Source organism: Equus przewalskii, chromosome 14 (assembly GCF_037783145.1).
Source record: "Equus przewalskii isolate Varuska chromosome 14, EquPr2, whole genome shotgun sequence".
Taxonomy (NCBI): Eukaryota; Metazoa; Chordata; class Mammalia; order Perissodactyla; family Equidae; genus Equus; species Equus przewalskii.
Genome location: NC_091844.1, coordinates 5,037,988 through 5,109,421, shown reverse-complemented (window position 1 = coordinate 5,109,421; position 71,434 = coordinate 5,037,988). Strand labels below are relative to the sequence as shown.

The 71,434-nt window shown below is 45.4% G+C and overlaps 2 protein-coding genes and 2 long non-coding RNA genes across 17 annotated transcripts; 3 read left to right on the top strand and 1 right to left on the bottom strand.

Moving 5' to 3' along the window:
- Nucleotides 1-13,367: 13,367 nt before the first annotated feature.
- On the bottom strand, nt 13,368-64,471 carry LOC103563832 (uncharacterized). 13 transcript variants are annotated; one of them, XR_011526292.1, is made up of 10 exons: nt 62,436-62,584; nt 36,705-36,823; nt 34,235-34,326; nt 33,675-33,905; nt 24,794-24,990; nt 22,776-22,870; nt 19,381-20,661; nt 17,156-17,304; nt 16,460-16,609; nt 13,368-14,620 (listed from the first exon to the last, which is right to left on the bottom strand). It is a non-coding gene; the product is annotated as an uncharacterized lncRNA (long non-coding RNA). The 13 variants fall into 13 exon arrangements; XR_011526299.1 differs by having other exon boundaries at nt 24,794-24,933; XR_011526295.1 differs by lacking the exon at nt 33,675-33,905 and adding an exon at nt 25,048-25,075 and having other exon boundaries at nt 24,794-24,933.
- LOC139075490 (collagen alpha-1(I) chain-like) lies at nt 53,800-56,005 on the top strand. Its single transcript, XM_070571911.1, has 3 exons — nt 53,800-53,842; nt 54,069-55,383; nt 55,882-56,005. Exons 1-2 carry the CDS (start codon nt 53,800-53,802, stop codon nt 55,334-55,336), a joined length of 1,311 nt encoding a protein of 436 aa, XP_070428012.1. The 3' UTR covers nt 55,337-55,383; nt 55,882-56,005.
- On the top strand, nt 64,359-65,870 carry LOC139075675 (uncharacterized). Of its 2 annotated transcripts, none has more exons than XR_011526303.1 (4): nt 64,359-64,664; nt 64,890-64,949; nt 65,540-65,589; nt 65,731-65,870. It is a non-coding gene; the product is annotated as an uncharacterized lncRNA (long non-coding RNA). The 2 variants fall into 2 exon arrangements; XR_011526304.1 differs by having other exon boundaries at nt 65,670-65,806.
- Nucleotides 65,871-66,547: 677 nt separating this feature from the next.
- On the top strand, nt 66,548-68,254 carry POU3F3 (POU class 3 homeobox 3). The gene has a single exon (XM_070573373.1). It carries the CDS (start codon nt 66,612-66,614, stop codon nt 68,106-68,108), a length of 1,497 nt encoding a protein of 498 aa, XP_070429474.1. The 5' UTR covers nt 66,548-66,611; the 3' UTR covers nt 68,109-68,254.
- The last annotated feature ends 3,180 nt before the right edge of the window (nt 68,255-71,434 follow it).

The window sequence follows — 71,434 nt, the reverse complement described above, 5'->3', positions numbered from 1 at the left end:
GGAATGAAGTTATTCTTCTCAAGGAAGTGTAGCAAACTCTGCAAGAGAAATAAATTACATGCAAAAAGCCAACATTTCCGTGTGTGTGTGTGTGTGTGTGTGTGTGTGAAAGAGAGAGAGAGAAGCAAGAGGAGAGAGAGAAAGCCCCTCCTCCACGCTCACGCCTGAGAGGGCCCGGGTGAGAAGAGAAGCAGAAAGCATGGTCTCTGGCCTCCAGGGACGGCTCTCCCTAGGACAGCAAAGTAAAAACCTCACATTCATCCTACGAGCTGCAGCCTCCAGGGACCTCCACAAGCAGCATCTCCTGTGACCAGCCAGGTCGGAAAGGCTCTTCCTACTTCAGAGCCCAAGGCCTTTGACTAGCTTTCATTCACCCCCCAGGCAGTGGGCCGGCCAGAATTATGTCCATATACTTTGCCTCCCAGACCAGTGTTCCATCCATAACATGATGATGTTTGGAGCCACAATCACACTGTATGGAACCCTCCGCTCCCCCTAAAGAATTTGCAGTGGTTGAAATGGACATCAAACAGAAACCAACAGGAAAATAGAAAGCATAGGAGAGTATACACTTGAGAGCTGTGGCCTCTGGGTGAAGAGTCAGGAGCCAGGACAGGGACAGAGGCAGGGGGACACTGCTTCTCCCACCAGCAGCTCCCCTGAGTCTCTGACTTACCCCCTGCTCCCACCACGGCGCAGAGCCCCGTGAGGCAAGGGGCTAGCTATGCTGCTGGAACCTTCTAACCCAGTTGAAAGTAAAATGGGAAATGGTGAGATCTGACCAAAGGCTCAGTAACCCATGGCTTGTCCTTCTCTCAGAACACCCCCCAGTATTCATTTATTCAAACATAGCACCACCAGGCACTCTGAGCCAGGTTGTGCTGGGTTCCAGTGGTCAACAAAACAGCCCAACTCCTGGGCCTTACTGTGCTTACCATCTGAAGCCTTGTCACTCAGTCCTGCTACACCACCGAGAGCTGTCAGGAAGGCAGAATCTCAGGCCCCACTCCAGACCAGCTGACCCTGAGTCTCCATTTTAACATGGTCCCAGGCCATTTGAATGCACCTTAAAGTTTGGGAAGTGCTGATCTGGATGCTCATGTCCCTGAATGAGAGTCAGACTCCAAAGAAATGTCTCCTGGGTTCCCTTTCACTGACTTTCATGAGAGCTGGTATTGGAGAAAACAAGTCTTGAGCTGTTAGATCTCAAAGGGATTTTAGAGTTCATCTAATTCAACTCCCTCATTCTGTCAGTGACGAAACTGAAACCTAGCAAGGTAACATGATGTCTAAGGGGAAAAGCCAGGATCGGAACCAAGGATTTTACCCTCAGTTCGATGTGCCCATTGCAGGACTGAAAAAAGCCAGGTAACAGTGTCTCTAAGAGAAAGGGTGACAGAAATGAAACAGGGAGGATGAGGTGCCACACCACTGCAGATTCTGAGAGGTCCCTCAATACCGCTGGGGGGCAGATCATTTTTGCAGCCCGTTTTCAAGCCTGCTCTTTGAGACTCCCAAAGTTGATCCAGATAAAGAAATACTGATCTCCTTTGGCTTCCCAGCCTGAATGTGTTCTTATGTTAAGGATGGTATTCTGGTCCACAAGACCCATCGAGGCACAGGGAGATGGCTATCAGGTGTTATTCCGTCTACATTCCGCCAGCTGGGTTTGATAAGTGAAGCCCCAGAGTCTAAGACACACCCAAGGTCCTCATAAGGCTTACCCCAAGATGCTCAAAACCCTTGGCTGGATCATTGAAAACGAAGCAACACACTCTCTGTTAAGATGTCTATAAATTACACCACACTATGTGGAGACAGGCTGCCCAAAAGAGCTTACCCACCAAAAGCTCCCCTTTAAATCTAGGCTATTGAACAAAGATTGTCAGGGAAGCTGACAGCTCTCTTACTCTCCTCTCCACTCCACTCATTTTAAGTGTTCTGCACTGGACTGCTCTAAAACTCAAACTTAAATCAACTTGAAAGATTCCCCCCAAAGAACCAGCACGTTTTGTCAAAAAACCAGATAGGATTCAAAATGAACACACAGCCACTATACCACGTAGCATCAGAGCACAGTTTCCGAACTGAGGGAGCAGGAGGCTGGCAGATCTGGGCCAGTGGCATGTGATGGGGCTGTGGCTTCCTTTGCTTCCCACTCCAGTAATAAATAATCAATCTGAGAGAGCAGATAGAAGGAGACAAGAGTGAAAAGTGGGCATGGCACATTTATGAGGATTTCTTCCCAGGCTTCCTAAGTATAGTGCCTTGAGTTTTTTCCAAAATACTAAAAGTGGAAGGGAACACCTGTTTCACGCCACCCGACCACAGCTCAGATGTATACTTAGAGGGATCCTGCACTATTAGGAACAACAACGACAAAATCGTGGGAAAGAATGGCCTGGGAAGTTAACAAAAATTTTATATTGTTTACAATTTAGAAAAAGAAAGAGAAAGAGAGGCAGACAGACCCCAAATCTCTGGAGGATAGAAATACTTTGTTTCCAGTTGAATTCTCATAAAAGGTTCCTGAATGTGGTCTCTGACATTAGAACAGAAAGTATTTTTATGATGGATGTTTTTAACCCTTTCCCTAAAAGCTGATATTTTGGAATCATAACTTACTCCTTGCTTCCCATTTGTGATGACTTAAGTAGAAACAGTAGTTGTCAGCTCCATGAGCTGGTGTTTCCACTGAAGCAAACGGAGTTAAGGATTTGTTCCCTGATCTAAAGGCAATGGCTTTCCAATAGACATGCACGGAATCATTGATCAGTGTGCCCTCTCCTTGTTTGCACTGGTATGCTGTTCAATTTACACCAATTAAAGAATGCTTGGTTTGGGTATTGAAGAATAATTAAGGGATGCAAATCCCTAAGGGCTTCTAAAACTGACGTCTGACTGGAATGGTGATTAAGGCATGAAGGCAGCATTAGTATTTGAATAGTTGGACTGATATACAAAATCATTACGACGTCTCTCCAGGAAGAGTGACATCAGGTCAATGTATGTACTTGCCTGGTCACCCTAAACAAATTTGACAAGTCTAATTTTAAGTAATTGCTCAGAGTTTAGTGGCCGCCTCTGTCCCCACAAGGGCAGCTGTCTGGACCACATCTTGTAATTGAGATGTGTCTTTAAACTCTGTGTGTCAACCCAACATGCAAATGTGCTCTCAAAAAAGGTTAAGAGTTAGCGACTCTCCGGTGAATCATTTTCCAGTCAAATTTCAACACGAAAACTGGACTGTAAGCTATTAGTCAACTCATCAACTCGTTCTACCTCGTCCCCTGTGGGAAAGATCGAACCATCTAGCTGCATCAGACTCTAGAGATCCTCTGGAGATCACCTCAAAGTGGGGTGCCCAGGCCAGCAGCATCAGCATCACCTGGGAACTTGTTAGAAATTCAAAGTCCTGAGCCCAAGTTCAGGCCTGCTGGAGCAGAGGTTCTGCGGGTAAGGTTCGAAATTAACACCTTAAAGTTCTGCCCGGGATCTAAAGGCCACTCGGGTTCGAGACCCACTGACCCAGACCCACTCCTCCACTGTATGGGTGATGAAATGGAGGCCCAGTGGGTTAAGTAATTTGCTTAAAGTCACGCGGCTCAAATGACAGCGGAGCGCAGGGCTGATCATATTGGGTTCAAAGCATTTCGTTCCTGGCTTTTATTATTTAGCTAAAGTTTTGAAAATGTTTTGCTGCCCTGTTTTAGTTCAGTTTGGTTTGGGTTTGGTTTTTGTGTGGTCCTCTCCTCGTCCCTGAGAACGTGCACAGGATCTATGCTGGCAGACGGCTCATTCTTCTCTTCCTCCTGGACACCAGACACAGAGCCTCTGGAATGGTTGGACCAGTTGTGAGGGGAAGAATCTCCCAAGCCAGAGATTTAGTTCCCATCACGAGAAACTTGAGAGGGACCTTCCTTTGTCCATGGAGATGGTGGATGCATTTGGAGAGAATGACCTGCCTCACCGGGGTCCCTGACTGACAGTGATGAGCAGAGTCCCCTGCTGACCCCCACTGGAGTGTAGTGAGAGCAACAGACTAAGGTGTTAAGTCACTGATATTTCAGGAACATTTGTTACTACTTTACAACCCAGGATATCACCGGACCTTTTGGACTTCCAGACAATCCCCTTGCACTATTAAAAGTGAGGACAGAGGAGAGGTAAAAAAGAAGCATCTTCCCCATTTAGAACATAATTCAGTATAATGAGATTTTCAAGAGGTGGTAAGGATGGGAACCAGACCTGAGTTACTAACCAAACAGATTTTGGATTTAATTTTCTTTTACTAACCAAACAGATTTTGGATTTAATTTTCTTTTACGAATCGTTGTATCTCTTGCCATTTTATCCCAGTCTGACAACCCTCGAGCCACTTGGAGCCTATTTACCTAACTACAAGTGAGTGAATCAAATCAAAACTGAAAAATAAGGGCGCTCTCATTTGCAGGCCGCGCAACTCGCGTCCCCGAGCTCAGCCATACAGCTAAAGGGTAAGAGAAAGGTTTCGTTGCAACTCGCCTGGGCTCCCAGCAGATGGATAACGCCTATTGCACTGCTCCCTGCCCTCCGCTCCTGCTGCCCGCCCCTTTCTTCCTAGGCGCCCACCCCGCCAGGTGAGCCTCGGCGCCCGCACCCCACGCCCCCTTCGCTCTCCCGCAGCAACGCCGAGCCCTTCAGCCGTTCCACCGGGCTCCCTGCGCGGGGCAGGGGGTAAAATGGGCCTCTGAATGGGGAGGAGTAGACAGGGTGGATTAATGGCAGCGGCAGAAGAGTGATACAGCCCGAGCAGAACAAAACGAGGGCGACCCGGACAAAACAAAGCGCCACAATAGATCATTTCTGAGAAGTCATCCGGGCAGCTTTGAAACCCAGGGCTGTGTGTTCCCCGGCAGTTTCACATCCACGCGCTTTCAAGAGACATGAATGGAAACGGAACAGTAACTCTTTTTCATACCTCTTTTCAGGGGTCCTGTCGGCGGAGAAGGATTTACCATTCAATTCCCATACTTTTATGTGGGAAATTAGGAACTTGCCCCTTAAAAAGGAATTGCCTTTTAAACTCTCGTAAATTGTGGTGATTTTATAGATTTACCAAAATTTCTTCCTCCTTCTACTTATATTTCATTTTTTTAAATGCTCATAAACACACATACACACATACACAAACATTTCCATCGTCTCCACTTTTCTCAGGAATGGTTTATTCAGAAAATCTGCAACCGAAGAGATATTTCATCTTTCTGCTTGATACAGTATTTGGTTTTCCTCCTTAACTATTTCTTCACCACATTTTTACCACATTTCATCATGGACCCAATTTCTTTTCTGAATGAAAAGAGCTATCCTAGAAAATATTAATCACCATGTGTTTGGAAAGGTGGCAAGTGTTGGACCTAGCTGGTGAAAAGGCCAGAAGCGAAATAAAATGGGACATCCATGCTTTCAGTGACTCGGCAGGCATTTACTGAGTAGCCACTGGTGGGACTAGCCCTGGATACATGCTACTTTTGAATTGTCTGATAAAAACAGCCAAGTTTTACTAGGAGAGCTCAATCACATGTCCCCAGCTGGAGTGGCCTGGTGATATTTTAGCGGTGGCCAGCACGTATCTGGCTCCTTCCTTCTCAGGAGCCCACAGTGTCTGGCCATGTTAATCTCATTAACCCTCCCTATCAGTTTCAACAGGACAGAGAAAGGAAGACAGGAGAACGTGGAGTTCCTGGCCTGAGACTCAGACCTGGAGAAGTCAAGCTTAGGCCCTGAGCCAGCTCACTTGATCTGACATCCAGGCGTCTTCCAGGGGCTTTTTTCAGAGCAGGGGAAGAAAGCACACACGAGGAAGCCTTGCCATAGGAAATCCAGCCATGTTCGACTCCACGCTTCCCTCTTCCTGCCCCCAGGAGAGCCTGGCTCCAAGGGCGACTCTGGGAACAGCTGTGCTGACACGGGCCATTCTCCAGGGGCAGTCAAGCACAGCCCAGTTCCCCTGGAGAATCCTCTGGAGTGGGAGACAGAACGGACGGATGGGGGAAGGGAGGAGAAGGAAACTCTTCCTCCTTAGCAGGTCTGTAAGGCGAGACTGGGGCACACTAACCATTTCCTGATGTGCAAAAGCTGAAATTTGGACTTGTTTTCTTGTTAGATTTCTTAGATATTGCAAAAAACTAACCCAACAAAAGAGAGTCTCGCAATATCCTTAACTTAGACAATGTCAGACCCTGGTATCACTTCTCTGGTAAAAAAAAAAAAAAGAGAGAGAGAAACAGGTCAATTTCCTATTTCTGAGGACAGTATGAGAAACCTTAGAAATTTGCTGTGCGTAAGCATATTAAACCCTCACACTGTACACTCAAACTTACGCAATGTTAAACGTCAATTATATCTCAATAAAGCTGGGGGAAAATAAAGCCTGAGAAAGAAAACCCCACTAATAACTCCATCAACATCTGCAAGTCTGGGAACTGTATCATTTCCTTCCTGAAATAACTCACTTGTTAATAGTTATTTCAAAAGGAGTCAGGATATTGCTCTTAAGAGACAAAATCTCGCTTAGAAAAATTAATATTTGAAGGAAATGGTGGTTCTTAAATATGGACCTCACTTGCTTGAGAAAAACAGGTAGCTTTAATGGTATGGGGAGCTTTCATAAATTGAAATATTTCCGTTTCCTTCTTCAGTATCTCAAAGCCAGAGGTAGAAATTCCAAAGGCCAGACCCCTGAGAAGCTTCCTGAAGCCCCACCACAACTCTGCCAAGCCCCAGAAACGGCAGCGCCCACAGCGTGTGGGAAGACCTCCTTTTCAACAGCCTCGCCCACAACCAAAACCTACAAACGTTGACAAGATGACAGCACCACTAAGCTGGAAACCGGCACTTCCCAACCTGTTCAGAATTGGACAGCATGTTGCTTAAGAAACCCTCTTCTAATATAAATCTTCAAACTGCTGGCTTGTGCTAATTTTTGTTAACTGAATTCAAATATTATCTGATCGGAGCAATTCTTCTGTGATTTTTTTTTTAGACTCTTTCCCAGCCTCCACACGCAGGGCCACTACAGCCTGGGGCAACTGTAAAAATTCTTACCTTTTCGCAGTCTTTTCTCCATAAAGCAGTAAACAATACAGCAATCAAGTGAATCATCTGGCCTCCCTCCCCCCCAGACACAGACACACACACACACACTCCTTGTTAAACTCTTCCACAGCCTCTCGGGGCGCTGCGGGCATAGCCCAGCCTCGGCCCCCACTGCTATTGATCGCCAATCACCTTGTACACCCTCTCTGCTCTTCAGCCTTGTCTTCTGTTCTTTCCACACAGAAGTCTGGCCTGACCATGCCATTGAAAGCAGCTTTCTCTTGTCCAGTCCTCTCTAATCCAGACCCAAGCTTATGTCCTCACAACACAGATTCCAGCCTGTAGGTGTTTTCCTTTTATCTGTCTACTGGTTTTTGTCTACCTCTGCTACTAGAATGTAGGCTCCAGGAGGATAGTGACATGACTCTTGTTTACCATCACCAGCAACTTGCACATTGCTGGCACAGAGTGAGTGCTCGATAAATATGTGTGGGAGGAAGGAAAGAATGCAGGAAGACAAGATACTGACTTGACGTGAATGCTCGACTGCCCAGCCCAGAAATGTTCTGTATTATTTAGAGTAAAAACCTCACCTCTCATATTAAACAGACCCCAAAATACAGAGGCTCACAGATTGCTTTCTCTTTGCATAACACTCTGGAATTGGACAGTTCAGGCTGGAAGGATGCTCCGTGTCACACAGTGACAAAGAGATCCCAATTCTTTTCCTATTGCTGCCCCTCTATCCTGCAGGGCACTGCACATCTGCTTGGTTTAATGGGGTTGCCAGCACCTCTAAGTTCCGGGTTCCAGACCACAAGAGGAGAGAAAGAGAGGAAGTCTAGGAAAAGCCATTTCCAGTTAAGACGAGAAACAGAAATTGCGCGTATCACTCCTGCCCCTATTTCACAGGTAATAATTAGTTTTATGTCCTGAAAGGGAGGTTGGGAAGTAGAGTCTCTAGCTAAATGACTTCATATCCAGGGAGAAAGCAAAGATGGAAAACTAGCCATCTGACACATGTTCCTTGACCCCTCTCTGAGTAGAACACTTTCCGGGACCCATCTGGGGGTAGCAGAACCTGTGTGCAGGCTCTGTCTTTGATTGGAGGGAGAAGACCTCCCACCCAGGATCCCATCACCACACTGCAGAGCTCATGGGAGCTGGAGGGGGCATCAGGACCTCGGGAGTAGCAGTCACTGCAGTCACCATGAGCACTGACACTCTAAGATGCTCAATCCTTCCCTTCTTTGTTGGCTCTGAAGCTCAGAAAACTCCAGACGCATTTAAATTAGCGCATGCATGTAAAGATCTTAGGTTTTTAAGAAATACCTGGTACTTAGATATTCAACTTATTTTTATCTCAATTAGTGGCTTTTCTCTTGCTAAATCCCAGACTGGCAAGCCATCTCAACTTATTCAAATTCCCCCAGACTATACTCCTGTTGCCGAAAGTCTTCTCTGAAAGAGTCCAGTAGCCTTTCCCTCTCTCTTCTCTCAATCCCTGCCCCATACTTGTTCACATTTTTATTTATTGCCTTGTGCTGTCCACTGATAGTTTCATAAGTGCTTGTCCAGTCTTGTTGGCTAGATTGCAAGCTCCCTGAGAGTAGCAGATGCCATGTTGGGTTCCCGTAGCTCAGAACATCTGATACAACAGGACTGCATAATGTCCACTCCACAGACACGCCACTGCGTTATTGAAATGGAAATATCGGCAGACTAAAGCTACATCTACTTGACCCTAGAAAAATAAATGAATTCAGAAGATTAGTCCCAAACGTTGGTTGATTCAAGATTTCTTTTTTAAATAGTAAAATATTCTGCTTATGTGAATGGAATAACTAACTTACTATCCCTACGGAGAAGCTGAAAATGCTGCCTAAAATTATACTGCACACTGGAACTTCTGGTAACTCAGGATGCTGCCTTCTGGGTGGTGTTTATTCTATGCCACAAACACCTGAATTACTGAAATTGAAAGCAATCCAGATTCTGTGTTTGGGGTTCCAGCACTCTGTGGACTGGCACATGTGCCTGACAAAAATCTGGGGAATGCTTGGCCTTTCATTCCTCTGAGAATTATGCCATTTTCCAAGAAAAGCTAAATAGCTCATTCATGTTTCACCCTCTGTTCTTCCAGGCTGGTTTCCTGAGGATATTTTTTAGCCAGACTGGTGTGTTTTTTTTTCAATAGGCTGCTGGAAACTGAGAGTCTTAAACTTAAACTTTTATTGAATGATTCTTGAATGCATTATCAAATGAAGAACATTATCCTCATTTCATCTATTACAGACCAAAAATAAATGTACCCATGAATGGCGTCCACTCGGTGGCCTTCATTGACAAATTCCCCCAGAGGACAACTCAGATCCACAAGAAAGCTCTCAGGACTATTTTGGAGGGAAGCTAACTAAGAGGTACCATCAGGTAGAGAAGTAGTTATTATGGTTTTTTCTTTCTGCATTGCTCTTATCATCAAGAGAAATCGGGAACTTCATATTTCAAGGGCCTTTTGCACAGGAAATCCTAGGGTGGCCTGAGCACACACAGAAGTCTCTGGGGCGGGTTGGGGGGGGGGGGCGGGCATTATGCAGTAACCTGGAAATCTTGAACCAAGAAGCAGAGCTCCTTGACTGGACAGCATCCATCAGGGGCTCCCAGAAGGAAAGTGATAAGTATATAAACCACCCACAAACATGGAGCATGCTCCAGGCCAACTGAACCCTTGGACTTTATTTTCAAGATGAGGAGATGCCATGAGTTGCAGAGCACGGAGCCCAGATTCACTCCCCAAACCCAAGCAACAAGCTTAAAAGCAGGCAAGGAAAATACTTGGTTTGGCTTAAGTGGACAGTTCAGGCCAGTGTGAACTGGGCACGCAAAAAAGTCCAGGAATCTATAAAGGTGCTTTAGAAAACAAAAAGGCCCTGATCAACAGTGGGGGCCTGGCGATGTATAAACATGCTTCCCCCAAAGCTAAAGATAAAGCCCCACCCCCCAAATGCATCCAAATGTTTATGCTGCTTATATATGATAGTAAAATAATTTTTTAACTTCTTTATTTTATGTTCTCTGTGATCAACATGCAATTTTTCATCATCAGGAAATTAAAAAAATTAAAATTACAACCTTTTGAAAAAAAAGAGATAAAGCCCCCCTTCCTCAAAAGGATGAAACCAGCGAAGGATTCCGAGAGGCCTCTTGAATTGGGTCTTTCTCAAGGAGGAATAAATGTGCATGATGGCTGGGAAGGTACTAGCGGTCCCATGAGCACAGAGCGAGAGTATGGCTGACAGGCAGGAGGCAGGGCTGAGTGGGAAAGGGCTCAGGGACCACATTACAGTGCCGAGACATCTTCCCGAAGGCTCTCGGGAGCTTGCTGAACTGGTCCATGAATGAGCAGGTCTTTGTCGCAGGAGATGTTGAGGGTTGGCCCGGCATTGAGGACACAGTTGCTGCCTTCAGAGAACGTGCAAGGGAGGCGCCCTTGTTTTATAATGTGTAATGGTGACGAATCTCCTGGCTCATCAACAAGTAATTGAGTCACAGGGGAGCAATGCGGCCTGAAGCCTGATGAGATTTAATCCAAAAGCATGCAGGTGACAGCAAGCAATATTGCTGATGAACTGGGGGCATGGAAGAAAAGGCATCTTACCATGGCCTTGCCTTCTAACCTACTGTGGCAGTCAGTGTCCTGGCGGGAACTAGATGGTTCACTCAAATGGGTGAGTGGGGAGAGGCTCACGAAGGGTCTGTTTACTGAGGTGTCATTAAGGTTAAGAAAACCAGAACTGTGGTGAGCAGTTCTCACCCTTGGGTTTGCAGCAGCACCAGGGAGGGGCGATTCCCCCTCAACAGAAAAGCAACTGTGTCCCCCTCAGGCGGGCAGGAGGACGGGGGCATGGTACCTCCCCCTCACCGTCCTGCTCCTCAGTGTCTGGCTCCCGACCCAGCCAGACCCTGAGGGCAAAGGAGCCACTGATGCCGCCTTTAATGGCCTGCCTCCCCAGCATTCTCCACGTAGCAAGACAGAAAAGGAGTGAGGGCGTCCGCAGGGGCAAATGGAAAACTCCCAGCCCACATACCACCCACCTTCCTTCTAAGTGCCCCTGTCCTGTTGTCCACCCTCCCACCCTCCCCCCTGAACGTAAGCTCCCGGAGGACGGGCACTTCAGCTTGTCTCTTCCCTGCTGTGTCCCAAGTACCTGCACACAAACAGGCACTCAGAGGATATTTGTTGAGTGACCAATAAGGAGAAAGAAGAAAACCATTTGCCCAGTATTTAGCAGCAAGCAAGTAACAAGACAAGCAGCATTTTATAAATAGTCCTTAAGGGGTGTTTCCCTACGGTAAACTCGTTCTTATTTTGGCCATTTTGCCCAAAGCAAAACATAGCCAACATATATAAGAAGGAAAATACAGTGGGGTATAAGATTTGCTGAAAAGATTATATTTATGCTTTGCTTGGAGTGAAGAAAAGTTTTGGGAACCAGACCCAAGAATTTTAAATTGCCTTAAAAAAACACAAGAAATACATCTTTCTCCTAACTTTCAGACCTGTGGTCCAGGAATGAGGGAATAGTTGCCAGGATTATTAAAGAAACTCTGTGTTAAACAGTGGAAAGATGTCAGGTTGTGGGTTTCTCTGCCACGGGAGCTTTTAGAGACCAACGTTGTCTGGATTTGATGACAGGTAATGACATTAACTAATTACAAAACTAATCACATTTGGAGCAGTGGAAGCTGAGATCATGATAAGCATAATCAAATCCCTGACTTCAGGGCTTCGGGGATCAGAGGATAGGTTTTCTCCCCTTGCAAAGCTTGACCAGATGCCTTTCGGAGTCCTTTGTCTGAATATTTTGGAAGCTGCAGATACCAAGGAGAGTCAGAAACAGCATTCTGAATTGCAGCACGCAGTGGCCGCACTGGCACTAAGTGAGGGCACTATAGGGACGTGCGGGGGTCCCAACTGGCTGAAGATGAGCTTTGCCCATGCTGTCATCGGGAGCTCCATCAAGGTAAGTGCCTGGCCTGCCACCCTCTTTCTCTTCCCCTAAAAGCCTGAAGACCTGTTCTACCGCCACCCCCTCTCTGCCCCCACCCCCGTCCCCCACCATTGTGGTTGGGTCTTCTTGGACAAATTCCAATCCACTGGAGTCTTGGTTTCTTCCTCCACAAAGTAGAGGTAAAAATATCAGCCCCATTTGCCTCAGCAAAATGATTTGAGAATCCAGGGAAATAGAGTTGACTTTGTGTTTTATAAACTGCTATAAATATAAAAAGTTGCTGATTATTGCTGATATGAAACCAAACTACAGGCCCAAGTACCTATGACATGAATACTTCCATCATCAGAAAGGTGGAGAATCATTAAAAGAAGGAAGCTGGCCACCTTCTCGTGGTGAGTACCTCCTCCACCGCTTTCTCTCCTCCCTCCCGCTCTCTCTGGCCCCTGAGAGGGAAGGGAAGAGGCCAGCCTCCTTCAAAGCATTTCTAGCCCTTTCAGGAGACAGCAGAGCAGCGAGCTGGAGCTGTGCCGTGGAAAGGCCCTGGGCATTCTTCTCATCCAGTAACATTCCTTAAGCCCCAATGCAAAACTTGAAAGGAAAGGAAATCCTAAATGTAAACACTATCTTGCAGTCACTTGGAAAATTATCTGCCTCTACCTTCCCTCTCTTACCAATTCACTCACCCTCAATTAAAGCCATCCTTTGACTTAAACCTCACTTTTCAGAAACCAAGCAATCACTTCAGAAAGGGAAAAACATGGAGATCCAGATTTCAATTAACTTAGCCATTGATTTTTGTGTAATTCTGGGGGAGACATTATTCTTTTGGTAAAGTGGGGGCAAAGAACTCAAAGATGAATGAAGGTTCTAGCAACAGCAGTGGGCAGGGACTGAGGTACATGCAGCCCCGCTCCCCAGGTCCTGCTGAAAAGCAAAACTATTAGGAAAATGGCCTGGAAAAGAGATGTGCTGAATTGCCCATGGCAATGGCGAGTCTGTCACTCAGGTAGAAAGCCTTTGGTGAATAGTGTTTCCTTGTACTTTTCCATTTTAATATAATTTATGTATCTGGTGTTTTATACACTGTGCAATTTTTTTAAATGGTCAATAAAAATATAGATCCAACCTTGCTTTTTTGAAAACTGCAATTGTTTCATAATTGTTGAATACATATCAGTCATAACAAGGGACCACTGGCTTAGCACATGCTCATATGCATGTGCACACACACATGCGTGTGCTCTACATAAATACAATAGAAGAAACCACTGATACAGATATAATTTTTAATGTGTTGTGTCACTGAATGTCTATTGGAGGGAAAAAGTCTCTGTGAAAAATAGGTTTAAAACAACAGGCAGTTTAATCAGATAAGCACACAGCATTCATCTCTGTCCTCTGGAAATATGATTTCAGCATAATGAATGAAGGGAAGGAGCTCATTGGAATACATCTCTTCTGAGCAGTCGAGTGAAACCAACTGTCATCGAGAATGGTCTCCTGCGGAGGGAGGGGCCGTAGGATCTATCTGTGTGATGACCATGAGGAGGAGGATGGCCATCACCATCAATGGGTCAACTATTAGAATGGAGCAAAGGAAATAAAGTGTAACTATAAATTATGCAATTAGGGGTTACATTGCAAAAGGTTTATTCCAACTATACTTGAGTTTCTGATGAGGAGTTTAACCCTGTGACACAACGTGACAATTTCTGGAAGCCCCGACTGGGGTGGAGCAGGAGAGTCCCTTTTGTGGTGGCCGGTTTTGATGAGAAGCCACCTTTCAAGGAAGTACAAGGGGGATGATCTGAAGTAAACGTCCTCCTCGCAAACAAAATGCAAAAAGTAAGGCTGTTCACCAGCCACCTAGGCGGGGCTATATGAGTGGACTTGTTGCTCGCTGCTCTTGGCAGAAGGAAAACATTAGATTTGTGTCTGGCGATGTAACTCTTTCATTGTGATGCCAAGTGCCCGCCCTCTCCTAGGGAACAGGGGGTTGGTGAGGAGCCTGACTGGGGTCCCCAGAGCCGGCACACCAAGTGGCACAAAGCAAGCTGATGCTCAAGTGTCAGCCCTGTTCCGAGGGCTTTGCCCCTCACACAACCCTGTGAGGAAGGTCCTGTCACTCGCTCTGTTTTACAAATGAGGCAGAGACACAGGAAGTGACTTGCCCAATGTCACACGGTTATTAGGTGCTGGAGAGGCACTCAAAGCCGGGTGGCCAGCTCTGAGAGTCCCAAGTAACCACTGTGCCTGCTGCTCAAATGAACTGAATTCAGTTGAATGGAAAGTCAGGAAAGTGGCGAGCTTAAAAGAAGGCAGAAAAGGATTTGGCTTAATTCTACTCATCTCCAAAATAAAAGCCGATTTGTTCGATTCTCCCCTCCATCTCAGCAGTGTCCAGCGACATTTCCATGAGTGCAGAGAGACAAACATCCTCTCCTGCCCACTCTTCCCGAATCCCCGCTCTGCATCCACCTGCGTGCGTAGTGGAACCAGTCCCGGGACTGCAGACGCTCCATAGACTGTGAGAGAGAACAAGTGGTCATCACAGAGGTCAGCTCCGAGATCCTGGATATGTGAATGCCGGCAGCCCTGCCCACCACCCATCCCTGCGGTCTTGTCCTGTCTGGGGCCCCCACCCAAGAGTGGAAGGCAGGCAGGCCCGAGGGTTTGCCTCAGCCTGACTCACCCATTTCAACCTTTCACAGAGCGCTTCGGCATGGTCTACTCCTAATGCGTGGCTGGTGGGAAGCTCAGTCCACGACTTGGGTAGGTTAAAAATATAACATTTTTAATAATTTAATACAATTTCTATTTTGAAGCCTTATTCTTCAAGGGTGACAGGAACACAGTCTTGGGCTCCCACCTTCAACTATGTTGTGGCAGAGTTCTGGGGATCCTCTAATTCTAAGACCTGGCAGGGGAGAGGCCGCCAGTGTTTGATGCCGTGTCCCTTCAGACAACCTCTGAGCTGTCACTCAATCCCTCGACCTGGTCCTCAGGTCTCAGTTCTCCCAAGCCACCCTGAACAGGCTCTTGTTCCGCCTTGACAGCTCCTTCCAGGGGTCACGAGAGCAAGCACAGACCTCCTTCTCTCTCTGCTCCCACCATCATGACTGTGAAATGTCCCCACATACTTGTGATGTCTCCAGCAAGGCCTTAAGGCCTTTCTATTCCCCTAAGGACCAAGGCTGTAGCAAAACAAAACAATAAGGCTTCCATTTGGACAAATACCACAGAAAGCCAAGAACAGAGACTTGACCAAACATAAATTTATTATGGGACACACACACAAAATTCTGGCACAGTGCTCACAGATGCTGTCAAGGACCAGGCTCTTTCTATTCTCCAACCAGGCTACTGTTTAGCAATGGCAGCTGTCCCTGGGCATCACAGGCCTTCTGAGCAGGAAAAAGCCAGAAGGGAAAGAAATAACTACAACAGACCACGGCCTATGTTTCACGGATCAGCACTGGAGGCGTCTGCCCGCCTTAATTCATAGGGTAGTCTAGGAGGCCGTGCTTTTAGCTTTCTAGCTTCCATCGCAGGTAATTGCCAGTCAGAAGGGGGTTAAAAAGAGGATTGAGGGTGTCAGCATAAGGAATCTGCCACAAGCAGGGGAAGACTCATTTTTCCCTGTCACTTCCCTCCTGCAAACAACCAGTAGGCACCGGCCTAGTTGCTTGAATGAGGTCAAAGGTGTAAAGAACAAGTAGAGGTAAAACGTTGGAAATGCTTCATAAAATATTATCCACCTCACGGATTCAAGGACACCATGGTCTGGTTAGACAGCCCAGAGGAAGTCCCAATGTTCCTGGCTCCTCTGCAGGATCAGATGCAGTGAACTAGACACTTGCCCTTCCGTCCAAACCCCTACCACTCACAGGCTGCATGGCCTGTACCAGGGGCCTCTGTTCTTCCGTTCCTACCCTGGCTTGGCCCAAGAGACCCAGAGGGCACTCAGGAAGTAGATACTGGGCCAGGGAAACTCCCATGTTTGTGAACTGCAGAGGCTGGGCCAGAATGTGGCAGTGCCTCGCTTCCTAACACATATGTCACTAGAAGACCCAGTCATTCAGGGAGAACCTCCAGAGGTTGAGCCATTTAACGCCAGCTGTGTGCTGCCCAGCTCCTTCAGGGTGCTCAGAAGGGTCAGCTCCAGGCTGAGTCCACCTGCAGAGGTCCAAAGGCCCCCTCCCCCCTCCTACAGCTTCAGAATCATTTTGGCTACCACATGGTATAGCAGAAACTCTGACCCACCTGGGTCGGAACCCTAGGTCTGCTGCTCTACAACCCTGGGAAAGTTACTCTGAACTGAGCCTTAATTTCTTTATCCACAAAATGAAGCCAGTAACATTTACCCTGCAGGGCTGCTGTGAAGATGAGAGACAAGGGAGGTAAAGTGCCTGTCCACACTGGCCTTTTTAGTGGGTGGTAATGGCTCTTCTTCTCGCAGAAGATCCTGGGGACTTGAATTGGACCAGGAACAGGACTCAGATCAGTGCTGCCTGCTAAGAGACGAGAAGAGGGGACATTGCCACCTGGGTAGATTTCCTCCAGCTCAGAAGGTGCTCCAGAATTGGGTTTGGTTGGTTGGTTGGTTGGTTGGTTGTTTTGAGGAGGAAGGATGGTGGTAGAGCAGTTGGCTGAGCACAAGGTACTGATCTGGAGGAATCACCAGGTGACCTCAATTCTGCAGAAGACTGTGGATATTTATGTCCCTTGACGTGGGGTGACATTTTGATCTCTGCCATACAGTAACACCCCTTGCAAATTGATTAATTCTTTGGGGCTCTTAGGACAACTTTAGTAATAACATCTGCTTCCACTGTGCCCAAGTGTAGGAAGAGGGCGTTTTAAATAACACTATGTTTAATGAGACTAAAAATTATGTGCTTACCAAAAAACAAAATAAAAATAATCTCTGCCTACATTAGTGATGTAAGAATCAAGAGGCATACTCCCGAAAATAATATAATATTGTATGTCAACTCTACTTCAGAAAAAAAAAAAAAAAACAGGGAGGCAAGACTCCTGTGTGCTTGAGCAGACCATACCTGAAGTTCTGATGCATTCTGTGAGCTTCCCTGTGAGGTAAGAGAGAGACAAACTGCAACATGTCCAGAGGAAGGACTGGTGTGGCCACTGGCCACAAAAAGAAAACTCCCACACAACGCCAGAGTCGAAGGATTGGGGAGTGCTTTGCCTGGTAGGGGAAAAAAGGATAAAAACTGTGTTCAAATATTTGGAGAGGGCTTTCATGAGTGAGAATGAGCCTTATTTTATGTGCATCAAGAAGTAAAACTATGCCACAACTAGAAGAACCTGCGACTAAGATGTACAACTATGTACCGGGGGGATTTGGGGAGATAAAGCAGAAAAAAAAAAAAAAAGAAGTAAAACTAGAGCCAATCGTGGAGTGAGGGCTCCATGGAGGCGGGTTTCGACTCAACTGAAGGAAGAGATTTCAGTCACCACATCTGAAGATCAGCAGTCCTGAGCAACAGCGAGCTCCAAAAGCTAACGGCATTCAAGGTCGGAGAACGAGTGCCTGCTGAGGATATCACATCACACCCGCCGCACGGGGTTCTGATGAGGACGAAGGCGATAGCTGTTTCACACTCTCCCTATATGCCACCTTTCAGGTGGTGACTTGGCCACACTGCTCTGGACCGTCAGCTTATTGTTTCACCCCAGCTTCCACACAACAGACTTCCTAGGGTGCAACCCAACGGAGCCTCTGCTTGTGTCCCCTTGACTGGTCTCCGCCCTTCCACCCCGGAGCGTGCCTGTTACCCCTGAAGCATGAGACACTCCAGCAAATCTCAGTGCCCAACCATGCTCAACCCGGAGCTAAGAGGGAGAAATAAAGGGGAAGTAATGCCCACAAGGAAAACTGTTGACCAATCAGAGGTTGGAACTGGCAAATAAACTCTTTTCCCTTCCTTGCTCACCTTCCACCCAATCAGTGTATCCTGAAACCTCATAGTTTATACTCTGGGAGGATGGTCCCTGAATTCGTTCCTTATGGCTGCCGTAACAAATCACCACAAAACTTGGTGCCTTAAAACAACGGAAATGCTTTCTCTCACAGGCCTGAAGGCAGAAGTCTGTAATCCGTATCGCTGGGCGCACATCAAGGGGTCAGCACGGGCTGTGCTCCCTCCAGAGGCTCTAGGGGAGGGTCCCTTCCTCGCCTCCGTCAGCACTGGGTGACTGCCCACAGTCCTTGGCTTATGACCACATCACTCCAACCTCTGCCTCCGTGGTCACACTGCCCTCTCCTCTTCTGTGTGTCATATCTGCCTCTGCCTCCTTCTTATAAAGACATTTACACTTGGATTTAGGCCCTACCCAGATAATCCAAGGTAATCCCTCCATCTCAAGATCCTGAATCCCACCTGCAAAGCCTTTGGTATAGAAGGTAACATTCACAGGTTCTAGGAACTAGGGCGCAAACCTTCCTTTGGAGGCCGGTATTTAGCCTCCCACAGTCCAGAGGCCTGAGCAGTCAGTTACACTTCACGCTGAGGTGGGACCACACCAATAACACGTCCTTGTATCTGCTCCTTTCATCTCAGCCTCACTACCACTCTCCCATACTCCTATTCTTGGATCAAACTCCCCACTAAAGAGGCAGCACGTGAGGTTCTCCTCAAGCTCTCCTTTCTGGGCAACCCAAAGTAATGTGTGTAAACCATTATGAACATTGCACGTGGTGATGGCAGAAATAGCAGGAGCAATACAATAACAGTTCCCACAGTTTTCCAAAAGATTTAACTTTTGCCCAGAGCATGACTTAATCACTTAAAAATAGGCTTATACACTGAGGAAATGGAGGTCATCTATTTCGGTGGAATTTCACACAGTGTTGAAATATGTATTTTCTCTCTACAAAATATTTCCAGCATGGTGACAATTTTCAGTAGAATACCTGCTAAAAGATTAGAATTAGAAAAAGAAGGGTTTCCCATAGCAAATGGAAGGAAATTCACTCCATTACAGGAAAGTTAAATAAATTAGTTAATACTTACAAACTTCTTACAGATGGAAAGAGTTATCTGTATCAGTGTTAAGCCCTGCTATGGATATGCTTTTTGTGTGCTGAACAAATTAAATTTCTCAAAACAGCAGCATCCTGGGTCCTGTGAATATCTGAGAAGTAACACAGCTTCGTGGATGAATTGCAGAATCAGATAACACCACCAAAATTCAGCCAACAGGTCTGCGACTGACTTATTTGGGGGGAAAGAGGAGAATAAGGCAATATTTTCTACTGTACCTCTCAAAATTCTTTGCAGGTGACAACTGTACGATGGAAGATTCTGGAAAGTTTTTGCGTGTGGGGGGGAGGCAACTTCATTGGCATCTTTGTTTCAGCGATTTCTATGACTTTTAGGTTCACAGATAAACCTGAAGAGAACAAATAACTAACAACATTGAAGATGAGGAAAATGTTGGCAAACTTCTCTGTTAAAAGGGCAATATCAAAAACAGAAACTTTGAAGAACTTCACTTCTCCTCCCATGACAAGGCAAATTCAATATTTTGGTGGAAGCTGCTTCCTGTAGGGATATTCGATAATGATCATCTCAAAAATTACAAGACACGTCATTGAATGAGTACAATCTGAATGAAGACTGTGTTTAACAGTATGGCAAAATAAGCGCACATCGGGCATGTTTACTATATGTCATTTAATTGGACAATTCATACTTGAAAATTTCTCTGATACGGATTCCCTAGGACTTTATGTACCCTCCCAACCACCAACTGGTGGCAAAGGGCTCCCATCTTTTGGTCTGGAAGCAAAAGTCCACCATGTTGACCGTAAGGTCTTGAAGTAGTTAATAAAGGTGCACTCCAAGCCAGAAGTTCCAACCACGTCAACACCTTCTCCTCCAGGTAGCAGACAAGGAAGAGCCCAATCATGATTGGTGACTTGCCACTGAGACAATAATGGCAGAACCTTTCTCAAACCATGACTTCTTGCCAAAGCCTTCTTGCTTCCTGCTATCTATACACCCATACTGAACACCCATAACATAAGCACGTTACCGAAGGCCCTCAGCCTTTCATCAAACAAGGACCACTCTAAAAATTCCTGTAAGTGTATTTCTCCGCGTGGAGGAGTTATTGAGTGAATTGGATAGACTATTTCAGAAGTCAGCAAACTTTTTCTGTAAAGAGCCAGAAGGCAAATCTTTGCAGGCCACGTGGTCTCTGCCACTACTGCTCCACGTTCTAGTGCAAAAGCAGTGGCAGACAATGCATAAACGAGTGAGTGTGGCCGTGTTCCAATAAATCTTTATTTACAAAAACAGGCAACAAATCAGATTTAGCCTGTGGTCCTTTGTTTGCCAAACCCTTGGATTACACGAACTTTGAGAAAAGTCTTGATGTCAAAAACATTATTTTAACACTTCCTTTTAGAGGCAGGGTCCTGACAATTCTTGATTAACGCATATATCCAAGAACTTTTGTCCCTCTTCCTCCACTGTCCTCTGATAAACACCGACTGGCAGAGGGGACCTGGAGCATTGATCCTTCAACAGCAGTTATTCTGCAAGACAAAGCAGGGACAGACATTAAAACCAGACCCCAGGTCTTTGTGCCATACCCGGCATATCAAGTGCCCCTCTTCAAATTGTACTGAGTTAGCTGTCTACCTAATAAAGAAAACAGAACTATTCTTTCACTTAATAGTCTTTTAGGAAGGGTACGGGGGGCCAGGTTTACTAAAGGCCCTTATAAAATGCCGGCTGAAAGGAAATAATGCTCTTTGGCACCACAGAACCTTTTTCATGTGAAGCTACATGATCACTTTTCATTTTGTTTCTCAAGCACCCCATGGCACCCATCCATGTATTAGGCTAATAACTGCATGAATCTAGTTAAAAGGAACCGAGCAATTATTTTAATTAGAAGAGAACAAAAATAACACTCCTGGATTCTGTTTTAAGGGGCAAGAAGGAAGTAGTCAGGGTTCAAAAAGATCCCACAAAATATTTTTGTGAAAGGAAAAATAATTAAGGCCAAATTTAGAATGTACTTGGCAATAAATGGGCCAAATAAAATGAATGGCACCACTGTGCAGCTAAAACCCATTCACATATAAGAGCCCCAGAAAGTCCATTTTAATGTGATACCATTTTGAGGGGATGGCCAATTTTACAAAGTGAAAGTGACTGTCTAGGAGAGACCTTAATGATCCTTGTGAATCTCTTACACAATTTCTTATAGAGTTTCTGTGTAAACTCTTTTACTAATAAGAGAAAGGAGGAAGGATAGTGGTCAATTTGCCTTTTAAGTAGGATTACTTTTGCATTTAAATTCTTCGAGTAAATTGTTCAAATTTGTTTCTCTGGAAAAAAATCTATCTTTAGAGAAAATCCTTGTTACTAATCCATTCTACAAAAAGCGGATTCCATCACAAGAGACTTTTAATCATTTGGACTGAATTCAGTCCCGCAGGAAGAGATTGTATCTGCAGACTTTCCATAGCCACTGCCTTCCTCCCTCCCTTCTGGTCGCGCTACTTTGGCCATTTTATTCCATCTCTGGCTTCTGAAAGGAGATGAAATGAAACTCAAACCAGTCAACTAGTCACTGTTGTTCTTTCTGTTTGAAGCTATAAATGTTTATTGAGCAACTGTCATCTACCAGCACACAGCAAGTTACGGATGTACAAAGATGACTAAGACCTGGACCCTGCCTGCAAAGACCCTACAGTCTAGTCACAGGGACAGAGGTATGGGCAGAAAGGAGACCATGCAGCCCCCGCCGGGTAGGGTCAAGGGTATATGGCCTGAGCTGATCATTAAAGAATGGATTATCCAGGAGAAGGACATGGACAGTCTATTCCAGATCTTTCTCAGATCAGCCTACAAAAAAGCTGGGACAAAAGAACCCCAGGATATACACTGGGAACCGTAAGCAGTTAGAGCTGCTGGAGTGTGAAGCGAAAGATGAGAGTGGAGCAGGAGAGTAAGCTGGAGAAGTAAGCAAGAGCTGGGTCATGGGAGAAGTCATGTGCCATGGTGATGAGCCTGGACATCGTCTGGTAAAGCAATGGAGAGCCACCAAACGCTGCTCAACAAGGGACAAATGTGGCCAGCTTTCCATCTTAGAGCGAGCACTTGGATGGCTGAGAAGAGGAGGAAATGGAGACTAGGTGTCCCGCAAATGCCACAGCCCAAGTAAGATGTGATAAGGTCTTGAACTAGGACAATAGGAAGTAGGAATGGAGAGACAGAATGAGGCACGAGATATACGGTATTGAAGGAGATTAAAAACAAAACAAAACAAACAAAACCTCTGTAGAACAGTGACTGAAGGGGTCAAAAGTAGGAGATGAAATTGGTTTTGAAGATTCTTGGTGGGAAGCAGGTGTTTCATCTGAACACTTGTCCTATGTCCAAAAAGCTTCTCACCTTATAGGTTCCCCTTTAAACCCAGGATGGGCCTTGATCATGGGTTCTGGAATTAAGATGCAGTAACAAATTTCAGCCCTGGGCACATGAGCAAACTGCTGAGTGCTATATGAAAACTCCTAGAAGATAGTCTAACTTTATTTACTTTCCCATGCAAAACTCACGCAAACCCAGTTTCCTGCCATAAGTCTAAGTTAAAATATACAGAAGCCTAGAAGGAAAGAAAATTATGGTGAATACTTACTGTGATGGTTAATTTTATGTGTCAGTCTGACTGGGCCAAGGGATGCCCAGATAGCTGGTAAAACATTATTTCTGGGTGTGTCTGTGAGGGCATTTCTGGAAAAGATTAGCATTTGAATCAGTAGACTGAGTAAAGAAGATCACCCACACCAATGTGGGGGGGCATCGTCCAATCCACCGAAGGCTCAGATAGAAGAGAAAGGCAGAGGAAGCGTGAATTTTCTCTCTCTGCTTCAGCTGGGACATCCATCTTTCCTTCCCTTGGACATCGGAGCTCCTGGTTCTCAGGCCTTCAGAATCCAACCAGCACTTACACCATTGCCTACCTTCCCCCACGATTCTCAAGCCTTCAGACTTGGACTGAGTTACACCACCAGCATTCCTAGCTATGCAGCTTGCAGACAACAGAGCATGGGACCTCATGGCCTCCATACTTGTGTGAGACAATTCCCATAATAAATCTCCTGTTATACATCTCTATATACATCCTATTCGTTCTGTTTCTCTGGAGAACCCTGACTGATATACTTAGGACAAACTACATATATTTTTAATTACTATATTATATTAGACTCATTTGTGTTTTAATTTTTAAATAATGTAAAGAGGACACTTCTCAACTCACTTACGAGCCTGTTAAACCTTAATAACACACCTGACGGGGACATTACCCTAAAAGAAAACTACAGGTAAATTTCATTCATATACATTGTTGCAAGAATTATCAAAACATGCAGCAATGCATAAAATAAATAATATAACATAACCGAGTTGGGTTTAGTCCAGAAATACAAGATTGGTTTAACACTCAAAACCCATTGAATAATTTACCACACTAACAGATAAAAGAAAAAAGTCACATAATCAATCTATAAATAAGTGAGTACTTAATTTATGACAAAAGTATCACTTCGGAGCACAGGGGAAATGAAGACTTTTTCCATCAACGGTATAGAGTAAATAGACAGCATGGAGGAAAAAACAAACTTGATCCCAACCTCACACACATTTTGATAGACAAAAATCAATGCCATGTGGACTATATATAAAAATGTCAAAGTGAAACAATAAAACTTCCAGAAGATAATATAAAAGGATATCTTCATGGCCTTAGGGTAAGCAAAGCTCTCTTAAGTAGCACATAAAAAGAGCTAACTATAAAGGAAAATATTGGTAAATTAGACTACACTAAAATTAAAATCTCTGTTCATCCAAAAATACCACAGAGTAAAAGTCAAGCTCAGCATTGTATATGATATTTTCAATATATATAACCAAAAGAGGATCCTTCTAGAATATGTAAATATCTCCAAAAATCAATAAGAAAGATGAACAATACAGTCAAAAAATTAGCAAGACACTTGAAAAGCCCATTTACAAAATATCCAAATGGCCACTATACATGGAGAGACGCTCAACTTATTAGTAATCTGGGAAATCAAATTAAAACCACAATGAGATTCAGCTACATACTACCTGAATGACCAAAATCAAAAAGACTAAGGACACCAGATGCTAACAAGGATGGAGAGCAGCATAACTCTCACCCACTGCTGATGGGAATGGAAACTGATCCAACCTCTGTGGAAAACTGCTTGGCATTTTTAAAGCTGAGCATAGAGATTCCTTACAACACAGTAAGTTCCCCTTTAGTCTATATGCCCAACAGAAATGCGTGCGCACACCTACCAAAGATGTGCACCAGAAAGTTTACAGCGGCACTCTCTGAAATAGCCTAGACTGAAAACAACCCAACTGTTCATCAAGGGTAAAATGGATAAACTGTGGTATATTATTGATACAGTGGGAGGAAATACAACAAGGAAAATATACTATAATTATACCCAACAACATAGATAGAGCTCACAAACATAACGCTGGGAGAATGAAAACAGACACAAAAGAACACCTGCCATATGATTCCGTTTATATGAAGTTCGAAACAAAACAAAACAAAACACATCTATGGAGCCAGAAATCAGGATAATGCTTATCTTTGAGGAGGAAGGGGACACCCACCACGGGGCAGCGGGGAAAGTTGGCCGTATCCTCTTTCTTGTCCTAGGGAGGTGGTTACAGGATGTGTCCACTCCAGGAAAAGACATCGAGTCACATGCTTCTGCTCCTGGCAATCTTCCATGTGTGGAATTCCCACAAAGCTTCAAGAAAAGTTTCAAATATTGATTTCTACTTCTTAGGTGAAGTAAATGGAGGGGCTGACAGAAAATATCATAGAACATCTTTATTAAAATCCATCAGTGGTTTGTTCTTACCTGTTTGAGTTTGCTTTCCTGATGTCAGCTACAGAGCAGAAAAAAGGAAGACCCACACATATGATTACAGGTCAGCTGGACTAGGAAGAAGAGAATGCCTTCCCCTTGAGGAAAAACGAATGAAACTGGGACTGTTTGCAGTTTAGCGAAGAGATGAGCAATGCATGAGGAAGAAAAAAAAGTTAAGGGCCCAATGTATAAAATCACGACAATAACGAAGGGTCTGCTAGGGGCTCACACGTTTCTAGCCTTATTATACGAAGTGGGATTAAAAGGTAACAAATTTAGGCTGGCTACAAGGAAATGCTCTCTTATGAAATGTATAATTAACCTGTAGGCAACGGTTTAGTAAAATCCAACTCCTCCCTCAAAAAAGAAGGAAAAAAAAAAGCTATTTATAGCAGCCAAACCAACAACGGTGGTTACAGTGACTGATATAGTGTTATGAAGATTCCCCTGCTTCCAGGAGAAAACTAATAGCCAGCTGGGGTCAGGACAAAGTTTTCCCTTTGGTGTAGCATTTCACAGCTCTGTTATCTAACACTGAGCAATTCGAGGGGCTGTGGGGCGTCTCACCTCCACTCGTGGCACCTGGCTCTGGGATCCAGGATGCTGCCTTGAAACAGGCTATTGTTTTCATCCTGGATGGCAACACCTGTAGGCCTGTGTTTAGGCAACACCTTGTGTTTCCAAAAGGTAAACTCAATGAATATAATCAAAATTGTTCCTAACACTGCTGTTTTTACATCAACAATCTATAAATATATGGAAGAACTTAATATATGTGTGAAATAAACAGAGCAGGTATGCCTGCACCGAGGTAATTCAAGAGACAGCTCTATAATTTAGCAGCTTGGATTTCAATTGTTGCATTTTTAGGTATGAACAACACAGATATTATTCATCAAAGTGATTGTCCTGTGCACTTGTATACCTTATATAATTTATTTTTTCAGGGCTTTTTACTTCAAAGAAATCACTAGCTAATGACATTTTAGACTTCAGAAATTTTTCTGATAACACACTGGAATTCCCTCAGGGACAAGATTCTGAATAAGTGGATTTTTTTAAAGATCATTAACAGATATTACAAACCAATTCAAACAGAGCATTTTCTTTGCAAATTACCTTTAACTTTTAAAGCCATTGAAAAAAAAAAGACAGTGAGTGACTTAATTTACTTAACCTGTCTACAAATTGCAGGCTTGTGCTCCATCGGCGACCGCATTTTCAACCAAAAAACATCTCTAACTATCTCTAATAGAGATATTTTTCTAAATTATCACACCCGGTGAGTGATATTTCAAAAGGTAGTAAATTTTTTTTTCATTTAGCAAGTTGCCCTGGAATTGAGAATGTTTATTTTATCGATACGTTTAAAGAGAAAACATAGCCCTGCGCTGGCTGTATCTATTGCTTAATTAAAACTTTCAGGTAATTAGTAGGTTTATCATTTCCTGAGCAAGTGGGTGGTGGAGCTTTGGGGGCTGGTTGTGATTGGGGGGCAAGGGAGGGAACGAGTCTTTTATTTAATGATCAAACCAGAGTTTCTGGGCTAGAGAGCTAATATTCAGGCTGAGAAACACCTTTATTCCCCATGTACGTCAGCCCTGATTTCTTATTTGCATCAACAGCCCGTTGTGCGTTTTCCATTCAAAGAGCTCCGAGGACTTCAAAGGGAGTCGCCTGCGAGGACGGGCTGCGTGGGAGTCCTGAAAGTCCCCAGAACAGGCCCAGAGCTGGGGAGCCATGCCAAGACTCGCTCGTGCAGGAGCCCCCAAACCACGTCACAGAATTAGAGGGGGTCCCCTGCCTATGCATCCCACAGCGCGCGTGGGAGATGTCCCCAGGCCGGCCAGGCACCGCGCTGGCTTCTCAGGCTACTACTCATAAATATTTGATGAGTGGCACTCCATTTATAAGAAAGTTATGTTAATAAGAATATTCTTTGAAACTGGAGTCCAACGCAGGCTTTAAAAAGGCTCATTGTTTGAGGTACTACAGGTTTCCTTTTTTTCCCTTTTAAAGTGCAAAGTCAACTTACCACAAACCAAACAAAGGAAACTAACATTCTTTTGGATGTCCCAACGACAAAAAAAAAGGGTAGAATTCTACTCTGAAGGATGTTCTAATTTTGTAAGGACTCGTTAAATCATTGAGGGAAGGGAACATAGAAACTAATATTTTTTTTGAGTGTTTCTGGTGTGAGATAGTTTGTTTCTCCTCTTTTTAATTGAATTGAGATATTTTAACTCTTCTTTTTTTTTTTAAAGATTTTATTTTTTTCCTTTTTCTCCCCAAAGCCCCCCTGTATAGTTGTACATTCTTCGTTGTGAGTCCTTCTAGTTGTGGCATGTGGGACACTGCCTCAGCATGGTTTGACAAGCAGTGCCGTGTCCGCGCCCGGGATTCAAACTAACAAAACACTGGGCTTCCTGCAGCAGAGCGCGAGAACTTAACCAGTCGGCCACGGGGCCAGCTCCTTAACTCTTCTTTTTTAATCCTCGCCAATATATTATGAGGTAACTTGTACTACCTCCATTTTAAAGATAGGAAAATGGGTTTCACAGAGATGATGCAAATCTTCTGCTTCAGAGTCCCACCCCAGGACGTGCAGAGCTGGTCTGGAATCCAGATCTAGCCAACCCCGAAGCCCATGTTTGTTTCTCTAGCTCACTCTAGCTCCCAGGCTCTGGTGATTTCAAAAGTCAAGTTCACATCTCACAGCAGCTGCCATTTTTCTGAAGAGCTAGGACTCAAAGGTTTGGGTTCCTTCAGTTGAAGCTCAGACAAAGAATACTGTACTCCACATGCTGAGGATTAAGTTTCAAAAGAATCATTTTGCCCCAAAGAGTTCCCAGTGGGATCCTGCCAAGGACCGGAGAATCCCACGTGGCTGGAGATCTACACTAACCAGTCTGAATGCCACATGTTTGTGTCCCAAAACACTGACACACCTCAGTGAACCTCAGAAACTAGGGGTGATCCTAAGGGTCAGAGCAGACGCCCTGGAGTTCAAGGAGCAGTAAGAGGATCAGCCAGGGCTCCACTGTGACGGAGGGCCCAGCTGCTAATCCTTAGAGAGGTAGCATGTCCAAAACCATCACAGCCCATGTATGAAGTGTTGGGATGGGAGGAGAAAGTCAGAGCTTTCACCGATCTCATTGGGCCCCTTTCCAACCTCTAGATCTGGGAGCCCTGAGTAGGTCTAGGATGTGGATATTCAGTGGGCACAGAGTGAGATTGGGGGGCTGAGTCTCCTGTCCCTGGTGAGCAGACACTGGCCAGGGGCCCCAGAAGTAACAGGGCCAGCCATGATCACCCGGGAGCTCCTTCCTGTTTCCGCCGATTCCTACAAGAGCCCCTGAGGCCACTAGAAGGAGCCCAAGCAACTCTGTGTGCCTCACTGTGGCCACCATTTGCCCTGGGCTAACCAAAAGTTCACCAGAACAAAGGCACACGCCCCCAAGACTGCTCCCAGGGACGTGGCCCTGCCAAGCCTTGTTTCAGTTCTCTGAGGCTGTTTCCTCATTGGTACCAGGGAGACAGTATGAGTACCTGCTCAGCCCAGCACACTGTCTGATGAGAAAGATGGGACAGCATCCCATTCATGAAAGCGCTTCCTACAATCCACGCTGTGGGCACAGTGTCTCACTAACCTCTCCTTTAATTTCAGACGTGTTTCTCAACGTCAGGCTTTTTATTCTTATCACTAGTGAGAATAAATCTGAATGGGAGTGATTTTTCATACAATAGATGTCAAAAACAAAGTTATAAAATAAGATGTTTTCCAAACATGGAACATCAATCCATTTATTTATTTTGCATTCACTCAACAAACCTCTAAGCACACTAGCTAAGGCTTAGATGCTGCATCATTGTGTTGGATTTCTAAGCACACTTTACCTTGCCTTTGCACATAGGCTAAAAGCAAACTTCTAAACATGAACCACGTGTGAGGCAGGTGTGATCTGATGCCTGCTGGCTTCTCACACCTTCTCTTCACTCCTGACTCGGCTGAAATGTCCTCTCCTTACAAAGCCCTTCCATTGCCTCTGGATCCAAAACAGCCCAGCCCTGATCTCCTGGCTCCTTTTAGTTTCCGTCAGAGCACCCTTACCACGTATGACCCTCTCTATTGGTTTGGTCCCTTGTGTACCGCCCATCTCCCCAGCTCAGCTGCAGCCTCCAGAAAGTCAGAGGCCATCTCAATCTTCTTCCCCAACTTTGTCTCCAGTCTACAACACAGTGCCTGTCACGTCAAGGACACAGGAAACAGTGTTGCCTTAAAGCAGCTTGACCTGATGTAAAAAACGGAAAGCCCCAGTCCGATATTTTGTTTCAGGCTGCAGTGGCAGCCCTGGAGCGGAAGGAGAAAAGTTCTCATTTTTCCTCTTCACCAAGCTCAGGTTCTTTCCCCTGCAATTAATCTGCGCCTCCGCCCTACAAGGCGGCAATGCACACGAGGTCTGGAAGGCGGGCCTGTGTTCACTCCCAGCCTGGGAAATGCCTCACCTGTTGGCCAGAGTCCTGCCTGCCGACAGAGGCATGGCTTCCCCTGTCATCTAAGTGTGAGATGGCGACGAGCTTGGTGCCCTGCGGGGCCCAGGTGTGACTCTCAGGTGCTTCCTGGGGCTCCTCTGTCCAAGTGAGCACGGGCTCCAGTGCCAGGACAGAGCTACAGCTCCCACTGCCTGATGAATGCCCGCTGGCGCCGCCGGGTGGAGAGGCAGGCCACACCACAGCATTCCTGTCTTTTTAGTCTAAAATATTTTCTCTCTATGGCATCAATTTCATATTAGAGAAGTAATATATATTAATTGTAACAAGTGAAGCAACACTTAAAAATGTGAATAAAAACAAAGATAATTCTTTCTCCCTGTCCCACTTCATTACCACTCTCTGGAGATTACCATGGGTGTGCATGCATCTGCCTGTATCTATGTATTATATATGTAATTACATAATGTAATATATATAATGTATATAACATACATTTATATTTAATATGTTTATATATAATTATATATTATATATTACATATATTTATATGTAAATATATAATTATACATAATTTCACATAAGTGGGGTCATATATACGCTGGGGGAATTTCAGTGCAGTATTTTATCTCCATTTAGTTATCATTTCTCTGTGTGTTTTGCTTGCCTCTCCCAGTGTGGTTACTCCAGGGACGTACTGGAAAGCACAGATGTGTTCTGGCCAGAGGACCACACCTGCGTGCAGGGGCACGGGCGTCCCTTTCTGTTCTTAAAGACATCTGCCTTGGTCATACCAGAATTCAGGTGAGTCTTCAGAGAAGTGGCACTGCTGGTGTTTTCTCTTCCCGGTTGCTGGTTTGGAGACATCTGGAGAGACATCTGTGCCCCCCTCGCAGGCGGCCACAAACCACCCCTGGTTCCCTATAGCTCCCTAGCCCATCTCGCTCCCTTCTGTCTCTAATTGGCTCGGGTTTCAAGCTCCCAGCCCTTGTATTATCTCTGACTTCATCTATTTCCCCTGACCTTTTCAAAGTAACAAAGCTCTAGGCCATGGCGTCTTTCCCTTTCTCCATAGATGTCTCTCCCTATCTCTCCTCTGGCAAGGTTTACCCACGCCTTCAGTCGGTGCCCATTTCCTCAGCCCATTTGTCTGCAGGTGACCCTTCCTTCCGACCTTCACCACCAGGTCACAAATTTGACCAACACATTTGTATATTGTTTTGCAGGTTTCAAACATACTAAAATATATTACTTCAACTAATTCTTACAACAGCCCTTGGAAATACAGAAGGGTATATTGGCCCCCAAAATATACGGGTCTTAAGACACATTAACAGGCACTTTGCAAAGAAGACATTAAAATGGCCACATGAAAATATATTCAGTTTCACTACCTATAAAAGAAATGCAAAGTATAGGAACACTAATATACTTTGTGCCTATGAACTAGCAAATATTTAAAAGAATGATAATACACACTGTTCAGCAAGGGAAGAGAGACAGCACACTAGATTATTGCAGGTAGGAGTACGTATTGGTGGCACCTCTCTGACCGATAACTTGCCAATACACAGTGAATAGAAAATCATGGAGCCATGCAATTCTCCTTGCAGGAATTTCTCCCAAGGAAATAAACAAAGCTACATAGAAAGTTTAAGCTACAAGGATATTTTCATATGTGACTGATTAATTTGAAATCATGTCATGTAATAAAATGCTCTGAAAAAATTAAAAATAATAATGTGGAAGAATATATAATATCATGCAAAGTTTTCTAATATAGTGAAAAAAGATTACACAATAATACACATTGTCTGAGTCCCATGAATATGATAGATACACATATAGATATAAATATCATGCACCCCAAAATGTCAAGAAAGGTTATCTCCAACTGATGGCATTATGGGTGATTTTTATTTTCCTAATTCCTGCTCACCTCTGTTTTCTAAATTATTTTCAATAGCCAAGTATAATTTTGTAAAGAGAAAAACAAGAAAATGATAACATTAAAACAGTTGCCTTTTGGGGCTGACCCAGTGGCATAGTGGTTAAGTTCACACGCTCCACTTCAGCGGCCTGGGGTTTGCAGGTTCCGTTCCAGGGCACAGACCCAGCACCACTCATCAAGCCGTGCTGTGGCTGCATCCCACATAAAATAGAGGAAGGCTGGCAAAGACGTTAGCTCAGCAACAATCTTCCTCAAGCAAAAAGAGGGAGACTGGAAACACATGTTAGCTCAGGGTCAATCTTCCTCCCCCCCAAAAAAAATTGCCTTTGTCTAAATGCAACCAGTTCTACATTTGATTCTTTCATCCACTCACTCACTCACTCAACAAATATTTATTGAACTCCTACTATATATAAAGTGTTCTGCTAGATGATAAGAGTACAATGATTAATTTTTTTAAGGTATATATATTTTTCTTTCTGAAGATTGGCACCTGAGCTAACAACTGTTACCAATCCTCTTTTTTTTCTTTATTCTTCTCCTCAAAGCCCCCCAGTACATAGTTGTGTATTCTAGTTGTGAATGCCTCTGGTTGTGCTATGTGAGATGCCGCCTCAGCACGGCCTGATGAGTGGTGCCATGTCCGCGCCCAGGATCTGAACTGGCGAAAGAAACCCTGGGCCGCCGAAGCGGAGCGTGTGAACTTAACCACTTGGCCACAGGGCTGACCCTAAAAATTTTTTAATTAAAAAAAAGAGGTGGCCTCTGCCCTGGAGAAGGTATTCTTGGGAAACGGGAGAAAGCCAGTGGGGATTGCTGGTTTCAACTGTGAACACCACCAGGTACAGCTGGAGCTCATTAGGCATTATTCTTCCCTAAACCCAAGAAATGGCCTCAGAGGACGTCAATGCATCCGGTCGTGCTTGGGTGAGATTTAGGCTCAGAACTGGACCCGGATCTGAAAAAGTGGTTTCTGAGAGTGGAAAATGGAGAGAAAGCACGAGAGGGAGAAGCACCCTGTTCTTAAAGCTCTTAGCTACTGTGTCTCCTGCTAGCTTGAGACAAATGGCTGAAGTGGCCTGGCTGGGGGACATATGGTCCCATGGGTTGCATGACTACAGACATTAATTAGAAGATCCAAAATGATCCATCTTTTAAAGAAGCGATTAGTGAAAATTCGACAAAATTTCCCAAAGCATCCCTCTGGGTGTGCCTCTTGAATAGCATCCAGGCTCCTCCTGTTCCTAGATGACACTCCCCTTCAACGTGCCGAATTGGAACCTCCCACACACATCAAAGCTGTTCTCCCAGCACGGAAGCCACCCCCAGGAAGTGTGGCACTTGCACAGTCTGCAAGAAGTCTTTGCAGCCTCTAGGGTACCATTTGGTTACCCCGTGGGACCGCTGTCATATTCGAAGTTAACTCAAGGCATATGCTCTGAGTTCTTTTTTCCCACAAATGTTGAAGAGTTTGTGTTGATTCTTCCGCAGAAGGCCACTTGTGACCAGCGTTCATTTGGAGGGCTGGCTGGGGCTCAGAGGGGGACCATGATGAAGTGGACCAGCCTCCTGAGAACTGAACTCATGACCTCATTAGCACAGGGTTCTAATCAACTGAGCCACCAGGCACATACCTCATTTATGGCACTGACGCAGTAATTTGCTAAATGTTAATTCTTAGATTAACTACAGATGAGTAGAGCTCCTAGGGGGAAAAAAATGAGATTTGTTAATTCTTGAAAGGAAATTTGGGTCATCAGTAGATGATCCCTTTGGTTAGTTTAAGATATAATTCCAGCATCTGAAGATGATACTCATCAGGGTCTATGCCACCATGATTTTTTTTAACCAATATCCAGATCAGGAAACTTTCAAGGAAAAAGCAAATGATGTCACTTCCACACTTGCAAAATGCTACCCAACGATTTTCACGTAGATTCCGCCACAGTTTCTATCTCAAACTCTGTCACAAAACTTAAGTGGCAAAATGAAGTAAAGGTTTCCATATCTGAGGCAGAGATGGCCCTCCTGGAGTGGGAAGGCTGGACCCCATTACCCCCCTGCCCCAGAACCCTAATTCCTGTGGAGAGAAGACCTTCCATCCATGGGGAAGGGGAGCCAGACCTGCAGCCCTGTCCCAAGGCATACTGTAACCCACCCCACTCCGCCTTCTTACCTTGTTCCCCAGCTGGTCCCTGAGGAGCCAGTTTTCCAAACAGCAAATATGGTTTGGAACAGAGTTTTGACACTGACTCACTATCCTCTGCTCATATTACATTTCTATGAATATTCCAGCGACTTTTCAACTCTGAAGAAAAGTTTCCGCTCAGAGACTACATTTAGCATTCAGACCAGTTCAACTTCAGTTGCTCCCACCCTGACAGCGATCTTTGAAACTGATATGGCCCTGAAAGAAGCCAGAATAACTTTTTAAATATATTAATAAGAATGGGCTGGGTTCCCAGTCTTTGTAATCTTGTGGAAGAACCTCTGTGAGAAAGCGCACTGGAAACTGAATTGAGTATGTGCCCACACTAGCTTTTCCATGGAAAAGCCTGCTCGAAAATGCATGGCTGTTTTGCAGGAGAATTTCTATGAAGTAGAAGAAGATGGGAATCCAGCCTTGCATTTGGCACTTATGACCTTTTGCCCCAGGAACTTTAAGACCATCTTTAAATACTCAGGTCTCTGCCCATCGTAAGGGAAGCCCCATGACACCCCGTGGGGAGAACCAACCTGACATCTCAGAAGCACCCCAGTTCTGCCACCTGCCAGCTTGGGGCCTGAAGAAAAGTTAGGTATCACCTTTGAGTTGTCAGTTTCCACACCTGTAAAATGATGATAATTATAGTTACTGCAAAATAGTGACTGTCTCCACACGAAATAATGGACACACAATTCTTTACTCTATTGCCTGGAACACAGTAACTACTCATTGAAACTCAACTATTGTAGCTTTATCTGCCTCCTGAGCAAAACATGACTATCTCAATGTAATATGTCTGCATTCCAGATATCCCTTCCTTTGTAAATATAAAATAAAAATTAAGTCCTACAGTGTAAATCCATGAAGAAGATACTGATGATTAAACTGACTGCAGTCAAGCCTAAACAGTATTCTCTGATTCAAATAGCTAAGCGGTAGCAGCCTAAAATGAAAACAGCTAGCCCTGATTTCTAAATAATGCCTTTAAAAAGTCTTCTTATGAAATACATTATAAAATGGCATAAGAAACTTTCAAACTAGCATGATCAAAATAAATGATTTTAAAATCACAATTCCCTTCAACATACCAAAACTGTAGTCAATCTAAAGATTCTCAGGAAATTCAAATTCTCAATGTACAAAAAAATCCACTAATTCAAACAAAATCAGACTAAGTATATTTTTATCTGAAAATACAATCTGAGACAACTCCACTTTATATTCAAGGAACATTCTTATAAGCATTTAGTAAGTTGCAATTTAAAACTACTCAAGTTCAAGTTGACAGTTAGGAACTAAATAAATAGAAACTAAATTGCTAAATAGTATCTGTCTTACAGTTGTGGGCTCAATTTGCTACTTTAATCTCCAGCAGGGAATATTAGTTCAATAAAATAAATATTTTTAATATCCTCTATGCATTTCCTCAAACCATGCCAATGCACTTATCTACAGCTCACTTAAAAGATTTGGTAAGCAGCCCCCCACTTGCTTAAAAGAGGATGTTTGATTTTCTTATGAAAATGGAGGAATGGACATGAGTGCTCATTGTTTGAACGCACTGAGCCTTTAATCACTTCCAGTTCTGATTCATCAGAAAAGTAGGACACTCGAGGGATTTTTTTTTTTTTTTTGGTCACTAAATATTGTCTTTCATTTTGAGATATTTATTTCTTGGCGGAAAATGATACTGTATTTTTCCCCTAATGATGAAGGATGAAAGATGGAGAGAATTCTATTTGGTGATTATTGGACCACGAAGAAGTAAACTGATTCAGAAAACAAATCCCCAAAAGAAAAGTAAAGTGTATTATGTGAGGTGGAAGCATGGAATTCTTGGCAAATATTCAATTGGAGCCAGGATTGGTAATTTAATAACATCCCTGTTTTGTTAATATTTGGGCGGGTTGGGGGGGTAAAGCCCTCGGGCTTTAGCTTTGGGCCAGAATCTCTCCGCTCTCCACCATTACCTCAGCCAGCAGGAGTGTTTAAAGACACAAACTCCTGGAGGCCTTGCAAAGTGTTGCTAAAACTACATAGGCCATGGGCAATGGCCCAAGATGCCATCTCTCCCACATAAGCCAGAGACTGCAACAGAAACTCAGTCTCCGCAGCTCAGTGGGCAATGGGAATCATCTCTAAAGAAAGCCCACTCTGGACGCTACTCCCAGAGCCCTGGAGCCTCACGCCCAAATCAGAGCAGACCAGTGAATTCATGAAGTGAGATCTGCCCACTGCAGTGATCCTACAACATCATTCTCAGTCACTGGGTAATTGGGCCACTCTGCTTTGGTCCTTCTAACTTCCCCCTGCCGGTTGCTGAGCAGAGTTTGGCAGGAGAATCTCTCCAACTTTGGAAATCCTAGCCACACCTGTGCACTCCAAAGGGGTACACCTGAGCAGGGTGCATGGTAAAGGGGTCAAAGGAAGTGCTGAAGTAACACCCAGCTCCTTTCTGGGACCTGAAGGGCACGGAGTGGGTCATTTTGTAGTCTGGTTCTCTTTTGAGTTTAAAGAAGCAGAGTAGCACAGAAAGAAATTTGAAAGAAAACAAAAAGACAAATTGAAGAGGGAGACAGAGAGGTTTAGCCCAAATCCAGTCCCTAAGACAGTTCTGAGTTGCCACTTTTCTTCCATGACCTTTCAAACTCCTGGATTATGCAACGCATAGAAAAACACCAAGCTTAATTGCTGAAAATCTTACCTAATTTTATAGTTCCAATGATGGTCTGAAAAGACACATGATATGGGTTACACAAGTGTGTGTTTATAATGATAGACGGTGGTGGCAGTGGCGGTTGTGGTGATGGTGGCAGCAGTGGAAGTACTGGCGATGGTGCTGATGGTGATGGTGGTTATGGTGGTGACAGTGTTGATAATGGTGGTGAAGGGAGTGGTGGTGGTGGGGGGGGGGGTGGGGTGAGTGAAGGGGGTGGGGGTGCAGTTGGTTTTGTTGATTACAATCAAACCCCCCAAAATGAATTAAACACTTTGACTTACGTATTAGAAATTTGAGAAGTCTATTCTACCCAGCTTCTCTGAGTCTTAACCTCCTTATCCATCAAACGTTGATTAATCTGATCACAAAGATGTTGTTCTCTGATTAAACTTGAAAGGCACTTTCAGAAGAAGAAAAAAAGTGGAGTCAAAGCAGTTGCTTAAGGGATTTTTTTCTCTCTGTAGTTGAGTTTTTATTCTTCACTATTATTTTCATCATAATCATTGTCACTGAAAGCATTTCAAAGTATCAATAGGCCTTGAACCTGATGTAGCATAAGATTCGAAGGATGTGGAACATTCAATTCCTGGAAATATTGTAGAGACATGTGACAACACTTTTCTACCAATGCTCAAAAACGTCGGGGGCAAAGAAATTGGCACTGGCAGTGTGATTACCATAAACACAGAGAAATACCTCCCCTGTGTGGTTATGTTTAATGGATGATGAGGTAGTCATAGGCAGCTTGTTAATATTTTTCTTCTCCTTCTAGGCTCAGAGTAGGATTGAATGGCTCCAACTACTTTGAAGTTCGGCATGGTCCTACAGCTTTTTTGACCAATAGAATACAGAAGTGGTAGGTGTCACTTCTGGGCAGGAGCTTCAAGAGAAGGGCGAGCTTCACCACGTTCCCCTCCCCGTGCTGTGGGGAATGTGGAAGAAGGTGCACAGGGGAGCCGCCACCGCCCTGAGTCCCTGCATGTCTGCAACCGGCAGATCCCTTCCCATGCCCAACAGACATTCAATGGGATCAAGAAGTAAACTCTTGTTGTTTTAAGCCACTAAGTTTCGATGGTTATTTTCTACCACAGCAGAACCTTCTCCATCCTAACAGATACAGATGGCAAAGAGCCAAAACAAGAGAGTTTCAAGTCACTAGTGGTCATGTGGGAAAAAAGAAATCTGCATCTTTCTGAGAATAAAACAAACTCTCAAGGTTTTTTTTTTTTTAAAGATTTTCACCTGAGCTAACAACTGTGGCCAATCTTTTCTTTTTCTGCTTTATCTCCCCAAATCCCCCCTGGTACATAGTTGTGTATCTCAGTTGCAGGTCCTTCTATTTGTGGCATGTGGGTCACCGCCTCAACATGGCCTGAGGAGCGGTGCCATGTCCACGCCCAGGATCCGAACCAGCAAAACCCTGGGCTGCCGCAGTGGAACGTGGGAACTTAACCACTCAGCCACGGGGCCGGCCCCCTCAAGGCTCTCTGATCAAATCACTAACTCTGAGGCATTTAAGCATTCCCCAGTGAAGGTCTCTTCTAGACGAAGCCTGCCTAGGAAAAGGTATGACATGACCTGCAAGCAACTGAAAGTCACTCTAGCCCTCGCAAACTGCAAGATACTGTGGAGCTCTCTTCTGCCTGAGTTCTATTTCAAACAATAAACCACCTTCTCACCACTATCCAGGCAGACAGGCACAGACTCCTTATCATTTTCAGAACTGTTCATTTAAAGACTACACTACCCAAGATATAAGCCTCCTTACGGAACTCTACTTTTAAGAAAACGAAATCTCACAAAATTAGTACATTTCCACATTCAAAGTGAGGTGGCAAATGTGAAAAGCCCATCTGTGCCCACCCTCCCCTCCGCCCCACCAACTCTACCACCACCCAGAGCTGTAGCTATGCATGAAAAATCTAACACATGCAAAGTATAGAGGCTCTTTGAAAATTTGGCCCAGTGTGTCTTATATGTGAGTTGCAGTCTCACAGTCTTGCCAACAACAACAAAGAGGAAAGAAAAGGAAAGGGTTTTTTTTTTCTCTAAACTTGGGAATGAAACATAAAACTCCTCTTCTATGAAGCTGAATGGCTCCAATTTTCCACACTCAGGATGATCTCTTACTAGCCTTTACCTTCATGATACCTTTTTATGTGGCTTTTTAGTGGGCATTGCTTTCCTCCCAAATTAATTGCATGGCAGCAGTGTCCCAAAAAGATGCTCTAGTTCCCTACTGAGGGGCCTGGGGTCCTCACCAGACCTCAGGGTCACTGTAAAGATAAAATTAAATGGACAATATGAATCTGCTTTGAAAACACTAAAAGTGCTATCCTAGTGGCCTTATTTCCACATGCCCAGCTTCTGTCACATCTACTGGCTCTATTGTGTCTAAGTTGTACTGCTTGAAGTTTTCTGGGGTCTCAGCATAGGCAAGTACAGAGCAAATTAACACTTGCTGGAAATGCTCCAAGTACAAGATTCACATGGAAACCCAATGAGTTGGGTGGTATTATCTCCAAGAATGCAGAGAGGTGTAGAGAAGTCAGTGGTTTACACATGGTAACACAAACAGTGGTAAGTGGAGAGTCCAGGACAGAACCCTGTCTGTCTGTCCATTGACTCAACAGGCACAGAGTGCCATCTCTCAGCTAAGGGGTCTTCCTGCTACCAGTCTGTTCCACAAAGGATGGGCATGGAGGTGCCATCTATTTAGCTGATGAGAAGAATGTACTAAACTGTCTACATTAAGTTGGCTGGGTGGAACTCTCAACCTAGAGTTTCTTAGATGTAACCAAAGCCTACTGGACAAAGAAGGTTCCAAACAGGGAAGTGAGGAAGAAAAGATGGGGCCTGCGCCCATCAGGAAGAAAGGACAAGACTGAGCAACTGTGGGGAAGAAGTCAGGGAGCAGGGCCAAGTAGAAATTCAATGAAAAATTAGTTGTCTATCAACATATATTCAACATATATGGTTTGAAATTTCCAATAGCTTGGGAGATCTCTATAGGAAGAAGACAACATACCCTATCCATAAAAGCAAAGAGAATGGGGAAAGATAAGGATGCTCTGGATAAAGGATAGTTGGTAGATGCATAGGGAATATCCAGAGCGAAACTGGGTGGTGGGGCAGGGAAGAAACCCCAGCAACATCCCTGGGGAGGAAGGGAGCCACAGAGGAAAGCAAAGAAAAACAAATGTGGAAACAGAGACTGATTTTAAACATTAAAAGGGGAAAAAAACAAAAGGGAAGAAAATCCAAGGAGCAAGATGAAAAAAACTAAAACTGAGGGGTTTGAAATGGCCAAAATCATTTCCGCAAAAAGTAAATACATACTGTCTCCTGAGAAAACAAGTTGAAATAGTCTTCGGAGACACCAGAAAAATCGTCAGGGGCAAAATCCTCTGACTCAGGTTAAGAATGCTGATAAACACACCAGCTACTTAAACAGGCATAACCAAAATTAGGGAAAGGAAAGCTTTTGAATATGCAAAAAATACTTAGGTTTCTAAAAGATGTTTTTGTTGTAAACTTCCAGATTTTTATTGTCTTTTTCTCCTCTTATGTTCCTATTTTACATACCCAAAAGGTTACACATTCATCTCAAATAATTACAAAAAATGTTTGCAATCTCTTTCTCCACTTCTTTGCAAATGGCATCACAAGAAATTCCTCACCTGGGGGACTGTGTCCATATTCCTTTATAGTGTTCTCTGATTTTGATCTATCAACTTGAACTATCCACCTCATTTTTAAAATTTAGCCATACTTAATTTGTTTACGGAGTTAACTGGTTCACCAACTTAACTGGAATTTATTGCTAAATTATCACTCATTTCAGTCCCAACAGACCAGCTGTTTAAGGACTTAGACACATGACGTGCTTCCTCGATGTTAATTAATTTGCATGGCTTCCTCACAGCACATCATTGGCAAAACGGCTTTTCTTGAATTTTTGATCTACAATATGAACATTTAGTATTGCATAGTGAATGTTCACCCATAAATTCCCAAAGTTGGATGGATGATTTAACAGCCTACACCACTTTATTTAGACAATTTAATAGCCCATGCCTTTTCTTACGGTGAATCGTACCTTTAAAAAGCACATTTCCTGATCTCTTTTAGTAATCTTTTCTATCAGAAAAATCTTCCTGGTTGATGACATGAGGAAAAGAGAAAATTTAAGACCTTGAAGAGTATTCTCAGAACAGCTAGTGAAAAAGGAAAGGTTTCTATATTTAAAATGATAATCCTGTGGTCCACCCCAGGGCCAAGTGGTTAAGTTCGCGCTCCGCTTCCGTGGCCCAGGTTTTTGCGGTTTGGATCCTGGGCGCGGACCTAGGACCACTCATCAATCCATGCTGAGGCGGTGTCCCACACAGCACAACCAGAGGCACTCACAGCTAGAATACAAAACTATGTACTGGGGGGCTCTGGGGAGAAGAAGGAAAAAAGAAAAAGAGATTGGCAACAGATGTTAGCTCAGGTGCCAATCTTTAAAAAAAAAAAAAAAAAAGATAATGCTTTCCCACCCAGAATGTAAAAATACAGTTGGCGAAATTGTCCTCAGACATTTTTGTAATGTCATGGTCATATGTTCTAAATAATGTCTGTAGAAGAATCATTTAGATTTCTGGTTTCAGTGCCTTCACTGGAGAGGAGAGAGGTGGCAGACCATCTGATTTTTTCTTTTCATCCAGATGCCTGTTTCATATTTACTTAACAAAACTGCCCTGGAATTCACATAAATAATTAATTAATGAAATAAATATAGAAGTTCAAGAGACATAAGAAAATATTCTCTAGGTGAACCCCAAACTAGAAATCCAAGTTGAAGGGTCTCAATTCTCAAATACATAACCTTTCCAAGGTGGACCACCTCCCCTCAGTTCTGAATAATACGATTCAACCAAAAAGATTATCATGATAGACGAATGGCAGTTCCAAATCAAGATAGTGTCCATTAAGTCCAGCAGGAATATCAGAGCCTAAGGGAAGGGACTTGAAACTGTCTGATTAAGATGCATCATGAAAGAGAGTCAGAGACCTTTTTTTGTTTGTTTGTTTCTCTATCACCTTCCGTTTCATGAGATGTCTTATGATCTCCCGCTGCACGACAACACCGAGTCAGTGTGAAGGGAACAATACATCTGACCTGTAAGGTAGCTTTTCTAAGGAGCTTCTGACACACTTTATTTCATTTCTTCTTCCAAAGTCCTTATGATGGTAAAGTCAAATAGAGTTAACCCGGGGTATACGCATATGAGTAAACAGACATATTGTTGTCTGAAGGGGTTATGGTCAAACCTAAATCAGCTAATGTTATTGATGGCATGCCATTCAATTGTATTGTGGTTGCTTTATCAATATGCTCAAACAGTTTTCCACAAGAATATTCCTAGAGAGAAAGCTCAAGTGTCATTTACCAAACCATGGAGTTGCTGCATCTCCCCAGATGGGGCTCTGGAGAAGCAGAGGGGACAGGACACAGAACTCTCACAGGACAGCTTCCGTCATTCAGATCTCTTCTAGTGGAGACGAAATAGCACCAAAAGTTGGCAGTCTTTTGTCTCCCTTTCTTCCAAAGATGAAAATACAGCACCATTAGGCAAACTGACTGGCCCTCCTACCGCCTGCAGCTGCCTGGTACTCAGGTGGAGTCAATGTATCTTTCCACCAGGGCAAATCAATACCTTAATTGCTAAGGTAACATTCAGTGAGGATGTATTTCTGGTTTTCACAATGCTTTGGAGGTATTAGAATTATGGTCCTTCAGAAAAAAAATATATTTTTGTTTCCTTCCTCATCGAAATGTGGTCTTTGATAGTTCAATCCCTAATCGTGTCTTTTTTTTTCTGTCATTTCAATTGGTCATGAGAAGTTCTGTCAACCATTAGAAATACAAATTAGTAATAAATAAATCCCAATGTTTGCAGATTTCCTAGTGTCATCAGTACACTACATCATAATGTGTATGATTTAAGTCAGACTTCATATGAAGTTCACGACTGCAGACATCTCAGCTCTACAGGACTCTCTCAAGCCATCGTCCCCGAAAAATAGTCTCCAAGGGAGCTTGAACTCAGAAAAAGTTATCACTTCTCGTTATATGGAAAGAGTTTTAATAGACCTGCAATATAGAAAAATACCTGGGAAAAGACAGAAGGCAATGAAACCGGGGCTCCATCTGAGGCAGGAATCTGGTTTGTAGCATGCATGTGGAGTCAGTCCACACGCACATCTATCACACTGACATGAACGATCTTAAAAGCTCAAAATTTTTAAAAATCTGGCAGAATCTGTCCAATTAATACCTCTCAAATTAAGAATTTTTGCACAATCATATCAGCTTTGGAGGTTGGGTCTATATGACACCATAACAACTAACTGTACAGTGAAAAATTTAGAAAGCCTTCTAGAAGTTGGAGCTACACCACGTCAAATATGTAGAAATGTAGAGATACCTTATAGTCTGAGGCCAGCGGTGCCCACTATCACAACGTTGTACTCCGTAAAGGTGGGTCGCTCCTAGCTGACCGTGCCACCAAAGCCTGTTGAGGTGCTACCCTCCCAGCCTATGACTGGAGATTCCCCAGCCACATTTGCTATTCTTCATCTGCCCACTCCAAGGAATTCTCTCTGACCTCCAGGGTTGAAATATCAAGCTGAACCTTTTGGAATTTATCATCAGCCTGGCATCTGTGATCAGCAGTAGAGCCTCTGAATTCAAAACAGGACTGTTTCCTGGCTCAGAACTCCGGCTTCAAATTCCTCAGGCTCAAAACTGATGGGAAAACAGATCTTCAGCATTCTTCTGATTTAGAAATCATTCAAACTGACAACAGATAAGAAATTGACAAGGAGATACGAAATCTGTAATTTACATAGCTGTCTCTTTTTTTCCTTCTACATAGTAAAGAACAGAGCGTCCTTAACCTTGATTTTCTCACTTCTCTCAGTTTAAAGCACAGCCCATAACATTAATTAAAGTGTGTGTGAGCTGGAGGGTACAAGTTATATTTCATATGCTGTACCACATGGCATTCTAGAAGAGCTGTACGATTTTTAGGTACGCTTTTTTCCCAACTTGATATGTATGCAGCCCTGCACACTATTCAGCATAACCCTGCCTACATGCCACACAAAAACTCCACAATAACAACCCGAAAATGAGGGCGTGGATAGAATAAATGCTGACGGCGCTGGTGGCTTGAGTATTTAGGTAAGTTGAGGTAAGTTTCTGACCCACAACTACAGAATGCTGGCGCTGGAAAGGGCGTCTCAGATGATGTAGTGCAACCCTTTTGTTTTACTGATAAGGCCTGCAGAAGGTAGGTTAAGCAACTAGTAATAGGTAATCTCAAGTATTTCTTATGATTCCAAGTCTTTCCACTACACCAGGGTCATAAACCTCTTTGAGATATTGATGTAAGTTAGACCTTTTCCAGGAAGGAAAAAAAAAAAAGAAAAAAATCCTATGTAGATACACATGCGAAATGTTTGCATATAAACTCAAGAGGGTCACGGAGCCCCACAATCTTATCTCTGGATGCTTAACGGGTCCACGATCCCCAAATTCAGAGCTCCTGCACCTGAAGAAACAACTTTTCTAAGTAGAAAGTGCCACTTTAACCCCTTTCAAAACTGATCTCCTCTAGAATATAAACAAGATTTAATGATATAATCTATAAACTTCAGGGGAACAGCAGTTCCAACAACTCAAATAGATGAATTAAGCCCTAATTGATATTTCCATATTTTTAATATGCATCAAGTAAAAAAAAATGTGTAAGAGAAATTTAAACCTACATGTATTCTACTACTGATTTCACATATGGACATGGCATATCTTTTCTCCTAATATGGAGATGGCTCAGCAGTATTTAAATGATTCCTTATTCCAAGTCATATAAATATGCACCAGATGTATCTTTTGTAAATGTTATGTTTTTCAACTTCTCAGCATTTGCAAGTAGTTGAAAGCTATGTCAAGCATGCTTTAATGGGGCATAAAAGTATATTGTATTCAAAGAGATGGCACCGCTCTGTAAGAGGTGAAGATACAAATGTTGTCAATGGATACATTTTCATTTTATTGATTTACACTGCACAATAGAAGGCCCTGTATTCTTCTTTACAGGCAAGTTCTGTATCAATTGAAATACAGCTAGATACTTAAAAATCATGCTTACATTAATGGATTCTCTAGATGACAGAAAATTCAAAATAGAGAATTTTATGACTAGAAAGCAACTTAAAGATCAACTGCATCCCATATCTGATTGAACAGATGAGAAAACCAAAACCAAAAAGATTACATGAGGCAACCAAGTCACTAAACTAATTGAGGCTCCCTGCATGAATTTATATACTCCTGAATATAAGGAATTTTACTGAGCTCTTTATACTGTCTGCCTCTTGACTACCTCAACAAAAAACAGAAGAAACAGTAAAACATGCATCATTTATTGATTTCCTGGGACTTACTGGGAAGAAGCAGACATGATCTATACTTTGCAAACTGTCAAATTATCTTGTGGGAAGTAAGATGCCGATTGCTTGCATTAAAAATTGTCAAAGATTATCATCATGCTATTTCTCCAATATAAACTTCTAATGGACTCAATTTTAGTTTTCTTATTTTTAATACAGAAGATATTGTAGTAAATTCTTCTCAGAACATTCTCTGTGAGGTTAAATATATCAAAGATGTTTAGGAGATATATCCAAGTCATATGTAATTGATACTTCATCTTGAAAACTGTCTTTTTAAATGAAAGTTAACATAGATTGATAGTTTATTGTAAAACTCTTTTTTTCTCTTTCTCTTGCTTTTTTTTGCTATGGAGAAAGCAAACTCTATCTCGGGTCATTTCATGTGACTTTCTAACATCTCAAAGCAGAGGACAGCATTTGAGGGCATGCATTAGTTTGTGCCACCTTTACCTTGCTTCACTTTTCCCACCTCAGCTTCTTTCTGTCATATATTTTTATAAACTGCCTCAAATTCTTTCTTGGAATGAGGTACAATATTAGTGGATTAATAACTGATTAATTAATTAGTGAAAGTCATTTGCTGAAAGCCAAGTAACCTTTTCACTTTGACCTTTACAAATAACATTTTGTCCTTTGGGGGCCAGTGGCAGCAATGAAGATTTCATTCTAAATGATGAAATGATTTCATCATTATTGAGGGTTTTTTCAACCTTTATGTCACTGTTGCTGTATGTTGAGTACCAGTGTTTCTCAAAGTTTCATGGCTGATTATATTTCCTCTTAGATCCCAAACGAAGCCACATATTTTCCCTCTAGCCAAAAACCAGCATTTGCCCACTTTGCTCACTGGTTAGGGTAGGAGGAGCAGTACGCAGACTCACAACCCTCTCCCGGGGGCACAGAGTCCAGCCTCACGGATTTACCCTGGGCTCACCTGAAACAGCTCCCTTGTCTCCCAAAGAAGAGCAGTGAAGAGATTTAAGAAAGTTCCTCTGCCTGGCACCACGAGGCGTCCACACAGTCCCTGTGAAGGTGTTCTGAGCTGAGCACACTGAGGAGCAGAACCAGCCAAAGCAGCCCCACGGGCTCTTTCGCCAGCCTGGAAGCGGGACAATCTCCAGAACTGGTAGTCAACACTATGTTTAGGGACCGTGTTTCCCATCAATAGGTTATTTGCATTCCCAGCGCGCTAATACACGGAGAAACTGACACATTACTACTTGTTTATTTAGCACAAGAGTTTATAGATATACACACATGCACTTTCTGAGTCCCTTATCACAATTTGCTATACTTTAGTGTAAATACACCATCCAAACTAAATTGTAATAATCCTTTCAGGCTAGTATGTTGAGCTTTATTCTGTTCTCATTCTCACACAGGGCTGGGAGACGTGGCTGACTGTAACAACGGTGTACGAGGTAGCCTGAAGAGCCTTTACCATCTTTGTTTTGATATGAGATTGGTGGGGGTGCTGAAATCACAAATGTCACAGGACTGCTTTGCAAACTAGCACAGAGGTGTCCCTAAAGGGGTGACATCTGGGAAACTCCAAGAGGAGGAGAAAGCAGCAGGGTCCCCGAGAATTCAGAAAGCAGTAAAGCATTGCCATTAAAAGCACATTGTCTCTAAGAGACATGATGGAAGATCAAAACCCAGTACCATTGTCATGTGACCTTGGGCAGGCGACTCAGCCCCTAGATGCCTCAGTTGGTTCAAGTCAAACCTGGATAGGAGCTGTACTTCAAAGGGCATTTGGGGCTTAAATACGACAATGCACATAAGGTGCTGTTTTAATACCTGGTACATGGTAAGTCCTTGGTAAAATTTGGTCATTATTATTAGCATTGTCACGGAAATTCTCTTTCGAGTCATTATGCTTGGAAATGATAACAGATATGCTTGGAAGGGCTCACCTTTTCTCATCTCCCTGTACTCAGAGATTGAGCACAGGCTGCTGAATTCTGGTGGACCATTCCCCCCCAGCCCCTTCAGAAGAGTTCAAAGTGGAAGAGGAAGGAGAGAGTGCCCAGGGCCCAGGCTATCACCCCAAGGCCTCCTGTCAGCAATGGCTTTGGGGTCCAGCTACCTGCATCCCTGCACCTGGCTACCTTGTTCCCATGACCGAATCCAGGCTGAGAGTGGCAAGAGCATTTTCAGAAGGAGCTAGAGGAAAATCTCATAGGCTGACATTCTCCCTGGTTCCCCTCCCCCCACCCCCCTCCAGCTTATTGTGAGGACAATGGAATCCCTTCTGTTTCAGTTCCCTGAGGGCAAGAAGAGACAATCTCTTCAAACGTAAAGTGATGGTAAAGAGGTGTCTGCTGGGGGGTGGGGGGAGTCCACTAAACAATCTCGCTCACCTCCAGGGGTTAGTGTCCCCTTCCACAATGCATTCTCCATCAAGAGCACGCTCACGCTGAAACTGAGAGCCAAGAACAATGGTTGGCAAAGAGGTCGTTTCTCTGCAACATCCACCTCCCCCACCGCCACCCTAAGCCTCCTCTCTAAGTTTCTCCAGTGCCTTGGGAAAGCAGTTCAATGCTTTCTCAAGTCCCTCTGTACAGACGTGTAACATCTTTAAAGCATAAGCGTGGCGCAAGAAAATTTAAAAATAGACAAAAAAATCTCTATTTGATGCTTAATGCACCTATCCCTTAGGAAAATGTGTACAAAACTTTTTTTTCCTCTCCACAAAAACCAATTTAGCTGTTACCCAATGCCATTGAATTCAGTAAGACTGCAAGCTAAAATCAGCTCACTGACACCGCCAACGCTGGGCCTGCATTGACTTCTAAGACCCAGAGTGAAGAGTGAACGTGTGGCCAGGGAGCTGTGTCCAGTTTTCTCTGAGTATGAGGAACTTGATTTAACTTGTACTGTGGTAGGTCTTCCCCCTACCCTACCACATACACACACACACACACACACACACACACACACACACACACATGGTGTTGCAGCTGGGCCTGGTGGGTTGGGCCTGCTTAACAGAGAGAGTAAGCTCTGTGTGGCCTGTGGAAGGGAAAAAAGATAAAGACGTGGTCATGCCCATGCTCTTGGAAGCATTATTTGTATTGTTGTAACTGATTTTTTGTTGTCCACTGATTTTCTTCAAGGGACCTCATCACACTGGGTCTAGAGCCCCGCAGAGGAGACCTTTCCTTCCGGCTAACACAATGGTTGCTGATGTAGCCAATTCACCAAAGTCAGTACTGGGAAACAGCGTTATTCTCAAGATGCTTTTATATTTATTATAAAGGGCATTTTTTTTAAAAATCACGTCAAAATTGTTTTTGATATGTTGGGGTTTTTTTTTCTTTCTTTAAGGACTCTGTGTTTTGGGCTAAGGGCAGTTGATAGTAGCCAGTCCTGACTGGACAACATCTGCTTCTTTATAGGAACCTTACTTGCCAAGTAGCTGGGCAGCAATACCCAATTGGTATTCATGGGAAGTACTTGCCGAACAATAATGACAATAATTGCCTCTGATTCTTGTGTTTACAACACTGCCAAAGTATCATTAGGGCCTTATTTATAGATAATAATGCTTATTAATCACAAGTATTTGAATTTTGGAATGTATTAGATTAATATTCTTTTGTACCTCAGTTCTGTACTAATGCTGTGAAAGACATTTACTGAATGCAACTCGTTGGGAATGCTTATTTTGAGCTGCAAAATAATGTGTGTAATTTGCAGGTGAAAGATAAAGAAATTACATGGCTACCTCTCCATAGCCTCCACCGTGATCAACGGCCAACACGGAGAATCAGGCTCCACCTCAAAGCCGAGAAAGGAAAGAAGCAAAATAAATACCCCCTTAGGTATTATTTCCAAAAACTCCTGTAAATCCTTATGACAGGAGAATTTCCTAACAATAAGTTTGTTGTCTTGTTTTGCCATAAATCTTCAGTGGATGGCATCACTTTTTTGAGAAGTATCTGGGGTGGGGAATAATTAGTGATTCTGTAATAATTTCACATTGTAGAAGTTTTGGGAGGCTCAAGAGGAAAAAGACAGCATAGGATGACTAGTGGTTGTAACAAATGCCTGGTTGTTAAACACCCTTCATTCATTTATTCACTAATGTCTTTTCTATATGTTTCATTTCTGTGCAAGCAAACAGTAAAGCTATTAAGTATTCCCCTATTTTACATGCATCTAGACATAGGAATCATTAAAAACTTCAAAAGATGATCACACTTTTTCTAAGATTAATACAAAGAATGTAATTTCTGTTAATGTAATAAAACAACTTTATAAATAAACAGAAAGCATTATTAGCCTATAGTTTTCACTTGGCCACTCCTTGAAATTATAGCAAATATGAAATCAGCAATGTTTTCTTTTTATCTAGCATACATTTTTATTTCTTCTTGGAGTATTCATGCTTTATATGTTAGAACAATACTTCAGCTGTTTAATTAGATGAATGCAAAATGTAGTGACGTAATTTTCCAGAAATTTTTGAGAAAGAAAGCAAAGCTTATTAATATGGATTCTAGATGCTATTTTTAAAATAATATTTGCAGCTAGCTATCTTTTTAAAAGTCACCCATAATTAATGTTTACTAATGTTCTTTAGACTAAACCCAAATGATGCTCAATCTTATCCTACTCTACCGAAGACCATTTCAAAATCGTCTATGGCTCTAATTATCACCTACGGTACATAACACTGTCCCCTGTTATTCTCTCACTTTTTGTCCCCTGCAGAAAGTAAAGAGACAGCAACTTTCAATTCACCAAATCACACTGGGAAAGTTGTCCTCTCTGAAAGATCCTGTAAGAAGTGTTCAGCAAATGTTTCCAAGTCAGAGCAGACAAGGAGACTAAGATTCTAACTCATTAAATGTATAATGCGAATATTTTAATCCATTGCTAATGTAAATAACTTTAGCAATCCCAGTTGGACTATTTAATATTAATTTAAAGTATTTTATAATATGTGTGTGTGTGTCTCCTCTCACGGGGCCAAGTAGAAAGGTGAACAATTATCTAATAACTTCAATCAATGTACTCAGCCAAACCTGGCAAGTCAGGCCCCTCAACTCTCTTTATTTAAATCTGGTAAATGATTCAACTGGAGTTCCATTCAGGTGTGTGTTCCATCTCTCATAACATTGGTAGAATGAGGAATCAAGCAATATCTTATAGAATTAGTTGCTATTTTACAAATTTAATCACGATAGATAGCCAAATTAGATTGTTCAAATTTCACTCCTTTTTTTGTTTTTGGTAATAGCTAGGCTGAAGGGAGAGTAGCAATGCCTGAATTCTCCAAATAATTAATCCAATTCTCCAATTTATTTTGCCTTTGGTAAACATTGCCTGGCTCTCTCTTTAAAAGATGCTGGTAGTTGGATGAGGAAAGAAAATAAACGTTTTGAGAGAGCACAGATACACCTCACCTCGATGTGTGTAATTGATAATGTCGAACATTGAGGCTGAATACCTGAAATTGCCCTAGGGTTTCTCTCTGAACCTTCCTCAATTAGCCTCACTCAACTGCGTACAGACTGAAGAAAGAAAGAGAAAAAGTAACAGAGAAAGAGAGAGAAAGGAGGGAAGGAAGGAAGAAGGAAGTGGGCGAGGAAGGAAGGAAAGGAGGGAGGTAAAAATGGTTAGTCTATGAAGTTGGAGTTTAAATTTGAGGGTATTGAAAAGATAATTCACTATGAGAAATGGTTTGACAGAATAACTTGTTCTCCACCACATCCTAGCAGTTTTCTAAGAGCCTAGTTGGATATGAAACTTGAGATCTGTCAACATTTTATAGTTGCCCTGATTTAATAAGCATTTTTCCTTCTTTTCTTTAACTGCCAAATTTTTTAATGAAATCGAATCTTGGATGCCTACATTCTGGGGAGTTTTATTTGCTATATTATAGTTCTGTCTGCTTTTAGGCCACAGCGTGCCAAAGTATTTATTCTTACAAATTTTTCTATATGTGTAACTTGAGCCTACCAAAATAGTCCTCTACTCATTTCATTAATTAAATTGACAGAAAAGATTATTTTACATTTTTGTAGTGAATGACTCTTCACCCAAATTTTTGAATGAACATTGTGCATTTTTAAATCATTACATAGCCTGTGTCTCCTTATGTCACCCCACACCATGGGATAGAAAACTTTCTCAATTAAAAGACTAACTTATTTTTGCGATTGATTTTAAAACCCATTTAGAGTAAAATGTTCTTACTTCTTCCCAAGTAATATTCTCTTCTTAAAAATTTTCACTTGTGGTATTTCTATCATTTTAACTTCAAATTTTTTAAAAGATTAAGCAACAAATCTCAAAAAGCATATGGGCTAAACCGATTTTTATTTTCACAAGCTCATCACTAATATTTAGATACCACCATGAGTCATCAATCTCTGAAATTCTCTGAAATAAATAAGCAATAAGTTGCATGTGGGAATAAACACCATCATAAGCATCATATACGTTTTTCAGTAAAGAAATATACATCATAAACACAGAAAAGTGAACAAAATATTTTATAGTATCAGTAAAAATAACTCTCATTACTTGAGAGAGGTCCTTCTATCATGGGCTTCAAGAAAATTTCAAAACTTTGTCATTTTGATTCCTTTACCAACTAGGACAAATAGCTTTTAAAGTATAATATTCAAACATAACATTTCTTTACATTTGCTCAGCACAAATGAACATTTGGATTTTTGCCAATGTACTCATTTTAACTTATTGTAATAATTCTTATTTTAACCCAAAAAGGTCTTTGAAAATGCAAAGATTCAAAATACCATCTAACAAGAAGCAAATACATAACACGTCATCCCATACTATACAAATCATTTCAAGTATAAATATATGCTTCGAATTTGCTTTTACATTTTGAATTATCACTAGAACACTGAACGTCTTTCAATGATATAAAAGCCCAGAAAATTAAACTACTTAAAAATGTTTTCTTTACAATGTAATGGAAAATAATACTAATGCTCTTTTTTGTTGTGTCCAGAATTTACTTTTTGTTCTAAGACAACAGTATTTCATTTGCAGGGGGAAAAAAGACAAAATATACCTGACTTTAGATAGAATGTTTATATTTTAAATGTGCATTCTAAAGTATGGTCCCCTTTTTTTATGTAAAACAAGTTCTTTAAGTTCATAGGACTTTAAATGGTGGTGTGCTTAAAATATTAATACTATGCATGTATTATTTATTGATTTCGGTGACGTCATCTACAGTTAGTACAGTTCAGATTTCAAAGGAAATTTTAAAAAGTTTTTCAAAAGGGATAAGATTTACTCACTCTTCCTCTTATTTTAAGACTATCTGTTATAGAACGTATTGTTAATCATAGAAGTTTGGTATATTACACATGGGCTTGTTATATGCAAATATATTCAGTTGGGGTATGTATATATTTTGTTATGTTATGTACATAAACATCTACCCTTGTGCATATGTATATTTACATCGTGTATAAATATGTGTACATTACCAAACTCTACTATACTGAAGGAGGAGGAGGAGCTTCTAAGGATTGCCATACAATATTTTAGTTAACTGTTAACTGAGCGCTGTTTTCTATGAAAGTAATGAGGTTTTATTTTTTTCACAGTCCCAAAGGTGGTGGGCGTTTATAGACATGGTTTAGTTATTTACTGTTTTCCAAAAGGCTAGTTTTATGGTCTTATGTCAACATATAGTTCAAATAAATTAAAGTGCCACCTCCTCTTCACCTTTCCCTTCTGTTAGGAAGGCCTGTGGTCAAACAGCTTGATAAAGAATTCAAAGAATAGCTAAGCTTTGATTCCAAAAACAAAAGTTCATCTACTTAAACATTAACATTTTACCATTAACACTCTTTATTAAAATTTAGCAGTCTATAAGTTATCTTAGGAGAAGGAGTGATGGAAATTGTATCAAGATACTGACTGGTGAGGGTCTCTTGAGGTGAGTATGTGTAAATTTTACTTAGAGACCTTCTCCAGGACAGGAGGTCTTACAAAGAATTCTGGCTAATAGTAAAACCACCTAACATGAATAAATCCAAGAAATAAAAACTATATACCACTGATATTTCCAAATTCTTGAAAATCTTCAGATGTAAACATTAAGGCAAAAAGAAGACAACTAAAAGTACTTATAAAGTTTCTTTTCAGGATCTTCTGAACCTCATGCTACCAAAAATACAGTTTAGCAATTAGGCTCATATTCTCGGTGTAGGAGAGAAATATTTAGCCTTTTTCTGAATTCTCTCTGCCCTGCTTTCCCCTTGAGAGTCGGACAGTCTGGAGGGGACTGGTTAATGTTTTAAGAAGGAGGAATTTCATTTGGCCCAAGTTTTCTTCTGCTAGTCTGCTTTCTCTTTTCTAATGAGAAGATAACTGACAGCTCTGGGTTTTTGTTTTTTTTTTTTTCCAAATTATGCAAATCGCAGACTGGAGGAAAGGAGAATCATTATTTCAGAACGGAAAAGGTGTGGGTGTCTTCACTTCCACCCCAAATTTCCCATCGCTGGAAAGGAGCCAGCAAAGTGGAAGGGGCTGAGGACAGTGGCACATAACAGGACCACAGCTGAGCAGCTAAAGAGACACCCCAAAAGTGACTTTCAGTTGGTTCCTACCTCGTCCCTATGCCTCCAAATATAAAAACAACCTCCATGCAGCAATTTTTAAGGCCAAGGCAGAGAGGAAGCAGATACACAAGCCCCCTGAAACGTGGCTTCCCGGTGGGGGAAATCCAGTCTAAAGAGCAGGCTGAATGATGGGAATTCTCTCGGTGGCATTTCTCAGAGAACATTGTCCCTTTCAGCATTACCCTCGCTCACGTGGGTCAGCGTGTCCATGAATATCCCCGGACCGCAAGGGGGATCTCTTTGGGAATCAGACGGGATGAAGGCGAAAGAAGCAGACGCGTGTGCAGAGAATGTGTGTGGTGGGGGGGCAGAGGCGGGAGAAGCTCTAGGGTTGCAGATTTAGATCTCAAGGCTGAAAAGGTTACGCTTGCACCAGAGCATCCTCTAACGCCGCCTGCCCTGCCCTGCGCGCGCACCGCACTCACACGCACACCCGCCCTCGCACAGGCACACTGCCTCCAAGCCGCTCTACTCGCCAGACTGCAGGGCAAGCGGCCCCTCCGAAGCGCGCTCGCCGGAGGTGAGGCGGCCCATTCCCGCCAGGCGCCCGGCATGGCCCCTGCGAGCGGACGGCGACCTCTCGGGGTTCCGGAGGCCACGGGCCGGGAACGAGGCTCGCGCGCCGCACCAGCCGGGCTGCCCGGCGCGGACTGGAGAGGGGGCGGGAAGGCGACCGAGGAGGGGGCGACGCCGGCAGCATCCCGCCCCGCGCGTCCCGCGCTCCCCTCTCTCCCTCCTTCCCCGCTGCCCGCCGCTCCTCGGCCGCCGGGAGCTCGCCTGCGGAAAGGCACCGGCGCCGGGCGTGCGGGCGGGCGCCGGCGGGGCGTGGGCGCGGGCAGCGCGGAGCACCCACCCGGCCCGGGCATGGCCGCGGGCGGCGCGCTGGCTCCTCCCGGCGCTGGCCTGCAGGGGGCGTCGGCGCGTCCGCGCCCCATGGGGGCCTAGCAGCCAGCCTCGGGGCGCAGGGGAGGGGCCGGGCGGAGGACCCGGACCGAGCGGGTTTCCTCGGCGCCTCTCTGAAAGGGTCCTGGTGCTCAGCCGCACGACTGAGACAGTGTTTTCACACTTGTCACCAACGAGGGGCCGCGAGGCGTCGCCGTCGGCTCTCGGGTCTCCGCGGCTGGGGGAGCGTGCCTCCTGGCTGGCTGGCTTTGCTTGACTCAATCATCGCTACGGGGTTGGAAGGGGGAGCTTTGCTTTTCTCTCCCCGCAGAGCTGCACAAAGCCTCGGAAAGTTTCCTACTTGGGCGACGAAGGCGGATGAGCCTCGCCTCCTGGCTGGGGCGGACCCAAAAGTACCCGAAGTCTCGCCGGCGAGTTGCGCCCTCGGCTGTCCCAGCAGTCACCCTCAAACGCACATCCCTTCCCTGGCCGAGGGGAACCGAGGCCGCCTAAGAACCGGCCCCGCCGGGCCCTCTGCTGGGGGCCCGGGGAGCCCTGGGAATCCGCTGCCGGCGCCGCGCCCGGGCGCCCGGCCCCTGCCCAGCCCGCGGGCCGCGCCCGCCTACCCGCTCGCTGGAGCTTTGCGCCCTCAGCCTCGGGGACCTGCCCACCCTACAGCTTCGCTGGAGAAGGAAAATGAGAGCTACGTTCCCAGAGGAACAGAGTTCGCGTCCTCGCAGGGCACCGAGGGGGACTTCATCCGGCCCAGGGGCTCTGCAGATACTCCCCGGGGGGTTGGGGGGGCTCGGGCCAACAGTGACTTTGGAGTAGACCTGATTTTGTGGCACCTCCAACTCCGGAGTCCACGTCCCCTTGTCACTCAAGAAGTTCAGCTGAGCTTTGCGTGGTGACTGTCCCTCATCCTGATCCCCACCCAATAGCCAAGCCAAGGCCAGAGGTGTGCGGACTTTTTCTTTAAAGACCCACATCTTATACATGTGAGATTTTTGTCAGGCGGTACAGATTACTTAAAGCGTACCATTTCTCCGCGATCCAATTTTATTAGGATTTGCTCTCATTTGTGCTTGGCTTCTCTGGGGAAATAATGCTTTGATTAATGTAATCCTGGCCCGGGATCCGCCACATGCCCCTCGCCCCTCTCCCAAGAGAAAGGGCCTATTTGACAAACAATAACAGAGCAGCAACTCTTGCAATCTGTCCACACCTTTGGGGGTGGCTGGGGAGAGGGTGACACACGTTCACACGCCGTTTGCTAAATGTAATGGTGCGAGGAGAGAGCCGGCTCTGCAAGGGGCGAACTTTCCAGACGCAGAGCCCTGGGCTCCGAGGCGCGGGGGCACATGGGGAGGGGCTCCAGGTGGGGTGCGCGCGTGGGTGCACGTGCGCGCCTGCCCTCTGCTTGCTCGAGTGTCTGCTTCTTTGTCCCCCGCCACAGGCCTCCACGACTGGGATCTGTGCGCTCTCCGTGGGCAGCCCCCGGACCCAGGGCGCGTCCACAGCGCCCACCCGCGGCCCCAAAGCACCTTGAGAGCAGATCTCAGGGCATAACCAGGCACAGACCTGAGACGCCCTGCTGCTGCCAGAACCTTGGCCCGAAACCTAGAACCTGGGACCAGATTCAACGGTTCTCCTCATGCATACATGCGTCCATCCGTCCATCGATGCGGACATGCATACAATACAAATCCTCAGACGCAGGCACCGAGAGCGGCACCTCGCCCCCTTTCCCGCTCGCCCTCCTTCTGCGCAGCCCTGGCCCCCTTCCTGAAGGGAGAACAGCTCAATTGCGAAAAGGAGCCAAGGAAGGAAATCCCAGGCTCGGAGGCGCCCGCCCGCCGATGCTCTTCTGGTCCCCGTCCCTGTCGCCCAGTCCCCACCCCCACCGTCCCCAGCTCAGGGAGGGCGGGGACGCGGCGGTGCGAGGGGTCCTGCCCTGCTCCACCAGAACAAAGCCCACCGCGGGAGCCCGCGGCCGCGCACCGAGCCGGTGACAAAGGCGGGCGGGCGGCGCCGAGCTCCGAGTCTGCGCTTCCACAGCAGGCGGGGAAGGAGACCTGGAAAACAGGGTGCGATTTGCACCCGGCTTTTCCTGGGCTGCCGTATCTCGCTCCTGGGTACCCAATGACCTGTTAGGGTGACTCAGCGTTTACCTCTTCGCTGTCCCGCACCCCCATCTCCCTCTCTCTTGTCCTCTCCTGTCCCCGGTCTCCTCCATCTCGCCCTGCTTTTTCCTCAACCTCACTCCTTTTACCTTACTCCCTTTTCTCTTTGCCTTTTTAAAAATCTCTTTTCGTTTTTATTTTCCGTAGAAAAGCAATGCTAATTCGTCTTCTGAAGGCCGCTCTGGGTGTTCAAATAACAGTCTGAAAGCCCTTATAGGGGAGTGCTTGGGGAGTAAAGGGACCCTCTTCATTTTATTATGCAAACTGTGCTCCAAATAAAATGCAGTCTAAGGAAGCAGAGCTTGGCCCTGGGACCCCAGCAAGTCGCCGCCTATTCGGGAGAAGTCGCTTCTGATGGCCACAAATCACTGGGGGGGTGGGCAAGGGACCCGCCGCTGTGGAATGGAGACCTCAAGCGCTGGTGTCCCCCAAAGCAAACCTTTCTAGGGAAACTTCCAACCTGACTTTCTAATCCTGGAAAGGAATCAATCTCTTGCTAGACACCCCCCCCACCCCCCCGCTCCCGTCCCGCAATCAAATTGTAGTGTTTTCTAACTTAGGTGACTTTAATAGTCAGTGTTTTTCCAAGTGAAGTTTTACTGGTTTGTTTTTGCGATGTGAAATAAAAATAAAGGGAACACAAGCCACACCCTTTGGACAATGCATGCCTTCCGTTCTGGAGACTTCATGCACCCTGATATAATGCTAAATTCATAGTGGATGTCTGTCAAGCACCGCTGTAAGCCTCGGGTCCTCCCCTTGGGCTTTAGTGAGTAACCAGGCCCCCAGAGAAAATTTGGAAGGAAGGGTGAGTGTTCCAAGCAATAGAAGACACATAACTTTTAACTTGAGACTAAGACACCCCAATTTCATGAAGCTACAGTGAGCAAGGTCACTTAGTTCTACCACCAAAGTCTCTTTACCAGATATTTTCATGCTGAAATTATATTGCTGAAAACCCTGGAGTATTTGAAGTGTCAAATGCCAGTGAATATTGGTACTGTATTTTAAAAGTAAACAAAATAGCCACACTTTCTTGAGGACCCCATAAGGCTGACTGGTCTAGGGTAGGCCTAAGGGAGAGAGCAGGACAGTGAAGTGGGAGCTTCAGCATTCACAGGAGAGAAAATTCCACATAAGCACCATTTGGGGGAAATGCCCAAAAGAGCAGCTTTCAGTCCAACAAGCTGCAATCTGCACCCAGGTCCTGAGAGTAGCTAAGGTCAAATGTCAAAAAGAAAAAACCAAAAACCTAATAATAAAAAAACAGAAGCACCAAATTGCAAGAATTGTTTTCTGGTGTGCCACAACGACTCTTATCCATCCCAAGACTACCTGGTTCCAACCCAGAAAGGAGATGCTGTATGATATGTAGGGAATGTTTGGGGTAGGGGATGTCCTCAAGGGAGACGAGAATTCAATTCTGTTAGGACCACAAGCTCAAAAAAGCCAACCACCCCTCTGCCAAAGCTGAGTCACTCTCTCTGAGTTTTGTTTTTAAAAACATAGACACAAAAACACCAAGTTGACCTTGGAATATTTTTCTAGCTAGGACATACCCACATGCTTTTGATAATACATCGTCTCTGTGGTCAATCAGCTGGGCTCTATGTTACCTATCCCTGGGAATTTAAATTAGAAGAAGACCACTGTGTTGGTGGGTGGGGTGGGGTGGGGTGGGGTAGGGTAGGGCTGTGGGGGTTGGGGGGGGATTGGGGAGAATAGTCCATCACCCTGTGTCAGTGACCGGCTTCCCTAGTGATTGGTAGCTTTCACTGCAGACTTGTCAGGTGCACGCGTGCAGCTAGAGTGGGTGAGCTGTTGGAAATGGGTTGTTTTAAAAGCATACACTCGATTACCAACTTACCATGACTTCTTAATTTAGATTCCACAATCTGAAAGGGCCTGTGGTTTAAAGCTTTCCTATATGCATCAGAAGTAAAGCTCCTTAATGTAGGGTGAGAAACCATAGTGTCTGAATTTATAATTGCTCCTTCAAACCCATCTAAGAAAACTAAGTGCTTGTTCCTTTCCTACAGATCAGATAAATCTGTTATCAAAGCGATACAAAGAACCGGGGGAACCATCGGTGTGCTTCAAAAACTCAGCAGACCAACAAACAACTCATCCACTGCCAGGACGAAAAATACTCATTTCTACCCAAAAACTATGGTTGAAGAGCCCTTTCCTTTGTATATCGCACACAGTGTAGACTGTGAGGATGCTTAACACTTTCACTTGCAAATGCTAATGGTAGATGTGCTTCTGCTCTGCTGAAATATCAGGGCACCTCAGCATTCTCAAATGGAAGCGAAGGAGTGAATATCCATTATGTGTTTGTGCATTTGACTCAGCTAATGTTCTTCACTCTCTCACTTGGCAAAAGCAATTTCACCATCCCCAACAATTTAAAAGTCTGTAGCTTTGCCCAGCACTTTGGATCTTAATTCACACCCAGCTCGATCGCTTCCACCTCCAAATCATAACAGAACGCTAACGCCGTCTCTATAATATGTCAGTTCTCAAATTAACTTGTTGCTTTACCCCAAATTATCATTTTCTGTTTCTTTTACTTTTTTAGGTAAAAGACTATAGATATCATGAGGGGCAAGCATTTTTTTTCCTTTCGGGGTTTTTTTTTTAATACCTTTGTAAAAAAAGGAAAGTAAGTAGCAGACAAGATAGTAGCAATCACAGATCTCACAAAAATTGATACAAAAAATTATGCTCTAAATATGTCCTATTATTGCTTAACTAGGGTTTTGTAAAATGTCTGGGTAAATAGAAAAGTTTCCTTGCTCCTTAATAATTTTTCAACGCATTCCGCGCCCGGGCATGCAAAGTAAGCGAGAGCTCTGAGGCATTTGTCCAGTTCATGTGGATCGCCCCCAGAAGTCTTTTGTCTAAAATGTCCAGATAGCTGGTGAAAAAGCAATGTTTGGGTTCAAATTACACAGTTTCCTCAATTTTCCACTTTGTTTTATTAACACAAACCTGACAGTACATTTCCTGACTCTAAATGTGAGAGCTTGCAGGCAAAAATCACTGAATTAAAATATTTTTCAGAGTGTCTCCTTTGCTTACATCATTCCCATAATCTTTCAACCCTCCTAGATTAAATATCATTTAAATCCAAATCTTGACTTTTTAAAGTTAGTTTCAAAGAAAAACTTCTCAGGGCTGGAACCTGGTTGACTCGGAGTTGGGTTAGAAAGAATAAGGTGGCTTCCCCCCCTCTTCCAGAGGAACATTCGAGCTTTCACGTGATGTGCCCCTTCCTAACAGGCTCGGTGACACATTCACAGGTGCGTTGAACTACTGAACCAGAGAAGCCAGCTTCTCACTTCCAGTCACTCATGGCTTCCCTTTCTTAGTCATAGTCTCTAAATCTCCTTGGGAAAATTGTTAGTGACAAACTGACTAATTCCTCAGAACTGGTCAGGATTTGCCCTTCACTATTTTAGGAAATTTTCCACATCTTTTTCATCCTGACCACAATAAAGTTCAGTCTTCGCTGGCAGTATCTAAAAATCTCTGAGGCGGAAACCTTGTGCTCTATTAAAACTTTTCTTCAACTGTGTTAAGTAATGTTGTGCTAAAAAGTTTCAAGCCCAAGTTACTTCTAAGCAATGGCTATTTTGTATTTCCTTTTCCCTAACAAGCCTTTCAAGGATGAATCCAAAATCTTTCTACAACCATAGGAGGTACCAACAATTAAAGTAGCCATTAAGTATCAAATGGAGTAACAGAGATCCTGGAGCCTGGGCTAAATGTCTAGGAGCTTGAGTTTTATTTAGAAGTCAAAGCATGTATCAAGTTGAAGAACGTTCATTACTTAATAGATAGTACCTTAGAATGCGTTTTGTTTTCTTGACTGTTTCCCAAAAAATACAACCTGAAAGGCACCTTCTTAAGTAGCTCATTACATACCCTCAAGGATCTCTTCAAAGAGTTTTTGCTTCCACAGCCCAATTCTGTTTTCCAGCCCTAGATACTCTTCCCTGAGAGAAATGGATGAATTTTTTTTTAAGTGTATTTCTTTCAGGGCCATTTCACGGATGTGGGTGGGTGGGAGATGAGGAGGTCATTGTCCTCATATTTAAGACCCTGCGTTATGCAATGAATTCACTTCTCATTGTGAATATGTATGGAAAGGTAGGGCTGTTTGTTCCATTGGCAAGTTTGGATGAGCAGATTTGCTTTCGAAAACGGCCAGGTTTTCCTCAGAACCTGCTAAGACGAGTCAGTGCGCCCCCTGCTGACAAGTCCGCAGTGGGACTCCTGAGCACTTCCAAAGTTTATTTTGTTCAGTAAACCGTGTCATATAAAATTAACAACCACCAATAAAATTAGCTTATATGTTTCAACTGTAAAAGTCCAAAACAAAATAAAGCTAGTTTTAGCAGCGCTAGAAATCTCTAGTTTGGCTTCTTCTCTTTGGCTGAACCAAGGTCCTTTTATCTAAAGCCCAGTGCACAAACATATAGCTTAATGTGACTAGTGTTCTTCCTTTTATTTCTTTCTCTATGGCAACCAATATGCTCTGCTCAGAAATGTTCCCCATCAAGGAAACAAATGATCTTCAGGGAGCAGCTCTATATGGCATCTGGTCCAATGGAGCACAGAGAGTTAACCCCAGTCAAAAGCAACGCTGCCAAGCACGTAAACAAGGAGTGGAAAACTGGCGATTCTTACCACCACCACCCCCAACTGAAACCTCTTCCTCCCTCCTTACAAACTGTTTCATTGATTAGGCATCAACTATTTCCAAAGAAATTACACATTTTAAATTGCAAGGTGTTTGGGATACAAAAGTGCAATAAAATTCCAGCCATTTGAGTCCACCCCCTCCTCACCCCAGACGCTGCTTCCGTTAAAAAGAACAAAACCGAGAAGCTTTAAGAATCCTCTCCAGTCAATTTCACTAAGGTAAGGTGCTCACACAGGCTTGGACTCGGCCTAGCCATTTCCTCCAGCCATATTTATCTAATTAACTGCACCTAGCAAGTGACTGCACCCTCCATTTTCACAAAACCCAGGGACAGTAGCAAGGAGGGGGGCAAGGCCAGCTGTCAAAAATGGAAAACAAAGTAAAACCTAGTCTGTGAAGCAAACACTCCAGCCTCCTCTGGGAGTGAAGTGCAGGACGTCCTGGTTAGTTTTGATCGATCCCCCCGCTTTCTGATGGACTTTCACTTCGAGCTGGGAGGCTGCAACGAAGCCCCTGCTCCCCAGACAAGGCAGTGACCAGGGTGCGCTGACTTCCTGCCTCTTCTTCCTCCCCTGCTTCCTTCTTCTCAGCTCTCTGCCCTCCCTTTGCCAACCCCCCTCCCTCATCCCACCCCCCTGCTCCCAGCAGGAATCCCCCCACCCCAACCCTGGGCAAGCACACATAGTTCACCACATGAGCACTGCATACAGAAAGGGGATTTCTTCCCCTCTAGTCATGATTCTCCAGAAAAAAATTCCAAAAACAAGAAATATTTATAATACTGCGTGCTTTATAATCGCTTCTTTTCTGGGGCTTTTTTCCCCCTCACAGTCAACAATTAAAATTAATAGCACTCCCCCCCCCCAAAAAAAAAGCAAAGTGCCTTGCTGTGGGGCGCTTTGGATTGAGTCCATTTTTAATGTAATATTTCAGCAGGACTGGTTTTTTTCACTCTCCCCCAACACACTTTCCCTTCCTTCCTTCAAAACAGTTGCTCTGTGAACCCTCTCTTGTCCCAAGCAATGAAAATAAGCTCCCAACCCTACCAGAGCATAAATAAACCGAAAGGAAGGGGAGCAAAGCAGACAGTAAGGAAAGAAAATGAAAAACACTTACCGAGCAAACTTCCAGGGTTAGATTTTAAAATAAAAGAAGAGGTTTTATTATTTTTTTAAAATAAGGTGACTGGGGGGGTGGGGGGGGAGGTATGTTCTCAACTCCCCAGAAGCGACGCATCCTAGTCTTCCCTTTACACTGACTCCTCTAAGCCCAGCTCTCCACTAGTCTATTATTTTCACCAAAATATATGAAAATGTATGCAAATGAAAATCAGCACTAACTGTTCTCCCCTTGTTATATACTTTGGATTTTTTTTTCCAGACAAAACAATCACACTCGGCAAAGGGAGGGGGCGGATGGGGTGGGGCTGGGGGGGGGGGAGGCTGGGGAGAGACTGGAGAACCAAGTGCGCCGAAAGGGGGGAGGACGAAGGGGACAGACCTCGCAACAGCAGCGTATTTCTGTTATCGAGGAGCGCAGCGTTTTGGGGGGCTTCCCAGACGCACACACATCCTCCTTGAAAAGAAAGAAAGAAAGTGGATCTGTTTGCAGAGGCGCTATCACGTTTCATCAGGCCACCTGAGACTGCTTTTGAAAGCGTGTACTGTGAAATTCATAGCAGTAATTTAGACAAAATCCTCACTGTATATTAATGAAAGGCGGCCCCGTGGCTCTGTTCCTATCCTCCCCATTCAGTGTAAACAAAACCACGAGACTCTCTCGGTTTTTGAGCCGGATCCAAGCAAAATCGGCAGGAAAGGAAAACACGGGGTGCTGGCACCGACCATTCAAACGTCTGCACCTGGAGATCTCGGATTTATTCAATGAAATCTGTGTTCCATCTTTTATATATACATATACGCATACATAAATAGAAAAAGGAACCTTAGGGGAACGCAGGCGAAAAAAATCCGTTCTGTTTGGGGTTTGGTTACCACTGCCTTTCCGATCTATACCTTAGCAAGAATGGCTTTGCTAAAACCTACCTACGGTGGCATCTCTCCCCCGGCAAGCTGGAGCTGGACGAGCTCCTACATACGTTCTACGCGTCTACTGTGAATTTTGAGATCACGCAAAGGCTGCGTGGCTGCGGCTGGGCTGCAGAGCTCCGGCTTGAACCGAGTTCACCTAACTGCGCTGAGCACAGGAATTTTTCATGGGGAGAGAAGGGCAGCCCCGTTCACGTTTTAATCGGAGCACACCGGCGGCTCCGCGTCTACGTCCAGGGCCGCCGCTCGGGCGGCGGGCGCGGCAGGAGCTCAGGACCGCCAGCCGGAGGAACAGGCTGGGCGGCGGGCGCACCCGCAGCTAGGGGTGCGGGGTGCACATACACGCACACTCATTAGGAACGATGTATTTATTGAATGTCCGAGTTGGGTTAGTGCATTGGAAATCCCCGAGGAGGGTTCAATTTGCCCTTGTTTTCGTTGCCACTTTCTCTTTTTTCTTGGTTCGCTGCGGTTCCTCTGTGCAGCGTTTCCGCTTGGCCGCGTCCCCCCACCCGGCTCCTCCCGCCTACCCCGCGCACTCCCCCTCCCGTCCCCTTAACTCTTTCAGCCAGGCTGGGGCTGAGAAAGCGTTTGTCGCCGCCAGCCCCATCCACTACGCAAACCCATCTGAGACAAAAAAGAAAGAAAAAGCACCACCACCGTGCCTAAGAATAGCGAGCAAGCAAAACACCACCAATAAGCACACTGAAATACACACACACACACACACACACACACACAATGTAAGCGGTGGAGGGCGCGGCTAGTGGAGCCGGTTCCTGAGGCCGGCTCCTGCCACAACGGGAGTTCCTAACGCCATGGGGTGGAATACACTTACGATATATCTATGGGGAAAGGCCGGGCTGATTGCTTTTCAAATACAACGCCTGGCTCCGCTGACCGGCACCTTCCAAACTCACAAGGGCACGCACGCTACTTGCACGAATCCCAGAGGAGGGGGAGGGAGGAAGGGAGGGAAAGGGAGAGCGGCAGAGAGGGGTGGGGGAGAGAGCCAGCCGCGGCGGCGAGCGGTCCGTCTCGCACGCGCGGGCACCGCGCTGGTCCTGGGCTGCAGGTTTCCCAGATGATGGCATCCGAGAACTTAAACAAAGGGGGCCGCCGCCGGCGCGAAGCGGCTGCCGAAAGTTGCGGTGGCGGATTTCCAAGCAGCGTGGCCACGACCCGAGCTCTTGGCGAGGCGAGCTCCCCCTTCCCACCCCCGCCGAGACAGAGATGGGGGCCGGCCGGTGAAGGAAAAAGGAAACTTTGAAACCACTGGGGACACATCTGCCTATAGGTATTAACGTGAATGGCGCATCCACGCCGCGCGCTTTACTAATCTCTGGGCAGGGGGTGGGGGGCAGGGAGGGCGGCAACAGAACGCAGTACTAGCTGGAGTGGGTAGGTTGCTATTTTTCACGATTTTTTTTTCCCCTCTTCGTTTTCCTTCTGATTCTCCCCCTCCCCTTTCTCCCACCCCTCCCTCCCTCCCTTTTCTCTCCCCTTTCTTCCCCGTTCCCAGACCTATTGCGAATGCCCAGAACCGCGGAGGGAACGCCAAGGACTCGGCCGGACTCTAAGAGTTAAGATGTGGCGGAGGGGGTGGCGGGGGAGGGGCGGGGAGGAGAAAGTGGCGAGGGGGAGGGAGGCTGGGAGGGGGGGACGACAGATTTCCAGCTTCTACGACGCTCTGCCTAAATTAAAAAGCAACCAATCGGAACGGCCGGAAGGGGGGCCGCGCGTCCTGAGCCAGTCATTTCGGGCCCGCCAATCACCCAGCGGGTAGCCAATCAGCGGGGGCCCTGGTGCTCGACTTCCTTGTATTTGGGAAAGTGTGGTGGTGGGTGCGCGCTCGCGGCGGAGGGTAAACATTCGACAGTCCCTGCTCTGAGAGGGAGGGACAGAGAGCGAACTGTCAGATCCGAGCGAGAGCGGGCGGGCGACAGAGAGGGAGGGAGAGGGAAAGTGAGCGAGGGAGAGAGAGCGCGAACGAGGGCGCAGAGCGAGCTCCCACTGCAACTCCGCTCCGGCACGGCCAGTGCCAGCGCCGTCGGTGCACTCTACGAGCCGTGCAACGTGCCCACTGGAGTTGGTTGTGTATCAAGGATCCCCTATATGCACACAAACACCTCCACCTCCTCCAATGCACTCTTCTTCCTCCTCCTCCTCCAGACAACTGCTGGGAAAAAAATAAAACACCAACCCCAACCGTCAGCAACAAGGTAACAGAGCAATTCGACCTCATTTTTCTCCTGTTCAATTTTTTCCTTGTTATATTTGTTTCCTAATTTCTGCCCACAAGGAAAGATGTCGCATCAGACTGTGACTGTTGCGAGGAGAATGAAAAAGGACTCTTGTTTCAGAGGCAACCAAGAGCTCCGGCAATAGCAACTTCAGAGAAATGCACCATCGCAAGAAGTTTTCCTAGGACAGAACAAAACTTGAAACGCGAGGACCGCAGGGGGAGAGCAGGAGCGAGCCTCTCCTCTCCGCACACGCGAGCAGGCAGCATCACCACGCCTTCAAGGACGAAAAAGTTTTACTACTCTAAGGGAAAACGAGTGAAATGTGTTCCTGAGGAGGAGAGAAGAGAGCGGGCAAGGGAAGGAGCGGGCCGGCTGCTGGTCGTCCAGAGTTTGGTTGAGGAAGAAAGGAACGGCTTCTTTCTTTGTTGTCTCCCGTGAAACCTTCACTTAGCAGGTGGACGGAGCCCCGCGCCCGGGCAGCGTCGGCGCTCGCCGGAGGACAGGCGGAGGAGCGGGCGCCGGCGCGCCCCGGCACAGAGCCCCGAGCGCAGGCCCGCGCCCCGCCCGGCGAGCCCTGCTGGAGCAAGCCGACCGCGCCGGGGCTGGGGGGCGGCCACGACCCCCCCTGAAGGGGGTGGCCACGGAGCGCGCCCCCAGGAGCGAGGCCCCCTCCCCAGAGCGCTGCTCCTGCTGCTGCTGCTGCTGCTGCTGCTGACCCAGGCCGGCCGGCGACCCCCGCGCCCTGCCGAGCGGCCTTGCAGCTGCAGCCGGGGGCCGCGGCGGCGGCGGCGGCGGCGGCTGGGGAGGCGGCGGAGGCGGCGGCGGCGGCGGCGGCGGAGGCGGCGGGGCCGGCAGGGGCCCGGGGCGGGGGCGGGGGAGGAGGGGGGCGAGGAGGCGGGAGGCGGGGGGGCGCGGCGGCGGCGGCGGCGGCGGCCGCGGCTGCTGCTGCGGCGGCGGCGGCGGTGGTGGCGGCGGTGGGGTGGCGGGAGCGGAGCGGCATGGCCACGGCGGCTTCTAACCCCTACCTGCCGGGGAACAGCCTGCTGGCGGCCGGCTCCATTGTGCACTCGGACGCGGCGGGGGCCGGCGGCGGCGGCGGCGGGGGCGGCGGCGGCGGGGGCGGCGCGGGGGGCGGCGGGGGCGGCATGCAGCCCGGCAGCGCCGCCGTGACCTCGGGCGCCTACCGTGGGGACCCGTCCTCCGTCAAGATGGTCCAGAGCGACTTCATGCAGGGGGCCATGGCCGCCAGCAACGGCGGCCATATGCTGAGCCACGCGCACCAGTGGGTCACGGCCCTGCCCCACGCCGCCGCCGCCGCCGCCGCCGCCGCCGCTGCCGCCGTGGAGGCGAGCTCGCCGTGGTCTGGCAGCGCCGTGGGCATGGCTGGCAGTCCCCAGCAGCCGCCGCAGCCGCCGCCGCCGCCGCCACCGCAGGGCCCCGACGTGAAGGGCGGCGCCGGCCGCGACGACCTGCACGCGGGCACCGCGCTGCACCACCGCGGGCCGCCGCACCTCGGGCCCCCGCCGCCACCCCCGCACCAGGGCCACCCGGGGGGCTGGGGGGCTGCCGCCGCCGCAGCCGCCGCCGCCGCAGCCGCCGCCGCCGCTGCCCACCTCCCGTCCATGGCGGGGGGCCAGCAGCCCCCGCCGCAGAGTCTGCTCTACTCGCAGCCCGGAGGCTTCACGGTGAACGGCATGCTGAGCGCGCCCCCGGGGCCGGGCGGCGGCGGCGGCGGCGCGGGCGGCGGCGCCCAGAGCCTGGTGCACCCGGGGCTGGTGCGCGGGGACACGCCCGAGCTGGCCGAGCACCACCACCACCACCACCACCACGCGCACCCGCACCCGCCGCACCCGCACCACGCGCAGGGCCCTCCACACCACGGCGGCGGCGGCGCGGGGCCCGGACTCAACAGCCACGACCCGCACTCGGACGAGGACACGCCGACGTCGGACGACCTGGAGCAGTTCGCCAAGCAGTTCAAGCAGCGGCGCATCAAACTCGGCTTCACGCAGGCCGACGTGGGGCTGGCGCTGGGCACGCTGTATGGCAACGTGTTCTCTCAGACCACCATCTGCCGCTTCGAGGCCCTGCAGCTGAGCTTCAAGAACATGTGCAAGCTCAAGCCTCTGCTGAACAAGTGGCTGGAGGAGGCGGACTCGAGCACCGGCAGCCCCACGAGCATCGACAAGATCGCGGCGCAGGGCCGCAAGCGCAAGAAGCGGACCTCCATCGAGGTGAGCGTCAAGGGCGCGCTCGAGAGCCACTTCCTCAAGTGCCCCAAGCCCTCTGCGCAGGAGATCACCAACCTGGCCGACAGCCTGCAGCTCGAGAAGGAGGTGGTGCGGGTCTGGTTCTGCAACCGGCGCCAGAAGGAGAAGCGCATGACGCCGCCCGGGATCCAACAGCAGACGCCCGACGACGTCTACTCGCAGGTGGGCACCGTGAGCGCCGACACGCCACCTCCGCACCACGGGCTGCAGACGAGCGTGCAGTGAAGGCAAGGGCCGCAGCGCGAAGAGGGCCGCCGCCGCCGCCAGCACCGCCCCCGCCGCCGCCGCCGCCGCCGCCGCGCCGACCCCGCACCGGGGCGCACCGGGCCGGGCCGGGCCGCCGCCCTCCCCTCCGCCCAAAGACAGGCATGCCCGGCCTTGGAGGAAAAGAGAGCCGGACCAAGAAGACATTTTTGAAGTCCAAGGAAGGAGGGGCAAAACAAACAAACAAAAGCATAATAAATACCCGGGCTGTTTTATATACATATATATAACGAAACCGGAAGAGAAAAAGGGGGCGACCCTGAGATCTCGTCTATACTGCGGTGGTGTTTCGTTTCCTTTCTCTTTTTCTTTTTAAAGAAGGGTGAAGATGCCTAGCGCACCAAAACTGCACTCGTGAGGTTTCTCCCACCCTGAGAAGTCCTACCCGGCAGCGGTGGACAGCACCTAGCACCTGCCTCATCCTCTCCTCTTAAAAAAAAAAGGAAAAAAAAATCGCATCCCCTTTCCCACCACCCCCTCCCTCCAAAGGGCTGCCTGCAGTGATCCAGCAAAACTTTGCCTCTTGGGAGCGATCTGAGAGGAAGCAGAGGCACCGGGTTTAATCAGGGGATGCCTCTGTGCTCCGGGACCCTGTTTTTCTTGGCCATATTAAAGTCATTGGGGACAAATGAATTGACTATGAAATGGGAAGGAGAAAAAAAGAACAGTCTCCAGCAAAATATATATATTCACAGCTTCTGAAATTAGCAGACTGTATAGCAAAGCCAAAAGAAAAGAATAAGTATTCTCAAAGTAACCTTGGAAATAAAAGCATCACAAAAGAGCAGAGGGATGGGCGAGGGAGAAGGGGACGTCCTCCGAGGAGTGGGAGAGGCCCGGGCCGAGCTGGCGCGCGCGGGCGGACTGGGCGCGGAGCGAGGCCCGGCCGCCAACCCCGGCTTTAACGGCTACCACTCGGGCTTGGGCGGACGACGCCTAAAGATTCCACCGCTAATATTTTTTTTATTAATATTTTTTATTTTTTATTTCTGGACTGACTCAGATAAAGGGATTTAGAAAGACTGAGCACCAGCCGCTGCGCTTCTCTGGACTCCTCTCCTTAATCCGTTGCCAACTTTGATTGAATGGGTGCTGTGGATGTGATTATATAATACTGCCATTTCCAAGCAGTGTTTTTGGTAGGTTTTAATAAACAGACTTTTCAAAAGACGGCAATATAGAATTGTTAGATCCATTGTTGATCTAAAAATATTTGCTTTATATTTTCATTAAATGACTTCTTTTAATATTTTATTCAGAATACTTATGAACTGCTGCAAAACGGTAATTTATTTTTCCCCAGATCTTGTATTACGTGTTTTTTTCAGACGAGCACAAATCAAAATGAAATGAAAATATGGACAGTTGTTAGGTAATAAGGGTATCTTTTGATGTGATCATTTGATTGTAATTTAATTTGAGTAGTGATTCCGTAAGAGCTGATCGAGAAAATAAATTTGTTAGAATGAAATAGTCTGTGTCTGATGCATAAACACTGTGTGGGAAGAAAAGAGTTCTTTAGAAAATATTTTTTTACTAATGCAAATCCATAAGTGATAGCGCTGAGGAAAGCAGGGCCCCCTCCACCGAAGGTCTGTTTGGAAATCTAGAGGGAAGGACAGTCATGACAGAAACTGATAGGACTTTCACAGTGTCACTTCTTGTGAATCCATCAATTCCACAATATGTTTCTCTAATTTTAGTGTTTTTAGTGTTTTTAGGTGAGATTGTCCAAATACTAGTCCTTTTCTTGGAGATACCTGTGTCCTTTATCATCTTTATCAGAGGATTGGACTACATCACCAGTAAAAATGTGCCAATTCGTTATTAATAGTTAATACAGACCCCCCCCCCGCCAAGTTGAGCCTCTCTTTTTCCTCTCATCCCCCCACCATATTGCTATGTCCCTTCCTCATTTTCTGAAGACTAATAGTTGTGAAGAATACCTTACAAGTCTATCAGATATTTTATATCAATTACTTCCCGTTAATAACTATGTGTAATTAAGTTTAAGTTATTGAGCTGTTTTGGGGTTTTGTTCAGTTTGCTTTTCCTATAATGAAAGAATGTAGTTCCAAAATCCTAATTATGATCCACACTGCATTCCCCTCAGTGTGATGACCAGCTCAGATTTAAGATTCTGCATTTCTGTCTTTCCCCAGGACAATTCTGTATCTTCTTTACTGGTGCTGGGGGTTTTAGCTTTTTTGATCACTCTTTAGATACACCCTGCAGATCGGTCACATTTATCAAGTCAATGCATCAATATTTACAATGTGGGAAATGAAAGTGTAATGCCTCACGTTGTAAGTACTAAAGACGCAAAAGGCTCTGCTTAGTTGAGTCCCTTCATATTGTACTTAAAAAAAAAGTATTTATGGGTGATAAAGCAATGATTTTATAGATTAATTTCCCCCAATCTCATTTAGCTGTCACTCACTTCTTGCCTTCTTCTCTCATCTTCAGACCCTCTCCCTATGCTATCGATGCAGGGGTTAAAAAACCCAGAAAACTGTGAGAGCAACAAGGAACTGTTATTTCTTCCAGACAGACCCTGTGTCACTTTCATAAATCAAGCCCAGCCAGATGGCCGTGTATTGGGTTGCATTATTTTAAACACCAAATCGTACTAAAAATCACAATCATTTTGATTTGTGAAATCTGAAAAAGGCCATATTTATTAAACAGAGAGAAGGAAAAAAATGAAAACAAGAAACCGCAATTTACTTTTCTTTGCCTTCTTATTTCCTATTTCTCTTGCTATTGTAATTTCTCTGCTCAGCAAATTTACAGTCTGGAGTCGGGGGTGGAGACAAATCTCATCATTTTTTGAGGGTCTACAGGGGCAAGCAAAGAGGGCCTTACTGGAAGGCTGAGCATTGGGTGTGGTTGTTTTCATACGGTGGGTACCACTGGCACGTGAGATGAAATCCTGTATCCCCTACAGGAATGGTTGTGGTGCAGTAGACAGAGACTGGGTCTATTTAAAATTTTAGGAGGTGTTTGCTTACTTGATTTGCCTGACAACAAAAGAACTAACATTAGATTTCACACTGTTTTCTATTAAAAAGCATCCTTTGCTGATTACTTTGGAAGAAGCCCTGATTTAGGAGCAGCAGAGTAACTTTTAATTGGAGAGGCTGGGAAATCAAGCCCATTTTATTTCATTATGTTGCATTTTTTAAAGTGAGCTAATGCTTGCACTCCGTATTTTAAAAAATCAGCCCTTTGAATGTATTTACAAAATGAAATTCGTGGTTGAAAAACAAAAGAGGGCAGATACAACT

Bases quoted from the DNA above. Each gene is read 5' to 3' on its own strand.
- LOC139075490 (XM_070571911.1), top strand. From the start codon at position 53,800: ATGAAGGCGAAAGAAGCAGACGCGTGTGCAGAGAATGTGTGTG. The intron at 53,843-54,068 runs GTGGGGGGGCAG...GCCGGAGGTGAG, and splicing joins GTGTGCAGAGAATGTGTGTG to GCGGCCCATTCCCGCCAGGC.
- POU3F3 (XM_070573373.1), top strand. From the start codon at position 66,612: ATGGCCACGGCGGCTTCTAACCCCTACCTGCCGGGGAACAGCCTGCTG.